The 72,089-nt window shown below is 42.8% G+C and overlaps 1 long non-coding RNA gene, 3 other non-coding genes and 2 pseudogenes across 4 annotated transcripts; all 6 read left to right on the top strand.

The window, feature by feature from the left end:
* Positions 1–337: 337 nt before the first annotated feature.
* LOC121006382 lies at positions 338–526 on the top strand. Its single transcript, XR_005780234.1, has one exon. It is a non-coding gene; the product is annotated as a U2 spliceosomal RNA (small nuclear RNA).
* Positions 527–35,487: 34,961 nt separating this feature from the next.
* LOC121006652 lies at positions 35,488–35,630 on the top strand (annotated as a pseudogene).
* A 1,329-nt stretch (positions 35,631–36,959) lies between these two features.
* On the top strand, positions 36,960–37,149 carry LOC121006496. The gene has a single exon (XR_005780313.1). It is a non-coding gene; the product is annotated as a U2 spliceosomal RNA (small nuclear RNA).
* An 878-nt stretch (positions 37,150–38,027) lies between these two features.
* Positions 38,028–52,232, top strand: LOC121004604. Its single transcript, XR_005779792.1, has 3 exons — positions 38,028–38,068; positions 44,301–44,305; positions 52,144–52,232. It is a non-coding gene; the product is annotated as an uncharacterized LOC121004604 (long non-coding RNA).
* LOC121006659 lies at positions 38,154–38,233 on the top strand (annotated as a pseudogene).
* Positions 52,233–62,047: 9,815 nt separating the features above from the next.
* Positions 62,048–62,236, top strand: LOC121006389. The gene has a single exon (XR_005780241.1). It is a non-coding gene; the product is annotated as a U2 spliceosomal RNA (small nuclear RNA).
* Positions 62,237–72,089: the final 9,853 nt, after the last annotated feature.

Here is a 72,089-nt window from a genome sequence, read left to right as displayed (position 1 = left end):
CATCTTGGACGTCGACGAAGAAGAAGAGGAATAAACCCCTCTCCTTCCCCCTCTCCCCCTGTTTGTATTTGTCTTCTCAATAAAGCTAAGGGCATGTGATCCCCCACCCCTACCCCCTCCTTCCCACCTCCCCTTCCCCTCATCACTGTCTAAATGCTTTGTTGGAAGGTTTTGTGATTGAATAGGTATGCTAGTGTAGCATTCATTGCGATGTATAGTGTAGGTTAGCCTGTGCTTTACATAACAATGCCATGCTCGCAAAGACGATTGTAAGTAATTTATTAAGTGCTAAAGTCATGGCCTGTGCTGCGTCACAGTACTAAAGTATGTATGTATGATGACTGATTGTAATAAAGATGTTTCAATCTAAAAATCTGTTCTTATCAGTTTAATATCTGATACGTCCCCTATCTGGGGACCATATATTAAATGGATTTTTCGAACAGGGAGATGGAAAAAGAGCTTGCTCTGTCCACTCCACGCATTGACCTGGTATTGCAGTACCTCCAGGACCGGTGCACCCCTTCTAATCCAGTATGAAAAACAGAATGAAATTGATTGATTGTGTAACCCTGTGAAGTTACACCGGCTGTGTTATCTGAAATGCCCAGTAGATGGACTCAGTATGCTGTTAATAAGACATTGAGCATTGACCACATGACTGGCTGAAATGAGTCACATGGTTAGTGACATCATCGCAGGTCCTAAAACGACGCTGGCTGCACAGCTCTAAAGAGGAAGGTCCTGGAAAAATTTCTGGAAGCTACGATTTGCTCAGCCAGAGAGAGGACATGGGTCTGGCATTGAGAGACTGCCAGCGGTCCCTCTCTCAGCAGGTGTGATCTTGGGTGAAGTAAGTTCTCTCAGCCAGGTTCTATCTCTGTGCTGAAAAGACAAGCACTGAGTCCAGACGTCTGGTGAATCCAGTGAAAGGAGATTGCTGCGGACTGGCCTGGTAAATAGTGTTGTGAGGGTAAGTCAAACCTCTCCCTGTATCACCACAGGGCACCTGTCTCCTCACTACAATAAAGACTCTGAGGTCCAGTGACGGACATTACACAGCTCAGGCTGCTTCAGTGACCCTGCGGAGCAAGAGCTTATAAGGGCCCCAACTCTCCTATGTGCACCAACGGCCATTAGGGCGAAGATAGGGGGGTGGGACGCAGGTGTGCTAGTGGGTGGGTAAGGAAGAATCCACATTACCCTGTTATTTGTGTTACGCTATTGTATTTTCCTATGTATGTTGGTTCATTTTGTTACGCACTATATAAAGTTAATTCCAGTTAGGCTGTGTCAGTCTCATTTGCACCAAGTATGTTCCCAGTGGAGCCTCACATCCCTACCCCGGATGTTCCACTGGGTGGAGGCACTGCCGCAGACATGTACCCCAACTCCCAGATAGCAGAGGCTCAGGATCCGCCTGTCAGGCATAGTGAGTTAACTAGGTTTAGGGACCCCAAAGACACTAGGGGGTGCCCCCAAAACCCTGTTACAATTGCAAGCATCTTTCCAGCAAGCAAGTGGAAAGTTGTGTGTGTCCTGTCCTGCCTCAGGAGTCTTCACTTCAGCTTCTCCTCTCTCTGCCCAGTCAGTGCAGTGTTGCTTTTTGCATAGAATACCTGCATCTAGTCTGTCAATCTCCTAATTGCATCAGCTGTCGGTTGTTTCCAGCACCAAGCAACCCAGTCAGCCAGTGTCGTCACACCCTGGATCCAATTAAGACTGATGATTGGTTAATTGGCTTATCACCTGAATGAATTGTTTGGACCTCCCCTCCTCCACGTTTGATTTGGGCCTGTTGTGCACACCTGGGATGCTGAGCTGTCCCTGGGAATTTACCGTTTTGTAGCAAGTTGGCTGGATGTAACCATTTTCCTTTACCTTTTCCAGTGCTTTATTAAATGAGTAAAGTTTGCCTGTGTCTCCCTCTTGTGGATCTTTTGAACTGGATTACTTGGAGGCTAAAAAGTAGCCCAGCACTTCCTATGTATCAGCAGCAGCAGGATCGCCTGTGGTTGAAAGAAAAGTATATAGCCAATCTTCATTAAAATAGTTATGGCTTGTAAAATTTTTAACATCTTCATAATGAGTTTGGTGATAGCTACTTTGAATGTAAGAAGTATTGGATCTAGTAACAGAAGAGCTGCAGTTTTGGATTATTTAAAAGATGTTAAAACTGATATTTTGTGTATACAAGAATGTGCAATAAGGTCTGCCCCCCATGAGTCAGAGTGGGAGTGTGGCAAATCCTTTTGGTCGCCTTGCACGGAGAATAAGAATGAAGGTGTTGGGATTTTAGTGAAGAATAATAATATTAATGTTTTGGAGTTTAAAGTTGTGGTACCAGGTAGATGTGTTTTTTTAAGTTTTAACGTTTTTAGTGTGTATGGCCCGGCTTTTAAACGTGAACGTATTTTGTTCTTAGAAACTCTTAAGCTTTTTATGCCTGGTCGAGACCATATTATTCTTTTAGGGGATTTTAATTGTATTCGAAGTGTACAAGACAGATATACACTGCTCAAAAAAATAAAGGGAACACTTAAACAACACAATGTAACTCCAAGTCAATCACACTCCTGTGAAATCAAACTGTCCACTTAGGAAGCAACACTGAGTGACAATCAATTTCACATGCTGTTGTGCAAATGGGATAGACAACAGGTGGAAATTATAGGCAATTAGCAAGACACCCCCAATAAAGGAGTGGTTCTGCAGGTGGTGACCACAGACCACTTCTCAGTTCCTATGCTTCCTGGCTGATGTTTTGGTCACTTTTGAATGCTGGCGGTGCTTTCACTCTAGTGGTAGCATGAGACGGAGTCTACAACCCACACAAGTGGCTCAGGTAGTGCAGCTTATCCAGGATAACATCAGGAGACGTGGAGGAGGCCATAGGAGGGCAACAACCCAGCAGCAGGACCGCTACCTCTGCCTTCGTGCAAGGAGGAACAGGAGGAGCACTGCCAGAGCCCTGCAAAATGACCTCCAGCAGGCCACAAATGTGCATGTGTCTGCTCAAACGGTCAGAAACAGACTCCATGAGGGTGATATGAGTGCCCGACGTCCATAGGTGGGGGTTGTGCTAACAGTCCAACACCGTGCAGGACGTTTGTCATTTGCCAGAGAACACCAAGATTGGCAGATTCGCCACTCGCGCCCTGTGCTCTTCACAGATGAAAGCAGGTTCACACTGAGCACATGTGACAGACGTGACAGAGTCTGGAGACGGCGTGGAGAACGTTCTGCTGCCTGCAACATCCTCCAGCATGACCGGTTTGGCATTGGGTCAGTAATGGTGTGGGGCGGCATTTCTTTGGAGGGCCGCACAGCCCTCCATGTGCTCACCAGAGGTAGCCTGACTGCCATTAGGTACCGAGATGAGATCCTCAGACCCCTTGTGAGATCATATGCTGGTGCGGTTGGCCCTGGGTTCCTCCTAATGCAAGACAATGCTAGACCTCATGTGGCTGGAGTGTGTCAGCAGTTCCTGCAAGACGAAGGCATTGATACTATGGACTGGCCCGCCCGTTCCCCAGACCTGAATCCAATTGAGCACATCTGGGGCATCATGTCTCGCTCTATTCACCAATGTCACGTTGCACCACAGACTGTCCAGGAGTTGGCAGATGCTTTAGTCCAGGTCTGGGAGGAGATCCCTCAGGAGACCGTCTGCCACCTCATCAGGAGCATGCACAGGCGTTGTAGGGAGGTCATGCGTGGAGGCCCCACACACTACTGAGCCTCATTTTGACTTGTTTTAAGGACATTACATCAAAGTTGGATCAGCCTGTAGTGTGTTTTTCCACTTTAATTTTGAGTGTGACTCCAAATACAGACCTCCATGGGTTGAAAAATTTAATTTCCATTTTTTTATTTTTGTGTGATTTTGTTGTCAGCACATTCAACTATGTAAAAAACAAAGTATTTCAGAAAAATATTTAATTAATTCAGATCTAGGATGTGTTATTTTTGTCTTCCCTTTATTTTTTTGAGCAGTGTAGTAATTCAGATGTGAAAATAGATGCAACCTCTACCTTGCTTAATGAGATGATCCAAGATTTGCATTTTAAGGATGCTGGGCTGATGGTCAAGGGGGATGACAAATTTACATATATTGCGGACAGTGGTCGTTCTATGTCCAGAATTGACTATGCATTGGTGTCTGAAGGAACAGAGCTGACCGAGTGTGACCATGTGATGACCAGTTTTTCTGACCATAAGATGGTTCTTGTTGAAATAAGCCTTTCTGAGTCCATTATCTTTGGTAGAGGCTATTGGACGTTAAATGTTGGTTTGCTAGAAGAAGAAGGAATTAAAAACAGTTTTACAGAAGTGTTTTTATTATGTGTCAGCAAATAGAGTGGTGGGACTGGGCGAAAGGAAGGTTTGCTTCCTTTTTTAAAAATATATGTGTGAAAAGAGCACAGGAGAGGAGGGAAAAGGAAAATGCTTTGATTGGTAGAATTAATGCACTCTATAAGCTTAAAAGCTGTGGTTGGAAGGTGGACAATGAAATTAGGGAAATTAAAGAGGCAAGGAAAAAGGAGTTTGTGACAAGAGGAAAGAATATTGTGTACAATTCTAAGGTAAAACATTTGGAGGAGAATGAAAGTGTTCCAGATATTTTTTTAAAAAGAGTTTTAAATCAAATGGTGTTTTTAAGTCGGTTTTAACCCCGGATGGTGAAGTATTTGGTGATAAGATGGTTGAACATATATGTGGTTTTTATGACGCACTTTTTAAAAATGAAAGTAAAGCTTCTGATAGTGAGATAAAAGAATACTGTGAAGTGATTTCAGATAATATACCAAAGGAAGAAAAAGATTTTTTGGTAGGTGATTTAAAGGATGATGAAATTAAAAATACAGTGCAAAGGATGGCGAGTGGGAAAACCCCCGAAAGTGATGGCCTCCCTGTGGAATTTTATTTATTGTATTGGGATATTATTGGAGAAGAAGTTTGTCGTGTAGTGCGTTTTATTTTTGATAACTGGGTTTTATCTGATACTATGAGAGAGGGGATGGTTACTCTAATTTATAAAAAAGGTAATAAAAGAGATTAAAAATTGGAGACCAATTACACTTCTCAACTGCAATTATAAAATTGTGGTAAAGGTAGTAGCAAGTAGGTTGAGTGAAGTGGTAAAATATATGGTGGATGAATATCAAGTGTGTGCTGTCCCAGATAGAAGGATATCAGATAATTTAATTTTATTGAAAGATATGATTTTTTATGCTGATCTTAATAACCTCCCTTTATTTATTGAAACCACGGATTTTGAGAAGGCCTATGATAAAATATCACATAAGTTTTTATTTTGTACGTTGGAGAGGATGGGGGTCCCAGGGAAAAATTTAGATTTGATTAGAGGCATGTATTTTAATGTTTTTAGTCATATCTTAATTAATGGGAGGGTTGAGGTAAGGCTGCCCTCTCTCCCCGATCCTTTTTATTTGCGCCATGGAACCACTTTTAAGATCTATTCAAAAAGATAAATGTATTCAAGGAGTTTTTATACCTGGAAGTTCCGGGAAGAAAGTCAAATCTTTTGGATATATGGACGATGCAGTTTTTTCCTGTGAATTTACACATGAAGATTTTTTGTAGTATGACTGGGATGAGTGTAAACTGGAATAAATGTCAATTAGTGAAGTATGGTAAGCAAGTGGAGGTGAGTGTGGAGGGGATGCCTATTAAAGAGGAGGCGGAGATACTAGGAATTATATTTGAGAAGAAAAGTAAAAATGAGAAGAGTTTTGCAAAGTTGAAAGAAAAGGTGGAGAAAAAACTGAACTTTTGGAGGCTTAGACAGTTATCTCTGAAAGGGAAAGTTTTAATAACAAAAACTGTGATTTTACCTTTGCTTTTATATACTTGTATTATTTTACCACCCGGAAAGTTGTGGATGAAGAGGATGGAAAGAAGTCTTTTGGGGGTCAAAAATGGAGAAAATGCGAAGAGCTGCTGTTATGACCAAAACTGAACTGGGTGGGTACGACTTCCCAAATATAGACTTTTTTTTATCCAAAGGAATTATTTTTTACTTATTTTTTAAATTTTAAAGTGCAATGGTAGGACGGCAGATATGTGTAGATTTTTAGAAGGATGGTTGTTTACTAAATGGGGCTGGTGTGAAAGAGAACTGAGTAAACCCATTGCTTTTGTTAACCCGAAATTTTATGTGGTACTCAGATCTTTTTATGATCAGTACGAATTAGGCTCTATAAGTAAACCTGAAAAAAATGAGATTATAAAAGCTGGAAGGAAGAAGGAAATGTTGCATGATGTAGCGTTCTGTAATTCTGCACAGTCTGCTAAAATATGGAAGCTTTTTAATTTTTTAGGTCTCTCAAACAAACAGAAAGATGTGGTATGGTTTAGTTTTCATGGATGTCTCCCGACCAGAATGTTTATGAATAGGGATGAGCGAACCCGAACATTTACGTAAAAGTCCGGGTTCGGGTTTGGCGCTTTCTTGGTGCTTTTTGAAAGGCTGCAAAGCAGCCAATCAACAAGCGTCATACTACTTGCCCCAACAGACCAACACAGCCATGCCTACTATTGGCATGGCTGTTATTGGTCAGTGCAGCATGTGACCCAGGCTCTATTTAAGCTGGAGTCACGTAGCGCCGCACGTCACTCTGCTCTGATCAGTGTAGGGATAGGATGCAGCTGCTGCTGTTAGGGCCAGATTAGGCAGGGATTTACTCATCAAAAACACTTACTGAAGTGATCGATCTACAGCTGTGTATCATTCAACTTCTGCTAGTTAATTGCTCACTGTTTTTAGGCTGCCCAGAGCGTTTTTCTGTCACTTTTTTCTGGGGTGATCGGCGGCCATTTTGTGTCTTGTGGTGCGCCAGCACAAGCTGCCACCAAGTCCATTTAACCATCAATAGTGTGTTTTTTTTTTTGCTATATCCTACATCAGGGGCTTGGCTGTGCTTTCTATTTTATTGAGGGGTGAAATACAATTGCCAAAATAGCAGTACCCTAAATCTGGTGTTTCAGCTGTGGCTAGCCAATTGTAATACTGTCTGCTGTCTGGCAAAGGATATATTTTTTTCTGGGTTGAAATACAATTCCAAAATTAGCAATTCCCTAAATCAGCGGTTTCTGCTGTAGCAGGCCAAGTTTAAATCTATCCATAAAAGGGTATATTACATTGAAGGTGCTTATAGGGTCATTCTCAATAACTTCACACGCTACAGTGCATCTCCAAGAGTAATTCTGTCCGTAAAGGGATACCTGTCATCCATCCAGGGCCTAAATACTAGGCCTACAATTTATATTCACCTAAATCCGAGGTTACTGCTGTGCCTGTATTAGTGTAATACGGTACCTAAATAGATAGCCAGATAGTGTTAGGGGCCAGAATTTGAATTCAATACATTGGGCCAAATAATTTTTTTCTTATTGTGGTGACCGGTAACAATGAGGAAAACATCTAGTAAGGGACGCGGACATAATCGTGGTGGTGTTGGTGGACCCTCTGGTGCTGGGAGAGGACGTGGCCGTTATGCCACAGGCACACGTCCTAGTGAACCAACTACCTCAGGTCCCAGTAGCTTCCAGAATTTACAGCGATATTTGGGGGGCCCAATGCCGTTCTAAGGATGGTAAGGCCTGAGCAGGTACAGGCATTAGTCAATTGGGTGGCCGACAGTGGATCCAGCACGTTCACATTATCTCCCACCCAGTCTTCTGCAGAAAGCGCACAGATGGCGCCTGAAAACCAAGCCCATCAGTCTGTCACATCACCCCCATGCATATCAGGGAAACTGTCTGAGCCTCAAGTTATGCAGCAGTCTCTTATGCTGTTGGAAGACTCTCCTGGCAGGGTTTCCCAAGGGCATCCACCTAGCCCTTCCCCAGCGGTGGAAGACATAGAATGCACTGACGCACAACCACTTATGTTTCCTGATGATGAGGACATGGGAATACCACCTTAGCACGTCTCTGATGATGATGAAACACAGGTGCCAACTGCTGCGTCTTTCTGCAGTGTGTAGACTGAACAGGAGGTCAGGGAGGAAGACTGGGTGGAAGACGATGAGGTCATAGACCCCACATGGAATGAAGGTCGTGCCACTGACTTTCAGAGTTCAGAGGAAGAGGCAGTGGTGAGACCGAGCCAACAGCGTAGCAAAAGAGGGAGCAGGGGGCAAAAGCAGAACACCCGCCGCCTGGGACCGAGCACCCCAAAGACAGCTTCAAGGAGTTCCTTGGCGTGGCAGTTCTTCAAACAATGTGCTGACGACAAGACCCGAGTGGTTTGCATGCTGTGCCATCAGAGCCTGAAGCGAGGCATTAACGTTCTGAACCTTAGCACAACCTGCATGACCAGGCATCTGCATTCAAAGCATGAACTGCAGTGGAGTAAACACCTTAAAAACAAGGAACTCACTCAGGCTCCCCCTGCTACCTCTTCTGCTGCTGTCGCCTCGGCCTCTTCCTCCGCCTCTGGAGGAACGTTTGCACCTGCCGCCCATCAAACAGAAGATGTACCACCAAAACCACCACCTCCGTCACCAAGCATCTCCACCATGTCACACGGCAGCGTTCAGCTCTCCATCTCACAAACATTTGAGATTAAGCATAAATTCCCACCTAGCCACCTTCGATCCCTGGCCCTGAATGCCAGCATTTCTAAACTACTGGCCTATGAAATGCTGCCATTCAAGATGGTGGACACAGACAGCTTGAAACAGCTCATGTCGCTTGCTGTCCCATAGTATGTTGTTCCCAGCCGCCACTACATCTCCAAGAGAGCCGTGCCTTCCCTGCACAACCAAGTATCCGATAAAATCAAGTGTGCACTGCGCAACGCCATCTGTGGCAAGGTCCACCTAACCACAGATACGTGGACCAGTAAGCACGGCCAGGGATGCTAGATCTCCTTAACTGCACACTGGGTAAATGTAGTGGCGCAGGGCAACATTCTTTGCCTCCTGTAGCCTCCTCCTCCTACTCGACTTTCTCCTCCTCTTCATCCAGTCAGCCACACACCTTCACCACCAACTTCAGCACAGCCCTGGGAAAATGTCAGCAGGCCATTCGGAAACTCATATGTTTGGGGGACAGGCCCCACACCGCCCAGGAGTTGTGGCGGGGTATTGAACAACAGACCGACGAGTGGTTGCTGCCAATGAGCCTCAAGCCCGGCCTGGTGGTGTGCGATAATGGGCGAAATCTCATCGCAGCTCTGGGATTAGCCGGTTTGACGCACATCCCTTGCCTGGCGCATGTGCTGAATTTGGTGGTGCAGAAGTTCCTTCACAACTACCCCGACATGTCAAAGCTGCTGCATAAAGTGCGGGATGTCTGTGCGCGCTTCCGGCGTTCACATTCTGCAGCTGCTCGCCTGTCTGCGGTACAACGTAACTTCGGCCTTCCCGCTCACCGCCTCATATGCGATGTGCCCACTAGGTGGAACTCCACCTTGCACATGCTGGACAGACTGTGCGAGCAGCAGCAGGCCATAGTGGAGTTTCAGCTGCAGAATGCGCGGGTCAGTCGCACTGCGGAACAGCCCCACTGGGCCTCCATGCGAGACCTTTGTGCCCTGTTGCGCTGTTTCGAGTACTCCACCAACATGGCCAGTGGCGATGACGCCGTTATCAGCGTTACAATACCACTTCTATGTCTCCTTGAGAAAACACTTAGGGCGATGATGGAAGAGGAGGAGGAGGAGGAAGAGGGGTCATTTTTAGCACTTTCAGGCCAGTCTCTTCGAAGTGACTCAGAGGGAGGTTTTTTGCAATAGCAGAGACCAGGTACCCAACGCAGCTCGGGCCCATCACTGGTGCGTGGCTGGGGGGAAACGCAGGACGATGACGATACGCCTCCCACAGAGGACAGCTTGTCCTTACCTCTGGCAGCCTGGCACACATGACGACTACATGCTGCAGTGCCTGCGCAACGACAGCAGAGTTGCCCACATTTTAACGTGTGCGGACTACTGGGTTGCCACCCTGCTGGATCCCCGGTACAAAGACAATGTGCCCACCTTACTTCCTACACTGGAGCGTGATAGGAAGATGCGCGAGTACAAGCGCACGTTGGTAGACGCGCTACTGAGAGCATTCCCAAATGTCACAGGGGAACCAGTGGAAGCCCAAGGCGAAGGCAGAGGAGGAGCAAGAGGTCGCCAACGCAGCTGTGTCACGGCCAGCTCCTCTGAGGGCAGGGTTAGCATGGCAGAGATGTGGAAGAGTTTTGTTAACACGCCACAGCTAACTGCACCACCACCTGATACGGAACGTGTTAGCAGGAGGCAACATTTCACTAACATGGTGGAACAGTACGTGTGCACACCCTTCCACGTACTGACTGATGGTTCGGCCCCATTCAACTTCTGGGTCTCCAAATTGTCCATGTGGCCAGAGCTAGCCTTTTATGCCTTGCAGGTGCTGGCCTGCCCGGCGGCCAGCGTTTTGTCTGAACGTGTATTCAGCATGGCAGGGTACGTCATTACAGACAAACGCAGCCGCCTGTCTACAGCCAATGTGGCCAAAAATCCACAAGAATCTAGAAAATCCCCCAGGCAGACCCATTGTCGCATCCACTGATTCCATACTGTCCCCCCTGTCAATATTCTTGGAAAAAATTCTCACACCACTTGTCAGGAATACAAAGTCCTTCCTCTTGGATACACAATCCTTCTTAGATATTGTCCTAAACCTGGAACCGCTACCGGCTGAATCCTTTTTGGCCACCTGGGATGTGACCAGTTTATACACGTCCATCCAACACGACAAAGGCATCCAGGCAGTTGAAAGGTTACTCATCACCTCCAGTATACAGACCACAGCACGTGATTTCTATTTAGATCTGTTGAAACTAGTACTGTCATACAACTATTTTTTGTTCCAGGATACATTTTTCTTACAGAAACGTGGAACCGCGATGGGGTCCAATGTGGCCCCGCCTTATGCTAATTGCTATATGGACCATTTTGAAAATTTATTTGTTTACACCAATCCACTATTCACCAAACATGCAACAGTTTGGAAACGTTATATCAATGACATTTTTTGCATCTGGCGAGGCCCATTGGACTCCCTTCTAGAGTTCCAAGTCTTTCTAAATTCCATTTATCCAGAGCTCCAATTCACTATCCACTATGACCAATGTACCATCAACTTTTTGGATACCACGATTACACGTGACACAGTAGGGAAACTAACAACAGACCTGTTCCGGAAACCAACAGACCGTAACAACTTATTGCATTTTACGAGTTTCCATTCTCCCAATACGAAAAGGGCATTACCAGGATCACAGTACCAGCGAGTTAATAGAATAGTACAAGATACTCCCACAAGAGAGATACGCCTAAAAGAGATGGCAAATAGATTTCGGGATAGAGGCTATCCTAAATCCATTACCCAATACAACGTGACTCCAAAAATCAAAATCCGACCTCAGGCCCCACGGATACCCTTTGTCCACACATATCACCCATGTGCACAAAAGATCCTGATCATCATTCGGGGCCATTGGTCCATTTTGGGCAAAGCGTATCCGGATATTCTTGAATTCGGTCAACCCATTTTACCTTGTAATAAACGGCCAAGAAACCTACGGGACCTATTGGTCCGTGCAGATGAGGGTTCTACAAAAAGTTCGCCCCAACAAACATTTACTGAGAACACGTAAGAAAGGTACGTTTCCGTGTCTGCGGTGTATGCAATGCTCACATGTACAAAAAGGGTCACATATCTCACATCCCCGCACAGGAGAATCTATACCTATACGAGATTTTTTTACTTGTGACTCAGATCATGTGGTTTACATGTTGAAATGCCCATGTGGACTTATATATGTCGGAGAGACTACACAAAAGAAACGGGAGCGTATCTGCCAACACAAATCCAAAATCCGCAACAATAACTTATTACTCCCGGTCCCTGCCCATTTCCATCAAATGCGCCATAATATTGCACAGTTGAAATTCCAGGTGTTAGAACAGGTGCCACTACCACGACGGGGTGGCGATCGAATCCGCTTGTTGAAAATTAGGGAAGCATATTGGATCCATAGATTGGATAGTTTAACACCTAACGGCCTTAATCGTGAATATGAAATTCAGAGCTTTATTTAATATATAATATGCGAATATTATACAACCATGAGGACATATGAATACTGTGTATTTGTGATAATAAAACGGTTCTAATTTTTCTGTTCCTCCTCTTTTTAGGCACATTAGAATACTTCTATGCCGCAGATGGGAATCCTTTGTTACAATTCACCTTATATAGATCGGTGCACCGCCATAATCTGATACTATTCACTGTAGCAACGGTATTCGATATTTAAGATGTCACCCCTCATGGTGTTCCTACCTTATATCTATGTCAGTTCGTTAACTGTACCCTTTAAATGTTTAACAATCCTCCCTCATGTTACCTTTTTGGTTTATTCTATTTACTCTTATTTGTGCATTATTCCTTGGTTCCTATTTTTGATTTCCTTATTGTTTATTCTATTCACTCTCATTTGTGTATCACTTCCCGTTATGGTTCCTATTTTCTGGTTCCCCTTCTCTCCTATTCTTTCATTTTCCTTACTCTCTCATTTTCTATTCTTACTCCCATCTCACTGTTATGTAGCGATAGTATGGCCAACATGTTAAGAGGACTGCCGTCTCTGCATTGCAATGCCTGTTCTGCATTGCCACCAGCTATTCATTGCCTGACGCGGTGCGTTCCACGCTGAAACGCACCGTCTCCCGGGCCTACATTCACTTGCTGTGACTCTAGGACGTCACTTCCTGTGACGCACTTCCGCTGCTACGGCGCATGCGCCCGATGCGTTCCAAGCTGGAACGCATCGGCGTTTTTTCGATTGCGCCGCCCCCACGTGCATTCAGGCGCCTCTTTTAAATGTTTGGCCACCACTCACACCCCCAGACGCCATTGCTAGCCTGAGCATGTTATACACATGCTAATTTCCACAAGCGTCCCTCTACCTGTCTGCTCCCTCACCCTGCGGCATAGGTAAGTGGCTATATAGCCTTTATCATATCTGTACATTTGCTCTGTTTTTGTGATGACCGTATGTTTTTTCCTTAATACTTAAATCACAGAATGTGTTTCAATAGGCTCTATTTATATAGAGACCTCCTCGCCTATCTGGACTCTTTACCTATATACGGCTTTCAGCACCGGATATATGAATTATTTAATCTTCATTGTCTACAGATGTCCCTGCAATGTCTGATGTATTCGCCATAATGTATTTTGGATTTTGACTTTGTACAATCTTTTTTGTATAATCGCTGGTCATGTATTATGTCTTTTATGTTTTCTTTTTGTTTTTCCTTTGATTTAATATGACTTTCAATTCTCTTTCTATAGTATCTGACGAAGGCATTGTTATGCCGAAACGTTATACATATTGTCGCATGTGAAACTTAAACTAACATCAATAAATGTACCTAAGCATCAGTATCTAAGGCTGCTGTTTACTTTTATTGGATCTATTGGGGTGGAACCCTACAGTCAGTCTCCATACAGAGTGCGCTGAATACAGATTCAAGGTTCATAAAAATGAACCAGGCATGGATCCCACAGGACCTGTCCATCCCTTGTGCAGATTAGACATTTATAACTACCTCCCCTTAACCATATATTATTGTACTCCAGGGCACTTCCTCATTCAATCCTATTTTTATTTTCATTTTACCATTATATTGCGGGGCAACCCAAAGTTGAATGAACCTCTCCTCTGTCTGGGTGCTTTTTTGCTCTTTTCATGCCAATTGTCTTCTTGGGGACTCCAGGCGTCTCCATTAAGAAGATTTCTTGTGATCCCGTGGCTGCAGACCGCCATTTCCAGGCGTACAGGTTTTCCTGTTAAGCTGTTAATAGTGTTGTGCCTACATTTGCACAACCACGCAAGGTGAGCCTTGTAATTTACTTTTCGTTACTAAATTGTCCTCACAGAGTTACCCTATGGTGCGCACATCTGTTTTTTACAGTTTTTACCAAGCCTGCTATATCGTATGGAGATCAAGTAAGGTCAGGTCAGTGGATGACATCACAAGGGACCTGATGGAACACTCAACAATGGGGCCCTGACATCACAATGAACAATGCATACCTTTTTTGTTTATTTTTTTTTCACCACTCACTTCTCCATCCATTCACTCTTCTTATCACTTTTTCTGCTTGGCGTGCTTTGGCACCAGGAATTTAGTGCGAAGAAAAGGCATGGCCAAAAGTGGCGGGAGGGTGGAGCTATGCAGATGGCGAACACGAAGAGGAGCATGCTGGTGATTTCTGAGCGTAGGACGCACGCACGTTTTCCCTGGTTTGTGAGAGAAGGAAGCCTCCCGGACTGTGTCTGGGGCTGCGGCCTGTAGTCTATCGCCTTCAGAAGTGTTCTGCATTGGGGACCATCGGCCTGTACTGCGAACCCTATTCAGGTTATCGCTTCTCGTCTTTTTGGCTACGATCAAATATAGTATCGAAAGGTGTGGTCAGAGGGTAGATATTCGGGGTCCTCCTTGCGGGGGGCCCTGAGGTATTGGCGAGTGCGATCTGTAGGTGAACGTCGCTGTGAAACTGCGCTATATCTAAAGATGTCTCGAAGAAACTTGAGGACACGGTACGACTGGAGGTTGAAGATGGATTTTGAATGAATATTGGATTGGACCGGATTGCAGGAGAGTTGCTGAAGAAGCTCTCTTATTTGAAGGTAACAGATGTGCTGGCACTGCAAGATTTCCCTAAGCAGGGAATTTACGATACGACTGTTTGTTCCGAAGGCCTGTGCCAAAGGATTTATATGGATTTTATCAAGATGAAGGAGGAGAAGAAACCAGGTTTCCTGGAACACGTGAGGATTACGCCATCTTTCCTAATGGTAAAACAAGCAATAATAGTTCATATGTATAACCCTAAAGTGGATGACATGACTGTAAGTGCTTTTCTGAGAAGATACTGTGACGAAGTTAATTTTGATAGGAGGCTCACAAATAAGCATGGTTATTTAAATGGAAAAAGAAGATATTTTTCTAAGATTTAAAAAAGATATATCAGTTCCTGCAGTTTTTTCTATTGGTGGAGAGAGGGGTTTCTGTTTCTACCAGGGTCAATTAAAGTATTGTAGGCATTGCTTTACCTATAGGCATTTACAGGAAGAGTGTCCTGTGAAAGGGGAAATTTGTAGGAACTGTGGTAAAACAGATCATAATGTGAAAGATTGTGTGGAGAAAAAGTATTGTGATGTTTGTGGGAGTGGAGACCACTTGGCTAGGAAATGTAATCTGTTTAGTACCAGACAAACGCATGCTTATATTCCAAAGGATAAAAGAGGTGGTGGGGAACAAGTGTGATTGTTCAGAATGTTTCAAATGTGGAAAAGGTGACTGTTGATGAGAATGGTGGAAGTGGCATGGAGGAGAAAATGGAGGATGGTGCTCAGGGAAATTTGGAGGGAAAATATGTTTTGGAGGGAAATTCAAAAAAAGGGGCGGAGTCGAAAGTTGCAAAAAAGAAGAAGACGAGAAGGCCCCAGGAGGAGGTTGATATGCTTGGGGAGATCTCTAGCAGCGAGGAGAGTGAAGAGTGCCCGGATCATGTGATTGGAGAGGGGGAAGATATGGAGTGTCAGGTGGGTGAGTGTGATTCTGATGCTCCTATAACCCCTAGACAGAGAGTTAATAGTGAGGAAGACATAGAAATTGAGGAGGAATTTTCTGCTGAAACAAAAAGATATAAAAGAGGTGAAGATGCAGCTTGGTCTGGGAATCAGGATGACTCAGTTTATCCTGGATTCAGCCAGGGAGACAGGGATCCTGCCCAAGGATCGCCTGATGCTGATTTAATGATGGAAAACAGAATGTTGAGCCAGGCTTTTTCAAAACAGTTAAATGGCTGTAAGTACATACATTTTTTTACTCATGAGTCTGGTAGTTGCGACTCTGAATGTGCGGGGGATGAGATCCAGCACTAGGCGAGCAGCTGTCTTTGATTATTTGGCAAGCGTGAAAGCAGATATAATTTGCCTGCAGGAGTGTGCTATAAAATCTGCACCTCATGAGTCAGAATGGACTTTTGGTAATTCTTACTGGTCACCTTGTACTGTAAATAAAAATGAAGGAGTTGGGATTTTATTGAGAAATAATAGTATTAATGTGTTGGAATATAAAATTGTGGTGCCAGGGCGGTGTATTCTTTTAAGTTTGGAGTTTTTAGGGCAGCGTTTTAGAGTTTTTAGCGTTTATGCACCTGCAGATAAACGTGAACGTTTGTAAAATCTCTGCCAGGCATAAAAAGCTTAAGAGCTTTTAAAAAAGACAATTATTTTAGGTGATTTTAACTGTATGAGAAGTATACAGGATAGATAAAGTGCCTCAGAGGTTACATCTGTTTTAACCTCTAATTTGCTTAATGAGATGGTACAGGATTTGTATTTCAGGGATGCTGGACTGATGGTCAAGGCAGATGAGAGATATACATATGTGTCAGACAGTGGTCGATCCAAGTCAAGGATAGATTATATTTTGACTTCTGAAGGGATGGATGTGACCATATGATGACCAGCCTATCAGATCATAAAGTGGTTTATGCTGAGATATGTGTTAAAGATTCTATAAAGTTTGGTAAAGGATACTGGAAACTGAATATAAGTCTGTTACAAGATGTGGAGGTTAGAGAAATGTTTTTATTTTGTGTCAGGCAACAGAGGGGTTTTACCAGCATTTTAGATTGGTGGGATTGGGCCAAGACTAGGTTTGCTCTCTTTTTTAAACAGGTCTGTATTAAAAGGGCACAGGAAAAGAGAAAGAAGGAAGAAATTTTAATTTCCAGACTGGAAGCGCTCTATAAGTTGAGAAATTGTGGTTGGGGGTGGATAGAAAGATTAAAGAGATAAAAGAGGAGAGAAAGAAGGAGTTGATGGAAAAAGGGAAAAATATAGTGTACAAATCTAAAGTTCAACACCTTGAAGAAGATGAGAAATGTTCCAGATATTTTTAAAGCAAGAGTTTTAAGCCTAAGGCTGGGTTCACACGGGCGTGACGTTTTTGCTCAGGATGCGTTCAGTTAAAAACGTGCGATTTTGGATCAAAAACAAGTCAGTTTTCACAGCGATTGCGTTCAGTGTTTGCGTTTTTTCCCACGCGGATAGCATCCGGATGGCATGCATTTTTAACGCGCGTGAAAAAAAACACAAACATCCTGTTGAGTCACATGTTCACTTGAAACACAATATAAACACGCCCAACATGCTCTTCAGTTTGTGGCAGCTCCATTTTGTGTGGATCTATAATCTAAAGTGTGTTGATTTCTATTTTGAGGTGTTCCTTTTTGAAGCAGCATGTTGTCTTTGCCTGCATCAACTCCTGATCTTGTGCTTTTGCACTGGCTGGTATTTCGTTGTTTTGGAGAGCGGAGAGAAATGCTTGAGGAGGAACCGCGGTTGACGAGGATGTGGGTTCACCCAATAATTGCACAGAGGGCTGTCAAAGGGCAGTTTCAAACTATGTATGCTGACCTGCGTGCGCACCCTGACAAATTTGTCCGTTATTGCCGAATGTCCATCCCTACATTTGATCTGCTTTTGGGGGAGTTGAGGCCTGGCCTAACCTTCATGAATACCAACATGCGGCATTGTGTTTCAGCTGAGGAACGGCTAATTATAACCCTGATGTATGTAAAAAATTTTGCAGTCAGGATAAAAACCATGTGTTTTATGTCCGATATATATATAGCTGATTTAAAGCTGCATGATATCATGAAAAATGTGATGGTGATAGTGTTTAAAACTTTTTTTTTTTGTTTTCACAGATTTTTGGCAACAGGAAACTCATTTGCCTCATTACATTTTGAATTCCGCATGGGGGCCTCCACAATATCAGGAATAGTGCGCGCTACCTGTGCCACCATGTGGTCGCGACTGCGAGCTGCTGTTTTGCCACAACCAACAAGGCAGCAGTGGCTTCAGATTGCACAGGGCTTCCAGGAGAGGGCACAATTCCCCAATTATATTGGTGCCCTTGACGGGAAGCATATACGGGTGAAGAAGCCACCGAACTCAGGGTCCCGATTCTATAATTATAAACAGTTTTTCTCTGTAGTTTTGTTGGCCTTGGCTGACACAAACTACAGGTTTATAATTGTAGATATCGGGGCCTATGGAAGTTCAGGAGATGCTCGCATCTTTCGAGCTTCCAGAATGGGTCGGTGGCTTCAGTCCAACCAACTGGACCTTCCCCAGCCAGCTCCTCTTCCTGGCTCTTCAGGCCCGCCAGCGCCATATGTTATAGTTGGTGATGAGGGTTTTGCTCTATCGCCAAACCTGATGCGTCCTTTCCCTAGGCGAGGATTAAATCAGGAAAGGCGCACATTCAATTTTTGTTTAAGCAGGGCCAGAAGGTATGTTGAGTGTGCCTTTGGAATTTTAGCCAGCAAATGGCGTATTTTTCATTCTGTTATTCACCTTGCCCCTGAGAATGTAAACAATGTTATTAAAGCGTGTGTACTGCTTCATAATTTCACTCGCATGCATTAGTCCAGTCCAGATGACGATGCAGAGGTGTTGACTTCAGCAGCCCATGGAGACCCTTCTCTACTTGGAAGAGCTGGTTCAGCAGGACTGAGAGTGAGAGAAATATTTTAGGACTATTTCATGTCTCCTGCTGGGTCATTTACATTTAATCAACAGTCCTTTTCATCTGGTCAAAGATAATATTGTTTTCATACAGTGAAGATGACTATACATTGTATGTATCCTGGATGGAATTTTTTTTTTAGTTAGTTATTTTTTATTAAGTTAGGGACTCGCAAAAATATGAGGACCCTTGACGTGGGTTGCGAGCTTACATAATTCACGTGCATAACTAATTATTTTAAATGCATGTGAAATATCAACTGATCCCTCATAATGTCATTTTTTCTGTACTGTGTATCGTACTAGTAATAAAAAAAACAAAGTCAAATAGTGTTGAATTTTTTTTACTTTACTGAAAAAATAATATGAACACAAAATATTGTCATATTTGACATAAATAATCACATTTACAACTATATCAAACTTCCATTAGTTTACAAATTGTAGTAACGTGAGGGTGTGTGTGGGGGGGTTAACATCGGATTGCGATGGCTGGTAACTGCCCTGAGAAGAGGGGGCAAAGTGCTGTGGTGGAGCTGGCTGAGCTGTGGAGGGTGCAGGTGGAGGATATGATGCCTCTGCACTGTATAGGGGACCATATTGTTGGGGTGGAGGGCGGTATGGTTGCCGAGGAGTAGGAGGGTAGTGGAGTGGCCTGTTCGGAAACTGTGATGGAGGCCTAGATGGTGGCCCATGGATGTTCCCATATAAGCGCCAATTTTCTAGTGCAACAAATAATTCTGTGGGATCTTTTGGCGAAGTGGCTGCCTGAATGAGGATCCCAATGGCGCCTTGGGTCCGCAGATAAAGATTTTCAGGATTTTTTTTTAACCACTTCCCATCTGGGCCATTTGCCCCCTTCCTGACCAGGCCTAATTTAGCAAAACTGACATATCTCACTTTATGTGGTAATAACTTTGGAACGCCTTTATTTATCCAAGTCATTCAGAGATTGTTTTCTCGTGACACATTCTACTTCATGATAGTCATAAACTTGAGTCAAAATATTTCAACTTTATTTATGAAAAAATCCCAAATTTACCCAAAAATTTGAAAAATTCGCAATTTTCTAAATTTCAATTTCTCTGCTTTTAAAACAGAAAGTGATACCTCATAAAATATTTATTACTTAACATTCCCCATATGTCTACTTTATGTTGGCATCATTTTGGAAATGTAATTTTATTTTTTTAGGACGTTAGAAGGCTTAGAAGTTTAGAAGCAATTCTTCAAATTTTTAAGAAAATTGCCAAAACCCACTTTTTAAGGACCAGTTCAGGTCTGAAGTCACTTTGTGGGGCCTACATAGTGGATACCCCCATAAATGACCCCATTGTAGAAACTACACCCCTCAAGGTATTCAAAACCGATTTTACAAACTTTGTTAACCCTTTATGCGGTCCACAAGAATTAAAGGAAAATGGAGATCAAATTTTTAAATTTCACTTTTTTGGCAGATTTTCCATTTTAATCCATTTTTTTCTTTAACACATCGATGGTTAACAGCCAAACAAAACTCAATATTTATTACCCAGATTCTGCGGTTTACAGAAACACCCCACATGTGGTAATAAACTGCTGTATGGGCACACGGCAGGGTGCAGAAGAAAAGGAACTCCACATGGCTTTTAGATGCCATGTCCCATTTGAAGCCCCCTGATGCACCCTTACAGTAGAAACTCCCAAGAAGTGACCCCATTTTGGAAACTAGGGGATAAGGTGCCAGTTTTATTAGTGCTATTTTTGGGTACATATGACTTTTTGATCATTCATTATAACACTTTATGGGGCAAGGTGACCAAAAAATTGGTTGTTTTAGCACAGTTTCTATTTATTTATTTTTACAGCGTTCACCTGAGGGGTTCAGTCAAGTGACATTTTTATAGAGCAGATTGTTACGGACGTGGCGATACCTAATATGTATACTTTTTCTCATTTATTAAAGTTTTACACAATAATAGCATTTTTGAAACAAAAAAATTGTTTTAATGTGTCCATGTTCTGAGAGCTATAGTTTTTTTTATTTTTTGAGAGATTTTCTTATGTAGGGGCTCATTTTTTGCGGGATGAGGTGACATACGCGTTTTTGATCACTTGGTGTTGCACCTTTTGTGATGCAAGGTAACAAAAATTGCTTGTTTTGACACAGTTTTTTTTTTTTTTTTTTACGGTGTTCATCTGAGGGGTTAGCTCATGTGATATTTTTATAGAGCTGGTTTTTACGGACGCGGCAATACCCAATATGTATACTTTTTTTATTTGTTTCACTTTAACACAAATAATAGCACTTTTTAAACCAAAAAAATGATGTTTTAGTGTCTCCATGTTCTAAGAGCTATAGTTTTTTTTAATTTTTTGAGAGATTTTCTTATGTAGGGGCTCATTTTTTGCGGGATGAGGTGACGGTTTTATTGGTACCATTTTGTGGGACATACGCGTTTTTGGTCACTTGGTGTTGCACCTTTTGTGATGTAAGGTGACAAAAATTGCTTGTTTTGACACAGTTTTTTTTTTTTTTTTTTTTTTACGGTGTTCACCCGAGGGGTTAGGTCATGTGATATTTTTATAGAGCTGGTTTTTACGGACGCGGCAATACCAAATATGTCTATTTTATTTTATTTTTTCTATTTAAAAAAAAAATATTATTTCTTACTTGGGGACTTTTTTTTTTTTTTACATGTGAAACTTTTTTTTATTTTATTTTTTCAACCCTTTATTTTTTTTAATTTTATTTTACACTTTTCATCCCCCATAAGGTCATACAAGACCTCTGGGGGACATTTGCTTCACTTTTTCTTTTTTTTTACACTGTTGATTTCTCCTGTAACTGGGGCTGACATAGTAGCCCCAGTTACAGAAGAAATACACCCCCCAGAGAGGCTGTACAGCATAATTCTGCGCTGTACAGCCTCAGTGCAGGGCTGAACGAGGTCTGTGAAAGACCTCACACAGCTCCTGCACTCTCCGGTCCCGGCGGTCACATGACCGCCGGGCCGGAACAGGAAGCGCATAGCGCTTCCTGCTCTGCATACACAGCGCTCGGGAGCGCTGTGTATGCAGCGATCCAGAAGGCAGGGACACCTGGGAACTGTCCCTGCCTTCTCTGTGGGTTGCCCTGCTGTCACTGACAGCGGGCAACGCGATCAGCAGCTGCACGATTAGCGTGCAGCTGCTGTTTCTGAACAGACGTTTTAAAACGTGCTTTCAGAAATAGACGTCCACCCATAGGACGTTTATATCCTATGGGCGGACGGAAAGTGGTTAATAGGGATCCAATACTGCGCCCATATAACTCATAATGGTCCTCCTGCCGGACTCTGGACAAGTAGTCCAGTACACGAGTATTCACCTCCACTTCAGCTGTGGGCACTGACCATTTCCGGCATGCCCCCAGCTGAAGTGAAGGTGCATACTCTGCAGGAGGGATGTGGGGCGTGGAGCTGGTGGATGTTCCAGCTTCTGACATCTCCTCTGTGTCCAGGGAAGGTGGAATTTCTTCCTCAGGAGCAGAAGAATGCTGTTGGGCAGCCTGCTCCGTCTCTTCCTCCTGGTTGTCTTCCGTCCTTTGATAGAGAAAACATTATTAAATTACATGTTTATATAGGGAACCTGTCATCAACTTTATGCTGGCCATAATCACGCCAGAATAAAGTACAGACTGGTGAGTTGATAACAGCGGTATGTCAGTTAAAATTTTCCAAAGCCATTTTTGGCTGAATAGCCACATCACAATCATTGCAGACTGGGTCTGGAAAATTGCCACGATAATAACATGAGAAGAGTCATGGTTTTTACTCAAAAACTCCGCCTCTACATGACCACCTACTGATTGTCAGTCTGTCCATCATTAGCAGATTGGTGAGAAGAGCAGGAGATTATGAATAACCATGACTCTTTTCAAGGCCTGGATTTGACTCTTTTCAAGGCCTGGCCTGCAATGATTATGATCCTGGTTCTCAGAACCTTCTTCCTTTTAGGTCATATAATATAAGTGACAGGCCACTGAAATGAGCATTTGTGTCACTAATTTATTCTGCCCTCAGGGAGGTTAGCATATACCTGATGACAGGTTACCTTGAAAAATACTCAATTTTTTTTCGAAACATACCATATTTATTATTTAGGATTTATTTAACAGTAAGCATATAGGATTACATATGTACTTACGGGCGCACGTCCATTATGTCTCTGAGGAACATTAGCTGCTCTTTATAAATATAGGGCCTTTTCTTCAGTGGCCCTGAACCACTGCGGCCGTGATGGGCCATTTCCTTGCGAAATTGGTCGCGGCAACTCCACCATCTATTCTTTACTTCATCAACTACAAAAAAAATAAAAAAATTAATAAATGACATACTGTATGACTACCATGTGGATTTGTAGGGATGTCCTCTATAGCAGTGTTGCCCAACCAGTGTGCCTCCAGGTGTTGCAAAACTACAACTCCCAGCATGGCCGGACAGCCTTTGGCTGTGCAGGCATGCTGGGAGTTGTAGTTTTGCAACACCTGGAGGCACACTGGTTGGGCAACACTGCTCTATAGCATAGCAAATGGCAAACTATCTTCTCGGATAAAACATGTGCTATGTAAAATGGAGGACAATGTTACACATGTGCTATGCTACTTTGAACATAAAGGCATTATCACAAATGTGTGTGTGTATATATATATATATATATATATATATATATGGACAGTGCACTTACTTAAAGTATGGCGCTTGACTTCAGGGGTTTTGCCCCAAACATTTGCAAAAACCTCCTTGGCCACTTCCTCCCAGGCAGCATCTTTCTTGTATTAGTCATGGTAGTCACCAGACCGACTGTCCCACAGACAGGGCCTGCCCTGGACCTCCACAATCATCTTCTCCACGTCCATGGGCTTGCTGGGTTTTCTTGGCATTTTTCCAGCTACTCACACCAACAGCAGCCAAACCAGGTTGGGACATGCAGCTCTGAAAAAACTCACTTCCTGTCTAATCACTTTCTTTTTCAAGTGTTGCTAAGAAACCTGCGTGAAAAACGGAACGCAACGCATTGCATCCGGATGCAATGTGTTATTAACGCATCCCCATTCATTTCTTTTTTTTTTTAAATTGTTTATTTTATTGATTTTTTTATCAATGAAAAAATAGTACAGGTACATTGTCTCATTGCACAATCGTAAGAGGCAATACAGGTACAATATTATGTTGCATAACGTCAATATCAACAAATGTACATTAGTATACAAAACATACATTTTGCATCTGAGGCCAATAAACGCACTAAGGGCTGAAACCACAAAAGGACATAAGACAATTACAATGACACGACACATGGGGGAAATTAGAGGAAGGGGGAAAAATACAGGGAGTGCAGAATTATTAGGCAAGTTGTATTTTTGAGGATTAATTTTATTATTGAACAACAACCATGTTCTCAATGAACCCAAAAAACTCATTAATATCAAAGCTGAATATTTTTGGAAGTAGTTTTTAGTTTGTTTTTAGTTTTAGCTATTTTAGGGGGGTATCTGTGTGTGCAGGTGACTATTACTGTGCATAATTATTAGGCAACTTAGCAAAAAACAAATATATACCCATTTCAATTATTTATTTTTACCAGTGAAACCAATATAACATCTCAACATTCACAAATATACATTTCTGACATTCAAAAACAAAACAAAAACAAATCAGTGACCAATATAGCCACCTTTCTTTGCAAGGACACTCAAAAGCCTGCCATCCATTGATTCTGTCAGTGTTTTGATCTGTTCACCATCAACATTGCGTGCAGCAGCAACCACAGCCTCCCAGACACTGTTCAGAGAGGTGTACTGTTTTCCCTCCTTGTAAATCTCACATTTGATGATGGACCACAGGTTCTCAATGGGGTTCAGATCAGGTGAACAAGGAGGCCATGTCATTAGATTTTCTTCTTTTATACCCTTTCTTGCCAGCCACGCTGTGGAGTACTTGGACGCGTGTAATGTAGCATTGTCCTGCATGAAAATCATGTTTTTCTTGAAGGATGCAGACTTCTTCCTGTACCACTGCTTGAAGAAGGTGTCTTCCAGAAACTGGCAGTAGGACTGGGAGTTGAGCTTGACTCCATCCTCAACCCGAAAAGGCCCCACAAGCTCATCTTTGATGATACCAGCCCAAACCAGTACACCTCCACCTTGCTGGCGTCTGAGTCGGACTGGAGCTCTCTGCCCTTTACCAATCCAGCCACGGGCCCATCCATCTGGCCCATCAAGACTCACTCTCATTTCATCAGTCCATAAAACCTTAGAAAAATCAGTCTTGAGATATTTCTTGGCCCAGTCTTGACGTTTCAGCTTGTGTGTCTTGTTCAGTGGCGGTCGTCTTTCAGCCTTTCTTACCTTGGCCATGTCTCTGAGTATTGCACACCTTGTGCTTTTGGGCACTCCAGTGATGTTGCAGCTCTGAAATATGGCCAAACTGGTGGCAAGTGGCATCTTGGCAGCTGCACGCTTGACTTTTCTCAGTTCATGGGCAGTTATTTTGCGCCTTGGTTTTTCCACACGATTCTTGCGACCCTGTTGACTATTTTGAATGAAACGCTTGATTGTTCGATGATCACGCTTCAGAAGCTTTGCAATTTTAAGAGTGCTGCATCCCTCTGCAAGATATCTCACTATTTTTGACTTTTCTGAGCCTGTCAAGTCCTTCTTTTGACCCATTTTGCCAAAGGAAAGGAAGTTGCCTAATAATTATGCACACCTAATATAGGGTGTTGATTTCATTAGACCACACCCCTTCTCATTACAGAGATGCACATCACCTAATATGCTTAATTGGTAGTAGGCTTTCGAGCCTATACAGCTTGGAGTAAGACAACATGCATAAAGAGGATGATGTGGTCAAAATACTCATTTGCCTAATAATTCTGCACGCAGTGTAATAATCTAACTGGTAATCAAAGGTCTTTTATTGTAAGTGATCAAAAGCGTCATCCCATGTTTGCCAGATCTTTGTAAATCTATCGACTGAGTTAGTAATACATGCAGTTAAGTATTCCATTTTCCTAACTTCCCTTACACTATGTATGAGGTCCATTCGGGTAGGCGCGTCTGCCCTCAACCAAAACCTCGCAATTAGGCGTCTGGCCGCCGTTAACACCTGAAGGACTAATAGGAGAAATTGTTTTTTTAATGACATTTTTGGCATATTCAATAAGTAAAAAAAAGGTGTAAAAGGGAAACGAATTGCGAGGAGTTGAAAAAAGACAGACTCCACCATTCTCCAAAAGGGCACAATCACAGGACATTCCCAGAAAATGTGAAGGTGGGTCCCCTCACCTATCATACACCTCCAACATCTATCAGAGATATCTTGGCTAAAGTGTTTTAATAGCTGTGGGGTATGATACCAAAACATAAGCACTTTATATGTGTTTTCCCTGTATGTGATACATGAGGACGACTTCGCTGCTCGTTCCCATATCTGTTTCCATTCTGCATATGTTATAGGATGGCCTAGAATTACTTCCCATTTAGACATGTAGGAGTGAGTGACAGAGGAGGATGATAGGATAAGATAAATGTCTGAAATGAGACCCTTCGTTGTAACAGTCAACTTACAAAGTTTCTCAAACGGCGTGGGGGTTGACACCTTCGTTGAGTGAAAGAGGTCCGAAAAAAAATGGCAAATCTGCACATATTGATACCAATAAGACTCCGGTAATTGATGCAAGGAACGTACCTCGTCAAATGAGAACAAGCCCAGAGTCCTATAGTTTACAACATCCGCAAATCTGAACAACTTCCTGGGAAACCATGTTTTAAGAAAAGCTGTGCTCATTCCCAACTTAAATAGTGGGTTATACAGAAAGGAGACCATAGAAGATTTTTCCGATGCAAATGAAAACAGTCTGTTACATCTCAACCATATGTTACATGTAAAAGACATAGGGCCCAGTAGTTCAGGTCTAAGTGAGGGTTGTAGGGAGTACCAAATGAGTGAGTTCGGATGTACAGGGGCTATCCACAACTTCTCTATTTCCATCCATCTGGAGTACGCGTACATATTGGACCAGGCTGGCAGTCTTCTAAGGTGTGTAGCCCAGTAATATTTTTTAATATTTGGAACTGCTAATCCACCTTGAGTTTTGGGTGACATTAAAATTGAGCAAGCTATGCGATGCCTCTTTCCATTCCAGATGAACCTGAATATGGATGACTGAAAATCACGCAGCTCCTTCTCAGGGACAGGAATTGGGAGAGTTTCAAACAAATACAGTAATTTAGGCAAAATATTCATCTTAACTGATGCTATACGGCCCAAGAGGGAAATGGGAAAAGGCATCCATTTAATCAGTAAGGCCTTGAGTTCTCGGAACATAGATGGAAAATTTTGAGCGTACAATGAGGAATAAGTAGGGGTTAAGTTGACCCCCAAATACCTCAAGGACGTTCCCGTCCAATGAAAATTAAAGCTGGATTTTAAGGTGGTCAAAATATCAGGGGCTAGGTTAAGAGGGAGAGCCTCAGTTTTTGGGGTATTAATTTTATAACCGGACAATCTACCATAAGTCTCTAGTAATTTAAAGAGGTTGGGAAGCGAAATATGCAAGTCAGTTAATGTTAGCAGGATATCATCTGCGAATAGTGAAAGTTTGAATTCTACTGCATTCACTTTAATCCCATGAATATCAGGATGAGACCTAATGGCCGCCGCTAGGGGTTCTATGCATAGAACGAAGAGCAGGGGGGACAGTGGACATCCCTGTCGCGTACCATTTTTTATAGGAAAAGGCAAAGAATGAGCATGCTTCATTTTCACTATCGCTGTAGGTTGGGCATATAAAACATGGAGGGCTGTAAGGAAAGGGCCTTTCAGACCGAAAGCCTCCATGGTAGAGAACATAAAAGGCCACCCTAAGCGATCAAACGCTTTCTCTGCGTCAAGACTTAGCAACAACGCCGAGTCTCTGCGCTTATTTGTGATATCAATTAAATCAATGGTGCGCCTTGTATTATCTCCGCCCTGTCGGTCTCGAACAAAGCCCACTTGATCTTTATGGATCAGTTGGGGTAGCCAGTCTGAAAGTCGGTTAGCCAGAGTTTTCGTGAAAATTTTCAGATCCGAATTAAGAAGTGCAATGGGCCTATAATTTCCACATTCTAGGGGATCTTTACCCGGTTTAGGTATTAAAGTTATATAGGAGTGTGACATTGAAGTGGGTATTGGTGACCCTTGTAGGAAAGAGTTGAACAACAGCGTCATATGTGGCAAAAGAATATCAGAAAATGTTGCGTAATAGATGTATGGTAGACCATCTGGCCCAGGGGCTTTATTATTGGGCAGCTGTTTCAGTACTTCCTGTAGTTCCTCCACAGTAATGGGAGCGTTTAATGAGGCAAGAGCTTCTCCTGACAACTGAGGAAGATCACACTTAGAAAGAAAGGAATCCAGGAGGAGTCTACTGCGCCTTGGGTCAGATGGGAGTTGTTGAGGGATAGAGTAAAGTGCCTTATAATAATCTTGAAATAAGTTGGAAATGACCTCTGGGTCATACACTATTGCCCCATCCCCTCGCCTCATTGCAGTCGGAGTGTTTATAGTGCCAGAGTCCCGAAGCTGTCGAGCCAGGAGGGTATGCGGTTTGTTTCCCCACATATAAAATCTTTGACGCGAATATAGTAATTTTTTCTCAGTTTTATAAAACAATAATTCCTTCAATCTAGCACGCAGGGTTATAATGCGCCTAAGCAGAGGCCGCGAGCAACGGGACTCTAGCATCTTTTCTAAATCCTTCAGCTGTGAGGTGATATTGTGTTGTTGCATAGTACGGTCTTTTTTCAGTCGAGACCCCATAGCTATACATGCGCCTCTAAAGACTGCCTTGTGGGCTTCCCATATCATAGATATAGGGGGTCCTGAGGACTGATTTAAGGTGAAGTATTCTGTGAGGCCCTCACGTAGCTCCTGCCTAAGCGGCAGCTGGTGTAGGAAGGATTCATTAAGGCGCCAATGACATACTCTAGGGTAGTAACCTGATGTTTTAATGTTAATTGACACTGGAGCATGGTCCGACCAGGAAATTGGTCCTATGTCGGCATCTGCAAGCATCCTTAAAATTGGGATATTACCAAAAAAGTAATCTATACGGGAGTGTGTATTATGTGGATGTGAGAAGAAAGAAAACGTTTTTGCAGTGGGGTAGTTAATTCTCCAGAGGTCATATAATTCGAATTTTCTAATAAGACGCCTAAAAAGACGTGAGTTTCGACACTGATCCTTAGTAGGCGGTCTATTCTGAAGGGTTAATCTATCTAGACGCTCGGAGAAGGAGAGATTAAAGTCTCCTCCTACTAGCAATGCAGCTGGGAGCAACTTCGATAATTTCAAGAACACCCTGTTAAGAAAAGGGATTTGAGCAGTATTCGGAGCGTATAAATTGCACAGTACGTGTGGGTTACCATTGAGTGTGGCTTTTAGTATAATATACCTGCCAGCTGGATCAATAATAGCATCTTCCACCTGTAAAGGGCAATCAGCAGACATGAGAATGGCAACACCTCCCAGAGGAAGCAGAATATATACGAGGGAATAAATATTGCGCAAACTTGAAAGAGCCCTGGTGATCAAAGTGGGTCTCCTGAAGAAAAACTATGTCAGCTTTCTGAGACTTGCACTCAGTAAGTGCCAGGCGTCTCTTCACATTAGAGTTAAGACCTTTTACATTAAGCGAGACATATTTAATCATTTTCAAAGCATGGAATATATGTACTTGCTATGTGGCTGCAATGGATCCTTCTCAAGGACACTGTCACAGATGAAAACACCTTAAGGCATTCAGTCGATTGTGATTTGGGTTCTGGAGACCTGAGTATAAAAAACAATAAAAAGAGACACAAAAGGGAAGGGGGGGAGACACAAGACCATACAAACATAGATTGTATACCCAGATACAGATCAGTGAGCAGCAACTAGTGATATTAATATCAGCAAACTGCCTCCCCTCCAGCCCAACCAACAGAAGCTGGGGGGGAGGGCGAAACTACTGGTCTGCTTATTGGAAGCATGACTGGACTGGCACAGGATGGGCCAGGTTTCAAAGCTTATTAGAACATGAAATAACCAGAGAATTGAACAATAAACCAATTCTACTAACATAGGATCTTAAACAGAGAACCATAAGGCCGTCGCCTCCTGGCGAATAAGAACAGTAGGAGATACAATTTAAGCTAATGTAGTCCATGCAGCAATCATGGGGGTTCATCTTGTGGCTCACGTAGAGGGGTCCCTCCAGCGGGGGAAGATCTTCTTCTCTTTTGTCTGGCAGGTTGCCAAATTGGACCCAGGGCAGGCTGTGGATCCGGTAGTTCCCAGTCCGTGATGGATGGAATCTCAATGCCCAAAGCAGCACAAAAATCAGGGAGGTCTGAATGCTGACGCAAGATGGAGGATCTGCCATTTTTTGTGACTATTAATGCAAACGGGAACCCCCATCTATAAGGGATCTTCTTTTCCTTCAGCAGTTGCAATAAAGGCTGTAATACTCTTCTTTTTTGGAGTGTGCACCAAGATAAGTCCTGATATAAATGAACAGAAGCGCCATGGAAATCAATGGAGCGTGCTTCCCTGGCTTTGGACATAATGCTTTCCTTCACCTGAAAATCGTGCACGCAGCAAATGACGTCTCTGGCCTGCGTGGATGAGGACTTAGGCCGCAGCGCTCTGTGAACTCGATCAAGCTTGATAAACTGGGGTGGCTGTGTGCCTAATAAAGCATTAAAAAGTTCAGATAATATTTCCTGCAGATTTTCTTCCGCATTAGCTTCAGGCAAACCCCGTACACGGATGTTATTTCTGCGCCCTCTGTTATCTAGGTCTTCCAGATGACGTGCATTGTCCCTGATAACTTGGGATTGAGAAGCAATAACAGATTGTAAATGTGCCACACTTCTACGGGTGTCATCATGGTCTATTTCAATAGTGTCCATGCGGTCTGCTAAGTGCTTCAGATCCTGCCTTAAAGATGAGATTTCCGATTTACAGGCATTTCTGACTTCTGAGACCAGCATTTTAAAATCATCCTTAGTAGGCAAATGTTGTAATGTCTGCTGAAGTATTGTAGGGCCCTGGGAAGGTTGCAGAAGATCTCCCTCTCCCTCGTCCTCATATTCATTTCCCTGCTCCCAAGTAACAGCTTCTCCTCCCTCTCCCCTTCTATGATGCTGCTGGTTAGGGGGATCTTCAGAGGATTCGGCCCAATCTCGCCGCTTCTGGGACGGAGTGGCCATTTGTTTGGCTTGTTTAGCTGCCGATTTTGGCGGCATAATGGCGGCTGTGCCTCCTGCTGGATGTAGCCCCTCTCCTGCCCCTGTGGGATTTAGCTGTGTCCCCACAGCGCTAGTGGGTAGGAAAGTCCTTGCTAGTGGGGACAGGGAGGAGGTAGGAAGCCGTAAGGCTGGATTACTGCTCGTACCTGTCGGCGGCTGTGCGCTCGTCTCTTCACCTTCACACGCGTCGGAGGCCTGAGATGGGAGCAGGCCGCAACCAGACGGAACCGCGCGGAGTGGACGGCTGAGGTAGGAATCGAGCGTCTTATTCCCCCAGGCGGATGATCGGGACGAGGTGGAGGGGCTTGCCCAGCAGTTTTTTCCCCATGTGCTGCGATGGCGCGGTAGGAGAGTCTCCTTTAGCAGCTAATGGCGGCGGAGCTCTGTCTTCACGCGGCCATTCCTGAAGACGTCCAGGCCACTCCCCCCCCCATTCATTTCTATGGGGCCTGTCCTGCGTGAAAAATGCAGAATATAGAGCATGCTGCGATTTTCACGCAACGCAGAAGTGATGCGTGAAAAACAACGCTAATGTACACAGCCACATTGAAATGAATGGTGCCGGATTCAGTGCGGGTGCAATACGTTCACCTACCGCATTGCACCCGCGTGGAAATCTTGCCCGTGTGAACGCAGCCTAAGGGTGTTTTTAAGTCTGTTTTAACTCCTGAAGGGGAAGTGTCTGGGGAAGAGATGATTCAAAATATCTGTGGTTTTTATGAGACACTTTTTAAGAATGAGAGTCAGGCTTCTGATAAGGAAACGCAAGAGTACTGTAGTGTTTTATCCGACAATATTCCAAAAGAGGAGAAAGAATTTCTGACAGGGGATATAATGAGGAGGAGGTCGGGAATGCAGTGCAGAGGATGGCAAAAGGGAAGACTCCTGGAAGTGATGGCCTCCCTGCTGAGTTTTATTCTATTTATTGGGATATTTTAGGGAAAGAGGTGTGTGAGGTTGTTCAGTATGTTTTTAATAATGGGATCTTTTCTTTCTCTATGAGAAAAGGGATTGTTACATTGATACACAAAAGAGGTAAAATGAGAATGATCTTAAGAATTGGCGTCCAATAACTCTATTAAATTGTGACTACAAAATTCTTGCAAAAAGGCTCAGTGAAGTGATTGGATATATGGTAGGAGAATACCAGGTCTGTGCAGTCCCAATTAGGAGGATCTCCGATAATTTGATTTTACTAAGAGATATCATTTATTATGCAGTCCAACGGTCAGACTGAACGTACCAATCAAAACCTAGAGACATATTTGAGATGCTTTGTTTCCGAAAATCAGGAGGAATGGTCATCTTATTTACCGTTAGCCGAGTTTGCCATTAATAATTGTCGTCAAGAATCCACCGATAAGTCACAATTTTTTTGGTGCGTATGGTTTCCGTCCTCAGTTTTATACGTTTAGTGAGGGGGGGACCGTCTGGGATTCCTGAGGAGGAACGATTTGCGTCTTCACTTTCTTCAGTGTGGCAGAGTGTGCAAGAAAGTTTGAAGAGAATTGGTGGTAGATACAAATGTGTGACTGATAGGAAGCGCTCTGAAGGTCCGGACCTTGGGGTGAATGACTTGGTGTGGTTGTCTACCAGAAACATCAAGTTGAAGGTTCCCTCGTGGAAATTAGGTCCGAGATTTATTGGTCCTTATAGGGTAATTAAGATCATTAACCCGGTGGCTTTTCGTCTGGAGCTACCTCAGACTCTAAGGATCCATTATGTCTTCCACAGATCTCTGCTTAAGAGATACACTGCTCAAAAAAATAAAGGGAACACTTAAACAACACAATGTAACTCCAAGTCAATCACACTTCTGTGAAATCAAACTGTCCACTTAGGAAGCAACACTGAGTGACAATCAATTTCACATGCTGTTGTGCAAATGGGATAGACAACAGGTGGAAATTATAGGCAATTAGCAAGACACCCCCAATAAAGGAGTGGTTCTGCAGGTGGTGACCACAGTCCACTTCTCAGTTCCTATGCTTCCTGGCTGTTTTGGTCACTTTTGAATGCTGGCGGTGCTTTCACTCTAGTGGTAGCATGAGACGGAGTCTACAACCCACACAAGTGGCTCAGGTAGTGCAGCTTATCCAGGATGGCACATCAATGCGAGCTGTGGCAAGAAGGTTTGCTGTGTCTGTCAGCATAGTGTCCAGAGCATGGAGGCGCTACCAGGAGACAGGCCAGTACATCAGGAGACGTGGAGGAGGCCGAAGGAGGGCAACAACCCAGCAGCAGGACCGCTACCTCCGCCTTTGTGCAAGGAGGAACAGAAGGAGCACTGCCAGAGCCCTGCAAAAGGACCTCCAGCAGGCCACAAATGTGCATGTGTCTGCTCAAACGGTCAGAAACAGACTCCATGAGGATGATATGAGGGCCCGACGTCCACAGGTGGGGGTTGTGCTTACAGCCCAACACCATGCAGGACGTTTGGCATTTTCCAGAGAACACCAAGATTGGCAAATTCACCACTGGCGCCCTGTGCTCTTCACAGATGAAGGCAGGTTCACACTGAGCACATGTGACAGACGTGACAGAGTCTGGAGACGCCGTGGAGAACGTTCTGCTGGCTGCAAAATCCTACAGCATGACCGGTTTGGCATTGGGTCAGTAATGGTGTGGTGTGGCATTTCTTTGGAGGGCCGCACAGCCCTCCATGTGCTCGCCAGAGGTAGCCTGACTGCCATTAGGTACCGAGATGAGATCCTCAGACCCCTTGTGAGACCATATGCTGGTGCGGTTGGCCCTGGATTCCTCCTAATGCAAGACAATGCTAGACCTTTATGTGGTTGGAGTGTGTCAGCAGTTCCTGCAAGACAAAGGCATTGATGCTATGGACTGGCCCACCCGTTCCCCAGACCTGAATCCAATTGAGCACATCTGGGACATCATGTCTCGCTCTATCCACCATCGTCACGTTGCACCACAGACTGTCCAGAAGTTGGCAGATGCTTTAGTCCAGGTCTGGGAGGAGATCCCTCAGGAGACCGTCCGCCGCGGTGTAGGGAGGTCATACAGGCACGTGGAGGCCACACACACTACTGAGCCTCATTTTGACTTGTTTTAAGGACATTACATCAAAGTTGGATCAGCCTGTAGTGTGTTTTTCCACTTTAATTTTGAGGGTGACTCCAAATCCAGACCTCCATGGGTTGAAAAATTTGATTTCCATTTTTTTATTGTTGTGTGATTTTGTTGTCAGCACATTCAACTATGTAAAGAACAAAGTATTTCAGAAGAATATTTAATTAACTCAGATCTAGGATGTGTTATTTTTGTGTACCCTTTATTTTTTTGAGCAGTGTATGTAGAACCTCCGGAACCATTGCCACTACCGCCTCCACCGGTGGTTGTTGATGGCAGTCTTGAGTTTCAGGTAGAAAAGATTGTTGATTCACGATATGTTCGCCGCTCTCTTCAGTACCTGGTTCATTGGAGAGGTTATGGTTCCGAAGAGAGAATGTGGGTTCCAGCATCAGAGATAAAAGCGGACAGACTCATTCGGGCTTTTCATAGCTCCCATCTGGAGAGGCCTGGTCTTGAGGGTCCGGGGGCCCCTCGTAGAAAGGGGGGTACTGTCACGACTGTGACTGATCCAGACAGGTCTGGGAGGAGAAGGTCGCAGCGACTTGCTACTCGCGATAGCTTGTGATTTTGCTCCGTGGTTCAGGGTATGTCATCCGGGTTTTGCCTTGTGAACCTTTTTGTTCTGACTGGGAGTTTGTAGGCATCCTTCTCAGGTGAGTCCTGTCTGCCACTATATTAGTTTAAGTTTCACTTGCAGTCATTGCCAGATATAGTCCTTTCTTCCAGTGCTATTCTGACCTTTGAAGGAGATCGTTTGACGGTATTGCTGTGGAGCTCTTGTCCGGCGTGGACTGTCGTGTTTGGGATCGCCTTCTCTGCTCGTGACTAGATAAGTCTATCTCTATTGTAGATTGTTTGTTTGTTGCTGTCTTCCCCTGTTGTTCTCCTAGACGTGAGTGATGGTGACTAGTGCTCCTATCGGCCTTTCCTCAGTCTAGTCTTGTTAGGGTGACTGAGGGTTTAGGCATCCTGCTCGCCGCACGGGTTCACACCCCGTCTAGGGTATCAGGGCAGACAGGTGCCAGCTTAGGGTTAGTCAGGGGTGGCCATTCTATTTCCCATCTGTAGATAAGGGTCCCCCTTCCCCTCCGTCTGGTGCGACACGACTGCTGCTGGGATAGCGGTCGTGACACCCTGACATCACAATCAACAATGCATACCTTTTTTTTTTTTTCACTACTTCTCCATTTACTCTTCTTATCAGTTTTTCTGCTTGGCGTGCTTTGGCATCAGGAATTTCGTGTGAAGAAAAGGCGTGGCCAAAAGTGGCGGGTGGGTGGAGCTATGCAGATTTGAACACGAAGAGGAGCATGCTGGTGATTTCTGTGCGTAGGACGCACGCACGTATTCCCTGGTTTGTGAGAGAAAGAAGCCTCCCAAACTGTGTCTGAGGCTGCTGCCTGTAGTCTATTGCCTTCAGAAGCGCTCTGCATTGGGGTCCATAGGCCTGTACTGCGAACCCTTTTCAGGTTATCGCTTCTCGGCCTTTTGGCTAAGATCAAATGTAGTATCGAGAGGTGCTGCCTTGGTCTTGGCCTAAGGTGCCCCGGGTACCCTGACCATCGGCCTTGGGGGAAGGCAGTAGTTCATAGCTGCTGCTGGACCCGTTGCTGCTATTGGAGGGAAGGCTTAGTCCCGGGGCACCTGGAAGCGATCACCCGCCTGCTACCAGGTGGTAGGGCGTTTTTCTAAGCCCTGGAATTTTGCTTCGTTGATGCAATGGCGGAAGCTGCACCTCAGAATCCATTGATGCTGGAAGTTCCAGCTTTTGAAAGAATCAAGAATGGCATACGTTTCTTACTACTGTACCCGCTGAAGAAGGAGAAAGGACTTACCTTTAAGGTGGAGAAAATCTTGTTTGGTCTCCTGGAGGTATGAAAAGAGCTTGTATTTTCCATGTTGGAATTTCCAAAACTATTTGATATAGTGTTTTTTACGGAAGATATATGTTTTGTTCTGAAGAAATTGGAACTGCTTAGATTAAGTCCGGTTTTAGAAGGAGTTAAAACAATACCGCATTTTCCAAGAAAGGAAAGAGTGGTTACAGTACGAATGTACAGCCCGTATGTTCCAGAGGAGGAAATTTGTGCTTTTTTACTAAGATTTTGCGAGGATATTATTCCTGGTGGGAAAATTTATAATAGGTATGGCATAAGGACTACAAAGTGGAAGTTCACAGTTAAGTTTAAAGAGTCTTCTGGGGGGGAAATTATTTTCCCCCCAAGCCGTTTCAAATTGGGCACAGTAAATGGCAATCTGTTGTTTAATGGCATGCCTAGTTTCTGCAGGAATTGTAAGAGTTATGGACACGAGAAAGAGTCTTGTTCTCATCAATGGTGTTCAAGATGCGAAGAAGAGGGGCACTTAGCAATGACCTGTAAAAAATTTAACTTGTGTGGTGACGAAAATCATGTTTATTCATCATGTAAAGAAAAGAGCAAAGATGGTCAGGAAAGAAATGAAAAGCAAAAGAAAGAGGTCCCCAAGCATGTTTTGGTAAAAGAAATGGGATTAGAAGTATCTGCCTCAGAAATGTCTGAAGATGAAAGAAAAGAAACAGAAAAACTAGAACTGCCTGCAGAATTGCAGAAATGGATAAAAGAAATAGTGAAGGAACACCAAAAGAACTTACAAAAAGTTCGGAATTATGTTTTGGAAACCTATGAGAAAAATCCAGTTCTCTTTAGGGTAAAGCATAATTTGGGGGAGTGGTTGGAAAAAGCACTTGATAATAGAATTGATATTTCAATGGAAGAACTTTATGTTTTACAAGACGCTTTAGTAGCAACAGTTTGTAGAGATGGAGTAAGTTAAATTTATGTTTTGTTTGTCTTTATGTTTTGGGGTGTTAATTTTTAAAGAAAAAATTGAAAATGATAATAAAAAAAATAAAAAAACACGTTGGTACGCATGATGAAGCGCATTACTAATTTGTTTTAATACAAACAAGTGGCGTCTTCTGACGCTATCAACTAAAAAAAAAATCTGTTCTTAGTTTAATATCTGATACGTCCCCTATCTGGGGACCATATATTAAATGGATTTTTCGAACAGGGAGATGGAAAAAGAGCTTGCTCTGTCCACTCCACGCATTGACCTGGTATTGCAGTACCTCCAGGACCGGTGCACCCCTTCTAATCCAGTATAAAAAAACTGAATTAAATAAATTGATTGCAAGCATCCTTCCAGCAAGCAAGTGGAAAGTTGTGTGTGTGTGTGTCCTGCCTCCGGAGTCTGCACTTAAGCTTCTCCTCTGTCTGCCCAGTCAGTGCTGTGCTGCGTTCTGCATATACCTGCATCTAGTCTGTCAATCTCCTAATTGCATCAGCTGTGCTGTTGGTTTGTTCCAGCACCAAGCAACCTAACCAGCCATTCTCCTCACACCCCAAATCCAATTAAGACTGATGGCTTAGTTAATTAACTTAACTTATCACCTGAATGAAGTGTTTGGACCTCCAAGCACGTTACCTTTGGTTTGATTTGGGCCTGTTGTGCACACCTGGGAGGGCTGCTGAGTTGTCCCTGGGAAATGACCCTTTTGTAGCAAGTTGGCTGGATGTAACCATTTTCCTTGCTTTATTAAATGAGTCAAGTTTGCCTGTGTCTCCCTCTTGTAGATCTATCTTTTGAACTGGATTACTTGGAGGCTAAAAAGTAGTCCAGCACTTCCTATGTATCTGCAGCAGCAGCTGGACCTACCTTGTCTGGACAATGGACGGAACACTGCACGTGTCACAGGAGGCTTGTCAGGTCAGAGGTCAAGTAAGGTCAGGTCACTGGATGACATCACAAGGGCCCTGACGGAATACTCAACAATGGGGCCCTGACATCACAATCAACAATGCATACTTTTTTTTTTTTTTTCACTACTTCTCCATTCACTCTTCTTATCAGTTTTTCTGCTTGGCGTGCTTTGGCATCAGGAATTTCGTGTGAATAAAAGGCGTGGCTAAAAGTGGCAGGTGGGTGGAGCTATGCAGATGACGAACACGAAGAGGAGCATGCTGGTGATTTCTGAGCGTAGGAGGCACGCACGTTTTCCCTGGTTTGTGAGTGAAATAAGCCTCCCGGACTGTGTCTGGGGCTGGGGCCTGTAGTCTATTGCCTTCAGAAGTGCTCTGCGAACCCTTTTCAGGTTATCGCTTCTCGGCCTTTTGGCTAAGATCAAGTGTAGTATCCTTGTGGTCTGCGTCAGAAGGTAGCTCTTGGGTACCCTCTCTCTCGGCCTGGGGGGATCGTCCTAGGTTTATCGCCTGGACTTCACACCCTTGCTGCTATTGGGAGAGAGGCTTAGTCCCGGGGGCGTCAGGTTGCGATACCAGTTACCCCTAGGAGTCTTTTGACATCTAGGGGAGCACACGTTTCCTTGCTTACAGAGAGAAACAAAAAACGCCAAATAAAATCATGGCAGAGGACCCCGGAGGAGGAGGAGAAGACCCCGAACCCATGGAAGGAGAAGGCTTTATCCTTGTGGGAGGAAAAGGAAAAAAGAAGGAGGAATTCCAAAGAAGAAATTCTGAAGATGAAAGAGCCGGAGAAGATACCAGTGGAGGAGCTAAAAGAGAATGCACCCCGACAAGAGGAAGAGAACCAAATCCCGGAATACGCCGAATAAAAGATACAGTCCGCCTGTTTGTAACAGAGAGCAAAAAAGAGAAGTACAACCTAGAATATTTGATAAAAGAAGTGTTATATGGAGTACTTGGGGTACAAAAACATGATATTTTAGCTACACAGGATTACCCAAGACGTAGAATTTATGATGTAACTTTTATGCAAAATGGTATTTTTAAAGATTTTATGGCAAAAGTACCGTCAACACCTAGCGATAAAAGAATAGAAGGTTTAAAAGTATATGACCATGAAGTTGATGAGACAAAAAATGTGGTTATAAAAATGTACTGCCCATTTGCCGATGTAAATATTGTTAGTGCGTTTTTAGCTACTTTTTAAAAATAAATTATTTCTTTAACTAAAATTTTAAATAGTGTCGGGATTTGGACATCTAAATGGTTGTACAAGGTAAGCTGTTGCCGTGACCCAAAATTCCCAGGAGGATACATTTTACCGCCAGCTCGTTTTAAACTGGGAAACATGGTAGGTGACATGTTTTTTTCTGGTATGCCATCATACTGCAGAAGGTGCAAACAATACGCACACATTATGGAAAATTGCCAAAGTACTTGTAGAAATTGTGGTAGTACCCAACATGATATAAGTGAATGTACAGCTGGAAAAAAATGTTATTCGTGTCAAAAATTTGGTCACCTTTCTTTTAATTGTCCCTATTCTAGACCCAAGGCACAGCCAGGGCGGCAGAAGCAACCAGAGGAACAAGCGGAACCCCAACCCCAAGGAGAGGAGCCAAAGGCGGATACGGAAGAACAGATGGATACTACCAGCGGACCCCCCCAACCAGGTGACCAGAAAGAACAAAGCCGGAACAAACAGAAGCGGAAGTCCAGTGATCAGCCGACGGAAAAACCCCCTCCAGGTACGGAGAGGGGCCAGCTGAATGAAGCTGATCCGCTTGGCCCGCACTCGGTCCCTGGTCAGCCGGTAAGCGCCGCAGAGGATCCAGGTGGAGCCGTGGTATCTAAAAAAAGGAGGGATTACGTAGATGTGGTGAAGGGGAGCCAGAAGGGGAAGCCTACTGGGGGACCAGGGGATGATCCTGAAGGCTCCCAACAGAGTATCCCTCCCCACCCAAGTGGTGAAAGAAAGTCACAAAAGATCGATACAGGTTTTACAGTACCAGAAACGGTATTAAGTGAAGCCTCTGCCCCGGAAAGGGGGAGGAGTGTGCGGCAATGAACACGATCTGGAACGCAGAAGAGGCGCTGGCTGCAGGGGGGGTCTACTGAGCGATGGCAGCTCCTCTCCAGTCGGTTCGTTGGATGCAGTGACATCCGGGGCTTTTGGTGGTGATATCGACGAGAGCGGAAGCGAAACCTCTGGTCCTGCTGATGCCGTCTGAAGCTGTGCCTGGGTATTTTAAAAGGTAATAACTCCCCTTTTATTCTTTTACCATGGCTTTTTTAACAGGTATTTCCCTTAACACCAGGAGTGTTCACTCAAAAACTAGGAGAGTAGCCCTTTTTAATTATTTATCTGTTTTTACTGCTACGGTCTTCTTTTTACAAGAGTGTTGTGTACCCCATAAGCAAAATTACTAAAAATATCAAGAAGATTGGAAGTTTGGACCCTCAGTGTGGTCGGGGTCGAATGGAAGCAAGTCCGGAGGTGTCGCGATTTTATTTAAGGAAAATATTTTAATAGACCATGTGAGTGAGATTTTACCGGGGAGAATTTTATTAGTAAAAGCTTTTATTGATGGTATTAAATGGCAGTTTTTAAATTTTTATGGTTCTGCAGACATTTCCACAGATATTTGCACAATTGGTAAAGTCTGAAGGCACTATCAACAAGGGGACCTCTGCTCCAGGAGAGTGCAGACAGCGGGACTACCACGTTGAAAGCATCAAAGTAACGTATACCCCTCTGCTGCCTCACAGTGTGTGTGTTTATATGCCAACATGTTTTCATGGTTCAGGGTCAGGGGGGAGCTTATAGTGGCCTAGATGATTTCCACGGTGCGTTTTTCCACTACCTCTTTTGTACCTCTGCCATGTGATGGATAGCCTTCTCTTGATAAATGGCCCTTGTTAACATAATACTGTAGGGTCCATGTTATCCACAGTTGAACAATGGGCTGGTATGAATGGGCTGACCTCAACAGAGACGTTACACTGGTATTAAAAGGGGTGAATTTGGGAACGGATGACCCCCTAGTCCTATTGAGTAAATCAATAGACTGTGTTGTGGGTGGTGGCGACTCTTCCACATTAATGGGGGATGCACCCCCGGCCCCACTGAACATCGAGGGCCCTGAGAGGTTGGAGACCTCCCCCGCATGGTATCTGGGGGAGCGTACCCCGCTCAGAGACCTTGAGCGCAAATGTTTTTTTGGGACGACCCCAACTCTTCTTTCTTAACCACCTCCGGACCGCCTAACGCAGATTCGCGTTCCGGAGGTGGCAGCGCTGCGCACAATCACGCATATACGCGTCATCTCGCGAGACGCGAGATTTCGCTCCAAGCCGGCCCGCGCATGCGCATCGCGGGCCGGCAAAAGTTAAAGAACAATTTCGTCACCAGCCTGCCAGCAACGATCATTGGCTGGCAGGCTGGCGATTTTCAAAAAATCCAATCACAAGTCATATAACAGATCATATTAGTAAATATGATCTGTTATATGGCTTCTCTGCTTCTCTGCTGGTCCTTTTCGTCGGTTGGATCCAGCAGAGAAGCAGACTGAACTATAAGTACACCAAACACTACACCTTAGCCCCAGATCACCCACCTGCACCCCAATTAACCCTTTGATCACCCCTTTGATCGCCCCTGTCAATCACCAGTGAAAGGAAAAAAAGTGATCAGTGTAAACTGTCACTTTTTTTTTTTCACTAGTATTGGCTGTTAGGTTTTAGGGATAGTTTAAGCCCCTTGGTTAGGTAGTTTAGCGTGAGTTAGCGCCCAGCCCATCGCACCGCAGTCACTTATTCGCTGTTTAGCGTATCGCTAATCAGCATTTGTACTTTTATAGTATCTGTAAGTGATCAAAACTGATCACGGTCAGATCTATAATTGTATTAGTGTCACCTTAGCTTGCCCTCCACCCAAAACGTAGTGTTTGCCCGATCAGGCCTGATCGGTCGCCCACACGTGCGTTCACCCACGCCCGCCCCACCGCAGTGACAAAAAATATATATTTTTTTGATCACTGCACATTCATTTTACACGCACTGCGGCGATAAAAAAAAATCAGTTTTGATATTTTTTATCAACCGCAGCGGCCTCCGGTACTTCGCTAGCCTCCCCTTTGTAAGACAGGCTTGCTTTTTTTCTTGGGTAGTCTCAGGGAATACCCCTAAATTTAGTAGTCCAAAATGTCAAACAGGGGGTATTCTTCTGAAGAGGCCTACAGGATTCTGACCCAGTCGGATGAGGAGTGGGAACCCTCATCTGACGAATCTAGCGGGTCAGAATATGAACCTGTGGAAAGCAGTGGCTCTCTGACCCAAAGTTCGGAGGAGGAGCGTGCCCGGTATGGGGTCAAATTGTATAAGATCTGTGAAAGGGCCACAGGCTATACCCACAAATTTCGGATCTATGAGGGAAAAGATCAGACCCTGGAGCCGGTCGGTTGCCCTGACTACCTGGGGAGCAGTGGGAAGACAGTCTGGGACTTGGTGTCACCCTTATTCGGCAAGGGGTACCATCTTTATGTGGACAATTTTTACACAAGTGTGGCCCTCTTTAGGCATTTGTTTCTAGAACGGATTTGCGCCTGTGGCACCGCGCGAACTAGTCGCGTGGGCTTCCCCCAACGGCTTGTAACCACCCGTCTTGCAAGGGGGGAGAGGGCTGCCTTGTGTAACGAAGAACTGCTCGTGGTGAAATGGAGAGACAAGCGTGACGTTTACATGCTCTCCTCCGTTCACGCAGACACGACAATCCAAATTGAGCGAGCAACCCGTGTCATTGAAAAGCCCCTCTGTGTCCACGACTATAATGCGCTCATGGGAGGGGTGGACTTCAATGACCAGATGTTGTCTCCGTATTTAGTTTCCCGCAGAACCAGACGCTGGTATAAGAAGGTGTCTGTATATTTAATTCAATTGGCGCTCTACAATAGTTTTGTTCTCTACAGTAAGGCTGGGAGAACAGGATCCTTCCTCAAATTCCAGGAAGAGATCATCGAGAACCTCCTATATCCAGGAGGTTCCGTGGCCCCATCCACCAGTGTAGTTAGCCGTCTACACGAGCGACATTTCCCCAGTGTCGTTCCAGGTACCTCAACCCAACCGTCACCCCGAAAAAGATGTCGTGTCTGTAGCAGGAGTGGAATAAGGCGTGACACCCGCTATTTCTGTCCTGACTGTCCTGACCACCCTGCCCTTATGCTTTGGTGAGTGTTTCCGGAAGTACCACACACAGGTACACCTAGCATAGGGATTGCATCTCACAGGACAGGCACACAGGGCTATTAGGGCCCTTTTACTCTCAGCTGCTGCAAACCTCTCCTTTCACCTGGGATAAAGTGCATAACGTACTTCGCCACATCTTTGGGCGATTTGCGCTTTGCACATTGTCCCATGGGGATAGAGAGGTTTGTTCTATAAAGGTAAAAAAAACTAAACAAAAAAAAAATTACCGGTAAGTAAAAAAGTTAATATGTTCTGTTCTAAAGTTAATAAAGTTATTGCTTTGCGGCCTGGTTTTTTCTTTTTTGTTTTGTTTTTTTTTACCTTCCAGGTGGACCAACCGATCAACTAGCTGCAGCACTGATGTGCATTCGGACAGAAGCATTGCGCTGCTGTCAGATTACACGCAAGTCGGTGTATGCGGCGCTGCAAGACGAGATTTCTCCTCTGCAGTAAAAGATGTTTGCCGAGGCATATGAGCTGAGGAGGTGGCGGTGTTCATATACTTTGGCAAACACTTTGTATATATAAAAAAAAATATCCCGGCAATGATTTATTCATCCACATCGATTGATGTGAATGGAGAAATCTGGTTTGCCAGGGCATACGAGCTGAAGTGGGTATGGATGTTGGGCGGAGCTCCTATGTCCTGGCAGACGCCTTTCCCCTCCTTTTTCTTTTTTTGGCAGAGATTTTTTCATCCACATTGATCGATGCGAATGAAGAAATCTGTGCCGTTCATTTTTTTCTTTCAGCCCAGAGGCTGAACGGAAAAAAAAAATCTCATTACCCGTATGCTCAATATAAGGAGAATAGCAGAAACTCCTAATGCTGGGCATACATGTAATGATTGCGGAGACCCTCAAATGCCAGGGCAGTACAAACACCCCACAAATAACACCATTTTGGAAAGAAGACACCCCAAGGCATTCTGTGAGGGGCATATTGAGTCCATGAAAGATTGAAATTTTTGTCCCAAGTTAGCGGAAAGGGAGACTTTGTGAGAAAAAAATCAAAAAAATCAATTTCCGCTAACTTGTGCCAAAATTTTTTTTTTTCAATGAACTCGCCATGCCCCTAATTGAATACCTTGGGGTGTCTTCTTTCCAAAATGGGGTCACATGTGGGGTAGTTATACTGCCCTGGCATTCTAGGGGCCCAAATGTGTGGTAAGGAGTTTGAAATCAAATTCTGTAAAAACTGACCAGTGAAATCCGAAAGGTGCTCTTTGGAATATGGGCCCCTTTGCCCACCTAGGCTGCAAAAAAGTGTCACACATCTGGTATCTCTGTATTCAGGAGAAGTTGAGGAATGTGTTTTGGGGTGTCTTTTTACATATACCCATGCTGGGTGAGATAAATATCTTGGTCAAATGCCAACTTTGTATAAAAAAAATGGGAAAAGTTGTCTTTTGCCAAGATATTTCTCTCACCCAGCATGGGTATATGTAAAATGACACCCCAAAACACATTCCCCAACTTCTCCTGAGTACGGAGATACCAGATGTGTGACACTTTTTTGCAGCCTAGGTGGGCAAAGGGGCCCATATTACAAAGAGCACCTTTCGGATTTCACTGGTCAGTTTTTACAGAATTAGATTTCAAACTCCTTACCACACATTTGGGCCCCTAGAATGCCAGGGCAGTATAACTACCCCACAAGTGACCCCATTTTGGAAAGAAGAGACCCCAAGGTATTTCGTGATGGGCATAGTGAGTTCATAGAACTTTTTATTTTTTGTCACAAGTTAGTGGAATAGGAGACTTTGTAAGAAAAAAAAAAAAAAAAAAAATCATAATTTTCCGCTAACTTGTGACAAAAAATAAAAAGTTCTATGAACTCACTATGCCCATCAGCGAATACCTTAGGGTGTGTACTTTCCGAAATGGGGTCATTTGTGGGGTGTTTGTACTGTCTAGGCATTGTAGAACCTCAGGAAACATGACAGGTGCTCAGAAAGTCAGAGCTGCGGAAATTCACATTTTTGTACCATAGTTTGTAAACGCTATAACTTTTACCCAAACCATTTTTTTTTTACCTAAACATTTTTTTTTTATCAGACATGTAGAACAATAAATTTAGAGCAAAATTTATATATGGATGTCGTTTTTTTTGCAAAATTTTACAACTGAAAATGAAAAATGTAATTTTTTTGCAAAAAAATCGTTAAATTTCGATTAATAACAAAAAAAGTAAAAATGTCAGCAGCAAAGAAATACCACCAAATGAAAGCTCTATTAGTGAGAAGAAAAGGAGGTAAAATTCATTTGGGTGGTAAGTTGCATGACCGAGCAATAAACGGTGAAAGTAGTGTAGGTCAGAAGTGTAAAAAGTGGCCTGGTCTTTCAGGGTGTTTAAGCACTGGGGGCTGAGGTGGTTAAAAAAGATTGGGGGTATGGGGACTCCCAAATGGCTGACTGAGCCCTCAAAAGAGGCATTATGACTGGACCTATATTCCTGCCGTTGAATGAGAGACTGTTGCGTAACCCTGGCAATATGGATACAGAAATAGCGGTGAAATACATGCTGCTGAACTCTGTCATCATTTTTACCACTGTGGAGCCCCCTTTTGTCAATAAACCACAATCAGAGTGATTTTGCATATTTGCAGTAGAATGGCATTTTTGGAGCCTACTGACTTGGCCATATAAATGGACACTCTCTGTGGTAGTAATTGAGGCTAAGGATAGCCGAATACAAAATAGACAATCAGTAGGGGTTTAAAGCTCTAATATGTAGACCTGACAGGGTTAATATTGAATACTGAAGCACTGTTTACATGGCAGAGACAATCGTTACACATTGACAGCACTGCATACACTTAAAAGCGGTAGAAGTGGTAGTAATTGAGGCCAAGGATTGCCCAGTACAAAATAGACAATCAGTAGGGGTTAAAACTCTAGTAGGTAGACCTGACAGGGTTAATTCTGAAGACTAAAGCACTGTGTACATAGCAGAGACAATCGCTACACATGGACAGCACTGAATCGCAGCCCCAGAGTCTCGCTGTGGCACGCCTGCCTGATTTGAATACAGGCGTCACCATAGCAGTAGGAGGAACACAACAGCATACAGGGAGTGCAGAATTATTAGGCAAATAAGTATTTTGACCACATCATCCTCTTTATGCATGTTGTCTTACTCCAAGCTGTATAGGCTCGAAAGCCTACTACCAATTAAGCATATTAGGTGATGTGCATCTCTGTAATGAGAAGGGGTGTGGTCTAATGACATCAACACCCTATATCAGGTGTGCATAATTATTAGGCAACTTCCTTTCCTTTGGCAAAATGGGTCAAAAGAAGGACTTGACAGGCTCAGAAAAGTCAAAAATAGTGAGATATCTTGCAGAGGGATGCAGCACTCTTAAAATTGCAAAGCTTCTGAAGCGTGATCATCGAACAATCAAGCGTTTCATTCAAAATAGTCAACAGGGTCGCAAGAAGCGTGTGGAAAAACCAAGGCGCAAAATAACTGCCCATGAACTGAGAAAAGTCAAGCGTGCAGCTGCCAAGATGCCACTTGCCACCAGTTTGGCCATATTTCAGAGCTGCAACATCACTGGAGTGCCCAAAAGCACAAGGTGTGCAATACTCAGAGACATGGCCAAGGTAAGAAAGGCTGAAAGACGACCATCACTGAACAAGACACACAAGCTGAAACGTCAAGACTGGGCCAAGAAATATCTCAAGACTGATTTTTCTAAGGTTTTATGGACTGATGAAATGAGAGTGAGTCTTGATGGGCCAGATGGATGGGCCCGTGGCTGGATTGGTAAAGGGCAGAGAGCTCCAGTCCGACTCAGACGCCAGCAAGGTGGAGGTGGAGTACTGGTTTGGGCTGGTATCATCAAAGATGAGCTTGTGGGGCCTTTTCGGGTTGAGGATGGAGTCAAGCTCAACTCCCAGTCCTACTGCCAGTTTCTGGAAGACACCTTCTTCAAGCAGTGGTACAGGAAGAAGTCTGCATCCTTCAAGAAAAACATGATTTTCATGCAGGACAATGCTCCATCACACGCGTCCAAGTACTCCACAGCGTGGCTGGCAAGAAAGGGTATAAAAGAAGAAAATCTAATGACATGGCCTCCTTGTTCACCTGATCTGAACCCCATTGAGAACCTGTGGTCCATCATCAAATGTGAGATTTACAAGGAGGGAAAACAGTACACCTCTCTGAACAGTGTCTGGGAGGCTGTGGTTGCTGCTGCACAGATCAAAACACTGACAGAATCCATGGATGGCAGGCTTTTGAGTGTCCTTGCAAAGAAAGGTGGCTATATTGGTCACTGATTTGTTTTTGTTTTGTTTGTGAATGTTGAGATGTTATATTGGTTTCACTGGTAAAAATAAATAATTGAAATGGGTATATTTGTTTTTTGTTAAGTTGCCTAATAATTATGCACAGTAATAGTCACCTGCACACACAGATATCCCCCTAAAATAGCTAAAACTAAAAACAAACTAAAAACTACTTCCAAAAATATTCAGCTTTGATATTAATGAGTTTTTTGGGTTCATTGAGAACATGGTTGTTGTTCAATAATAAAATTAATCCTCAAAAATACAACTTGTCTAATAATTCTGCACTCCCTGTAGAGAGCCTGGCTCTGTACTGGATGCGCAGGCGCACTGATCCTGCAGGAGTGCTAGACAGCTCACGTCTTCCATGAATCTGCACGTGTTCATGACGCATGCGCAGCTCTGACATGGAGACGCTGGGAAGCGCGCTATTTCACACTACACAGGAAGAAGAGGCAAGTCCCCTCCATGATGTGCCAGCCAGACTTTGCAATGATCTTTGTGAGTAAACACCATGTTAATGGTATATGATTTTGTCACTGTGTGGATAGAGAGGAGGAATATATTATTGGTTTTAATCACAGGTGGGTGGATGAAAAGAGGATCCACTATATTGGTGTAATTTTCACTTCATTTACATGTTTAATTGGGACATGTGACTTACTGGGAGGGATTGAATGGGTATATATGTCTGTTACTATTCACTCTGTATGCTGCTTGAGAAAGACCTTTACGGTCGAAACGTCGCATTTTTTTGGTGGTGAAATAAATTCCACTGAATTGAAGACAGGAGAGTGCTGCGGTTTCTTCTATATGACACATCCAAGGGGGAACTTCTGACTGGCTCCCAACACGGCTGGCACCACCACAAGATAAGACTTAAATTTTTCGTTGTGCTGCTATACGCATTTTTTCCTATGATCTGCAGACAAAAAAGAGAGAATAGAAATGTTAGAAATTTTACCATTATTTATTAATGATTCTGAACCTTTGATTTTAGCAGGAGATTTTAATTGTATTTTAAGAGGGGAACTCCGGTTCTCTAACGCAGTGAGTCGGAATTATGACAAATCCTCCTCTCTGCTAAAAGATATAATTTTAGACTTCCAACTCACTGACGTTTTTAAAAAATGTAATAATAGTTTACCTGAAGCAATATTAACTGTAAGTCCAGAATTGATTTTATCTTCTGCTCTTATCAAATACTGCCTTTTAGTTGTGAGCTTTTATCTAATTTATTTTCAGATCATAAATTGTTATCTTTTAAGATACAGTATGATGGCAAGTATAAAAAGAAAAAAACATGGAAACTGAATGTCTCTCTTTTAAAGGATCCGAAGATTTAATCAGATTTTATCACCTTTTATAAGCGCTGCAGATGGGTAAGAAATCCCCAAATGCCCATTTCAGAATGGTGGGAAAAAATGAAAAAGAAAATTACGACTTTTTTTTATAAATAAGGGAAGAGATAAAGCCCAAGAAAAAAAAGATTTCTTTGAAAAATTAAATACCCGTCTGCAGACTCAGTATAAGCTCCGAGATCTGGGTATAGATATGGTTAAAGGGATCACAGACCGCAAAAAAGAAATATCTCAGTGCCTGGAGCAGAGAGGTAAAGAAATCATATTCCGCTCAAGGGTTAAACACCTAGAAGAAAACGAAACCTGCTCCAGGTACTTTTTTAAGACAAACGTACCCAGATTGAGGAGCTTGATGGAGAAAGAAATATAAAAGGTATTTTAAAGAAAGCACATAAATTTTATTCTGAGCTTTGTAATGAGAAAAAGACAGATAAATATTTTATTAAATACTCACTGAGGGTGATTGAAAGTGTTTTAGATCATGACTCTCAAGGATTTTTATTACAGGATATAACAGAACAAGAGGTTTTAGATACTATTAAAAGTTTTAAGAAGGAGAAAGTTCCTGGTCTGGATGGTATACCCACAGGGGTGTCCCTTGTCCCCACTACTTTTTATTTGCGCCCTAGAGCCTCTTTTAATTAAGATAAGACAAGACAAGCAGATACGTGGTGTCCCCCTGCCAGGCGGAAGGGGACTAGAGGCCAAAGTAGTGGGGTACATGGATGATGTGGCGGTAATCTGTAGGGACACCCTGTCAATCCAAAAAGCCTCCAAACAAGTTGAATACTTCTGCGGCTCCTCCGGTTTTAAAGTCAATTTTAATAAAAGTTGTATTTTAAATATTGGAGATATGATTTTAAGGGATATTGACATTCCTGAGTCTGAGACAGTTAAAATTTTAGGCATCACCTTCAGTGAGTCAAATGATGGCCTCAGGAGTTGGGACACGGCAACAGAAAAGATAAATAAAAAGATATGTATGTGGAACCTGAGAAAATTAACAATGGAAGGGAAGGTTTTAAAGATTTTAATTTATTTAAGTATGGTTTTTCCTCCGTCTAACAGTCTTTTAAAATAAATTAATCAAGCTTGTTTTAATTTTTTTTGGGGCTCTAGAATGGACAAACTACGGAGAGACCTGGTAGTACTTCCTAAACATAAAGGCGGTAAAGACCTTCCTGACATAAAATCCTTCCTTTTAATTAAATATTTCTGTTTGTGTTTTAATACTCTTTTTAAAGTAAATTATTGGTCTTATTTTTTATGGTACTGGTTAAATTAAAAGAAATTCAAGCTGGAAAACTAATGGTTCCTATTAAAAATTTTAAGGAAAATAAATGTAAGCAAATATAAAAGATAGTTAATATTAATTAGAAACATAGAAACATAGAATGTGTCGGCAGATAAGAACCATTTGGCCCATCCAGTCTGCCCAATATACTAAATACTATGGATAGCCCCTGGCCCTATCTTATATGAAGGATGGCCTTATGCCTATCCCATGCATGCTTAAACTCCTCCACTGTATTTGCAGCTACCACTTCTGCAGGAAGGCTATTCCATGCATCCACTACTCTCTCAGTAAAGTAATACTTCCTGATATTACTTTTAAACCTTTGCCCCTCTAATTTAAAACTATGTCCTCTTGTAGCAGTTTTTCTTCTTTTAAATATTCTCTCCTCTTTTACTTTGTTGATTCCCTTTATGTATTTAAAAGTTTCTATCATATCCCCTCTGTCTCGTCTTTCTTCCAAGCTGGTCAATTATCTTTTTAATTCACAGAAAGACCTGGCCTGGAGCTGCGTACACGAGTATCTTCCATGCCGGGCATTCTAGCACCGAAGAGGATTGACCAGCACCGCAGAATTTCCTAGGGGAGCATGCAGAGAGGAGGAGGACGTTTTTCACCTATTTTGGTATTATTTTGCACAGAAGATATGGACCAAAATGCTCCCCTTAATGAAGAAGATTTCCGGATTAAAGGTTTTAACAATGAACGGTGTATTTTATGGAGGTCTGGAATGCCCATCAAGGACTAAAAAGGCAATGGTATGGAAGATCGCCAACTGTGTTAAAGCAGCTCTGTGGATGGCGAGGAATATTTTATGTTTCAAAGAGGACCTTTCACTTGTAAAAACAATGTGAACTAAGTATGCTGACATATAGAGCGGCGCCCGGGGATCTCACTGCACTTACTATTATCCCCGGGCGCCGCTCCGTTCTCCGTTATGCCCTCCGGTACCTTTGCTCTGTAAGTTATAGTAGGCGGTGTCTTCCCTTGTCCTGTGGGCGTCTCCTTCTCCTAGGCTGCAGCGCTGGCCAATCGCAGCGCACAGCTCACAGCCTGGGAGTTTTTTTTCTCCCAGGCTGTGAGCTGTGCGCTGCGATTGGCCAGCGCTACAGCCTATGAGAAGTAGACGCCCACAGGACAAGGGAAGACACCGCCTACTATAACTTACAGAGCAAAGGTACCGGAGGGCATAACGGGAGAACGGAGCGGCGCCCGGGGATAATAATAAGTGCAGTGAGATCCCCGGGTGCCGCTCTATATGTCAGCATACTTAGTTCACATTGTTTTTACAAGTGAAAGGTCCTCTTTAGGATCTTATTTCTGAAGAAAATGTTTTAAAAATGGTTTTAGAAGAATTTTTCTAATCCAGTATGAAAAACAGAATGAAATTGAAATGGATTGCAAGCATCATCCTTCCAGCAAGCAAGTGGAAAGTTGTGTGTGTCCTGCCTCCTTCAGCTTCTCCTCAGTCTGCCCAGTCAGTCAGTGCAGTGTTGCTTTTTGCATATAATACCTGCATCTAGTCTGTCAATCTCCTAATTGCATCAGCTGTGCTGTTGGTTTGTTCCAGCACCAAGCAACCTAGCCAGCCATTCTCCTCACACCCCAAATCCAATTAAGACTGATGGCTTAGTTAATTGGCTTATCACCTGAATGAAGTGTTTGGACCTCCACGCACCTTACCTTTGGTTTGATTTGGGCCTCTTGTCCCTGGGAATTGACCCTTTTGTAGCAAGTTGGCTGGATGTAACCATTTTCCTTGCTTTATTAAATGAGTCAAGTTTGCCTGTGTCTCCCTCTGTGGATTTATCTTTTGAACTGGATTACTTGGAGGCTAAAAAGTAGTATAATCCAGCACTTCCTATGTATCAGCAGCTGGACCTACCTTGTCTTGACAATGGACGGAACACTGCACGTGTCACAGGAGGCTTGTCAGGTCAGAGGTCAAGTAAGGTCAGGTCACTGGATGACATCCCCCTTTTTTTATTTTATTTTTTTCTCACTACTTCTCCATTCACTCCTCTTATCAGTTTTTCTTTTTGGCGTGCTTTGGCACCAGGAATTGTATGAAGAAAAGGCGTGACCAAAAGTGGCGGGTGGGCGGAGCTATGCAGATGGCGAACACGAAGAGGAGCATGCTGGTGATTTCTGAGCGTAGGACGCACTCACGTTTTCCATGGTTTGTGAGAGAAAGAAGCCTCCTGGACTTTGTCTGGGGCTGCGGCCTGTAGTCTATCGCCTTCAGAAGTGTTCTGCATTGGGGACCATCGGCCTGTACTGCAAACTGTTTTCTGGTTATCGCTTCTCGGCCTTTTGGCAAGATCCTTCTTGCCAGAGGTAAAGCCCCGTCATGCCCTTTGCCTTACAGCATCGCCTCCTGGAGGCTTAAGCTGTATGCTGCTTTTGGGGGTAGGCATTTGGCTTCTTGCTGGAGTTGCGATCATGAGGATCGAGCAGCCGGAGACCGGGACGCCCCGGGTCAAACATGGATTTTCCATTTTTGTGGAGGAGGACAGGAGGGACCATTTTACGAACCCGTTTTTGGTACACGATGTGCTGTTCAAGATACTGAAGGTACGCCGAGACGACATCTACTGCTTGCAAGACCCCAGGGGGGGTAAGTACACTCTGGTCTTAAACTCTTCTGGGGCTTGTCAGAACTTGTATTTGGCCTTAAAACAGAATGAGACTAATTCTGCTTTGGATGGCTTAACTTTTACACTGCTCTATAGCAATGATGTCCATTTGGTGGTGCTAATGTATAACCCCTATGTATCAAGACATCTCATAGAATTACCGTAAGTACGGCAGTGAACCCTGAACCACAGGTTGGGGGTGATGGGGAACAGGATGCTGAACACGAGGTGGAGGAGATGGTACGAGAAGCAGAAGAAATGCAAGGAGAGGAGTCTGATGTCATGGACATCTCTGCCGGGGATGCCTTGCTTCAACTCCTCGAGCCTCCTGCTGAATTGAGAGATGAGGGTGGAGGAGGAGAGGGCTCTCTCTCTGCATCCCCCGTTATTCATTTTTTTGAAACAGAAGTAACTCCAGAGGAAGCAGGTGGAAAAGGTGATTTTATGTCCACACCAACAAGGTCTGCAGAGGAAGATGGTGGAGCGGCCCCCAAAAGGCAGAAAGTTCTCTTGTCATCAGGAGACGAGATTGAAGCTAGCCCTATAAGAGTGGGTATGTATCCTGAACCCAAAATTCCGGATCATGTGTCTTTTTTAGGGGACGGGGGCTACGGCGCAGGCTTCCCAGATCCAGGAGGGATAGGTTGAGAAAACCATGGGGGATCGGAAACTATGTCCGTGATAAAATCCTTACATGGCAGCCTGTCTTACATTTGATACACTATCCTTGAATGTGAGATCTTTAAAATCCAGAGCCAAAAGAATTGCCTTATTTGACTTTTTAAAAACTCAGAAGGCTGACATTATTGCTTTACAGGAATGCGGAATAACAGATTCTGCTGCTGAAAAAGATTGGACTGATGGGGCTTCTATTTGGTCTGGATCTGCATCAAATAGAAATGATGGGGTGGGGATTTTACTAAAAAATAAGGAGCTTAATTTTGATAGTTATACGGTGGTGGAGGTAGGTAGGTGTGTGGTAGCAATAGTTAAATATAGGAGGTGGAAGATGCGTGTTGTGAATGTGTATGGATCTGTTAAGAAAGAAGAGAGATTGGATTTGTTGGAAAAATTATGCGTATTTTTGTCTGGGAAGTTACCCACAATTCTTTTGGGTGATTTCAATTGTGTGATTGAGGGTGGAAAAAAGGATGTGACCGGGGGTAAGTTAAGTAAGATTATTGTAGACTTTTCCTTTGTAGATGCAGCGGGGAGTATGGGTAAGTCAAATTTAGACACTTATAAATCAGATAGAGGGAATACTTCTTCAAGAATACATTTTGTATTTTTGAACAATGGTTTGAAGTGTTCTGATTGGATACAAAAAGATGTCTTTTCAGACCATATGATGTTGTTGTGTAGGGTGGAAAGTGATATTGAGAAAGAGTACGGGTGTGGGGTATGGAAACTGAATGTAAGTTTGTTGGAAGATAAAGTTATTCTAAATGCTTTTAAGAAAGAGTATAAGAAATGGAGAGAAATGCGTGTATAGTGATGTGTTAAGTTGGTGGGAATGGGTGAAGTTTAAAATTAAAATTTTCTTTAGAAGATGGGGATATAAAAAGGCGAGGATGTTGAGGAATGAATATAATGAATTAAATTTAAGGTATGAATGGTTATTAAAACTAAGGGGATTAGGGGTGGAGGTTAATGATTTATTGGAAGAGGTAAGAATGCAGAGAAAGAAAATTATTGAGGAAAAAGGAAAACAAATAATTTATAGGTCTAAAGTAGAGTGTTTGGAAAAGAATGAGAAATGCACCTGATTCTTTTTTAAGAAAATATGTGTGGGGAAAAAACAAGTATGGATGTTATTTTAAATGAGAAAGGGGAATGTGTTACTGGTACAAATGTAATAGATTAGGTGGTGGATTATTATAAAAAAAAAAATCTGAGAAATGGATTGATAGAAGTTTAATGAATGATGTGTTAAGACATTTGGATGGTAGACTTAATGAGGAGGAATGTGAAATTATGAGCAATGATATTATGATTGAAGAAATAAAAGCCGCTGTTATGGGAAGCAAGAAAAATAAGACGCCTGGAATGGATGGGATTCCGGTAGATGTATATGCGAAGGCTTGGGATTGGATGGGGGAAGATCAAGCGGAGGTTTGTAAATTTATGTGGGAGAATGGGGTATTGGGTCAGAGTATGAAAGAAGGTGTGGTTGTTCTGATATGATAAAAAGAAACTTGAGAATTGGAGACCTATCTCCTTGTTGAATGCGGACTATAAAATATTTACTAAATTGTTGGCAGGTAGAATGAGAAGAGTGATAGGAAGTATAGTGGGAGAAAATCAAGTATGTGCGGTGCCGGGGAGAAGTATGTTTGATAATTTAGTTTTGTTACGTGACTTAATTGGAGATAGTTTGAGTAGTAGAATGAAATGTATGTTTTTTTTGGTAGATTTCGAGAAAGCATTTGATAGAGTTGCACACAAATTTATGTTTGTAGTTTTGCAGAGGATGGTTTTTCCGAATGTGTTTTTGGAATGTGTGAAATGTTTATATAAAGATGCTAGGAGTAGATTTTTGGTGAATGGAAGACTGAGTGAAGAAATTTTAATCAAATCGGGAGTGAGAGAGGAATGCCCGATGTCGCCTATGCTTTTTATTTGTGTGATTGAGGTTTTGTTATGTTTTATGAGGAAAGATAAGGTTATGAGTGGTTTATTGATTCCGGGGAGTATGGGTAAAACTGTGAATGTATTAAGTTATATGGATGATATAGTTATTTTAAATGATAATATGGCTGCAATAAGAAGGGGAAGATTGTGTCTAGATTTATTTTGTGGTGTGTCTGGATTTAGAGTGAATTGGGATAAGTGTATATTCAAATGTTTTGGGGACAAGGATGTTAGACTTGAAGATGTGAGAAATGAAGTAGGAGCTGTGAAAGTGTTGGGGGTATGGTTTAATGAGGATTTGAAAGGAAATGAAAGTTGGGATGAATGTGGCAAGAAAATTGAGAGAAAGCTAAATTTTTGGAGGATAAGAGATCTTACCTTTACTGGTAAAATATTGATAATTAAGACTGTTGTCTTGCCGATCATTTTGTTTATATTCTGTGTATATCCTACAAATAGGGGAAAGTTGATGCGTGTTGAGAAAATGATTTTTACATTTTTTTGGAATAGCCGCATGGAAAGACTGAAGAGAGAATATGTATATAAGTTGATTGAGAATGGTGGGTTAGGTATTGTGAAAATTCTATGGTTTTTAGGTATTAATTATATCAAAATGATTGTTTGTTTATTAGCTAAAAATAGTAAGAGTGCATGTATGATAAGGTATGCTGCTGGATGGATGTTGTATGGCTTAAAGTGGTTTGCAAGAGATGCGAGAGTGCCTGTTGCTTTCAAATGTCCTGTATGGTATATGATGATTGAAAGTTTTATTAAGGAAAATGATTTGTGGGCTTGCGATATGAATGTCTTTAAAGATAAGAAGCTTGTTTGAGTAAGATGCGGCAGAGTGAAATTCTGTGTGATATTCTAAATTTAAGAGTGGATGTTGCAATTAAGGTATGGAAGAATTTTTCGATAACTGGTGTGACAAATAGACAAAAAGGGATTGCTTGGATGACCTATCATAATATTTTACCCGTGCGGGAAGTGCAAAAGAGAAGAGAGTTGATAAGATCTGAACTATGTTCAAGAAGAAGTTGTGGAGAAAGTGAGTCTGTTACGCATTTAATGTGGGATTGTAAATATGCTAAAGAAGTGTGGAGGAAACTTGGTGGATTGATTAAAGAATTAACAGGTGTTGTTTATGTTAATGAAAGATGTGCGATGTTTGGATTAGGGGCTTCTGGGAAATCAAATTTGAGGATGATGTGATTTATAGTAATGTGTGTTATGGAAACCTTATGGGATGTACAAAGTTTATTTGTTTTCAAGAGGAAAGAAATACCTGAGGTTGATTGTGTTAATTTAATTTTAGCGAGATTGTATGTTATTTATGTTTGGGACATCAAGAAGAATGGGACGGATGCAGAGGGTGTGTGGAAACACAAAAAGTGGAGGTTTCTGGTATAGGATGGTGCTCTAATTAAATAAAGAAAACAAAAAAGAAATAAAAAGAAACCTATGATTATTTGATTGAGGCAACTTGAAAGTAAATATGATTTTGTTTATTACGTTGCTAAAATTGAACCTGAGGTTAAAAAAAAAAAAAAAAAAATCCTTGTGGTCTGCACTTGTTTCTGCGTCAGAAGGTAGCACTCGGGTACCCTCTCTCTCGGCCTGGGGGGATCGTCCTAGGTTTATCGCCTGGACTTCACCCCCCTGCTGCTATTGGGAGAGAGGCTTAGTCCCAGGTGCGTCGGGTTGCAATCCCCCGTTACCCCTAGAAGTCTCCGGTTGGCTAGGGGAACATTTATATCTATTGTCCACATAGACAAAGCGCCAAAGGTCCATCTATGGCAGACGACCGAGGAGGAGGAGTCGGAGAAGAAGGAGGAGGAGGAGGAGGAGGAAAATTTACCATAGTGGAGAGGAAGAAGAAAGGCGAAAAGAAGGGAGAACCCCAGAGGAAGAATTCGAAAGATGACGGAGCTAGAGAAAGAGAAGGAGCAAGAAGAGAAAAATCCAGAGGAGGAACCAAAAAATTTTGAGAAAATATAACCAGACAAGAGGAAGAAGAAGAGCACCAGATCCCGGAGTATGCTAAGGTTAAAGATACTATACGCCTATATATATATTGGAGTATTTGGTAAAGGAAGTCTTGTATGGTGTTTTTGGTATACAGAAACATGAGATCTTGGCCATACAAGACTATACTAGGCGTCGGGTGTATGACGTAACATTCACCCAAAATGGTATTTTTAAAAGTGTTTTAGCTAAAATTCCAGCAAAGATAAATGAATGTGATGAATCATTAACCGTTATTATAAAAATGTATTTACCTTTTGCTGATGTTAATATTATTTCTGCCTTTTTAGCTACATATTTTAAAAAGATTATTGCTTTTAGAAAAATTCTGAATACTGTCGGGATCTGGACGTCAAAATGGCTGTTTAAAGTCATCGGTTGCCGTGATTCCAAACATCCTGGAGGTTTCATCTTACCCCCAGCCCGTTTTAAACTGGGAGACATGGTAGGAGACATGTTTTTTTCTAATATGCCACCATTCTGTAGGAATTGCAAGCAATACGGTCACTATGCTGAAACGTGTGAGAGTACATGCAAAAACTGTGGCAGCACCCAACATGAGACGAGAGAGTGTGCCACAGGTAAAAGATGTTATGCATGTACAAGACTAGGCCATCTCTCCCGTGACTGTCCTTTTAAATCTGATTTTAGGGCACAGCCAGGACAGCAGAGGCGGCCAGGGGAAACGACGGATCCACAACCGGAAGAAAAAGAGAAAGCCGAACCACAACCCCAAGGAGAGGAGCCAGAGAAAATGGATACCTCGAGCAGGCCCCCCAACCAGGTGAACCGAAGGAGAAGCGAAATAAGCGAAAGTCCAGTGATCAGCGGACAGACAAAACCCTTCCACCAGGAAGGGAGAATAAGAGCGGACTGGATGATGCTGATCCGCCTGGCTCACACTTGGTCCCTGGGCCCAGCACTACGGAGGATCCAGGTGGAGCCGCGGCGTCTAAAAAAAGGAGGGATTAAGCGAGTGTGGTTAAGGGTGACCTAAGGGGGACATCAACTGGGGGACCAGTGGCAGATCCCGAGGGCACCCTACAAAGCCTCTCTCCTCACCCAAGCGGTGGGGTAGAGGTCACTAATACCATCCCCGAAACCGAAATGAACGAAACCTCTGCCCCGGAAAGAGAGAGGGGCGACGTCGCGGCTCCGACACCCGATATTGCTCCCATGGGCTCGATCTGGGAGCACCCTCCGGGGAACGTGCTGGGAGATGAGGGGGGCCAGCTGAGCGACGGTAGCTCCTCTCCGACCGGCTCGATGGACACCGTGACATCTGGGGTGTTAGGTGGGGAGGAGAGCGGTAACGAGTACCCTGGCATTGCTGATGCTGTCTGAAACTGTGCCTAGGTAAGATGATAAAAACTCCCCTTTTAATCTTTTATTATGGCTATTTTAGAAGGTATTTCCCTAAACACCAGGAGCATGCACTCAAAATCTAGAAGAGTTGCTCTTTTTAATTATTTATCTATTTTATCGGCTACAGTGTTGTTTTTTTTTACAAGAATGCTGCATCCCCCACAGACAAAATTACAATAAATATAAGGCGGACTGGAAGGATGGACCTTCAGTGTGGTCCGGGTCCAACGGAAATAAGTCGGGGGTGTGGCTATTTTATTCAAGGGATATTTTAATAGACCATATTAATGAGACTTTACCGGGGAGTTTTATTAGTTAAAGCTTTTATCGATGGTATTAGATGGCAGTTTTTAAATTTTTATGGTTTTACAGATAAGAAGGAAAGAATTGAAATGCTAGAGATTTTACCCCTTTTTATAAATGATTCTGAGCCATTGATTTTAGCAGGAGATTTTAATTGTATTTTAAGAGGTGAACGCCGGTTCTCTAATGCAGTGAGCAGAAACTATGACGGATCCTCCTCTCTGCTAAAAAATATTGTCATAGATTTCAAGCTCACTGACGTTTTTAAAAAGTGTAATAGTCATTTATCTGAAGAGGCCGGCGTCACCTGGAGTAACGCAAATTGTAAATCTAGAATTGATTTTATCTTCTGCTCTTATCAAGTACTGCCTTTTAATTGTGAGCTTTTAACTAATATTTTTTCCGATCACAAATTTTTATCTTTTAAGGTACAGTTTGGTGGCAAGTATAAAACGAAAAAAACATGGAAACTAAATGTCTCTCTTTTAAAAGATTCAAAGGTTTTATCTGATTTTATTACATTTTATAAGCGCTGCAGACGGGTAAAGAACCCCAGAATGCCAATCACCGAATGGTAGGAGGTAATGAAGGGGAAAATAAGAACTTTTTTTATTAATATAGGGAAAATCAAAGCCCGGGAAAAAAGGGATTTTTATGACCACCTAAATACCCGTCTGCAGACGCAATACAAGCTCCGAGATCTGGGTATTGATATGAAAAAAGAAATTTTAGAAAGTAAAAAAGAAATATCACGGTGCCTGGAGAAGAAAGGTAAAGAATTCATGTTCCACTCCAAAGTGAAACACCTCGAAGAAAATGAAACCTGCTCCAGGTACTTTTTAAAAAAAATCCAAGATAGACGTACCCAGAGCTTGGGGGAGAAAAAAATGCACAAGGTATTTTAAAAATGGCGCATGAGTTTTATTCAGATTCATTTAATGAAAAGAAAATAGACAAATCTTTTATGAAAGACTCACTGAAGGGGATTGAGAATATTTTAGACTCTGACTCTCAAAGATTTTTATTACAGGATATTACAGAGCAAGAAGTTTTAGAAACAATCAAAAGTTTTAAGAAGGAGAAAGTGCCTGGCCCCGATGGAATACCCAATGAGTTTTATATTACTTTTTATGGCATTTTAAAAGAGGACTTGTTTTATCTTTTTAAAGAGGTTTTTAGGTCCAAGGTTCTCCTGGGCTCCTGGAAGAAAGGTGAAGTATCGTTATTATATAAAAAAGGGGATAAGAGCGACATCAGAAACTGGAGACCCATCGCCTTACTGTGTTGCGACTACAAAATAATGGCAAAGCTATGCACAAACAGGTAAAAAAAAAAAATCCAAAAATTATTTACCAGAACCAGGTCTGCGGGGTGCCCGGGAGAAGTATCTGAGAAGTATAATTTAAACCTTTTAAAAGATGTTATTAATGATATTAACGAAAGAAGAGGAAAAGTTGCCATTTTATCTTTAGATTTAGAAAAAGCTTTTGACCGTGTGTCACATTTTTATCTGTTTCAGGTTTTAAAGAAAATGGGTATACCAGAGGGGTTTGTACAATCTTTGAGAGCCTTTTATGACCATTGTACCAGCAAGATTTTAATTAATGGTTTTAAGACTCAGGATGTCTTTTTATGGTCGGGAGTGAAACAGGGGTGTCCGTTGTCCCCACTACTTTTTATTTGCACCTTGGAGCCTCTTTTAATCCACTTAAGGAATAATAAGCAGATACGCGGAGTCCCCCTGCCGGGTGGGGGTGGACTAGAGGCAAAAGTAGTGGGGTCCATTGACGATGTTGCGGTGATTTGTAGGGACACCCCTACAATCCAGAAAGCTTCCAAATAGTAGAACATTTTTGTTGTGGCTCCGGTTTTAAAATTAATTTTAACAAAAGCAATATTTTAAATGATATAGACATTCCTGAGTCTGAGTCGAACGATGGCCTCAGGAATTGGGATGCGGCAACCGAAAAAATAAATAAAAAATTGTGTATGTGGAATTTGAGGAAGCTGACGATGGAGGGAAAAGTTTTAATTATAAAAATTATAATTTTACCTATTTTATTGTATTTAAGTATGGTGTTCCATCCATCTGACCGTGTTTTTAAGAAAATTAATAAAGTATGTTTTAATTTTTTCTGGGGTTGTAAGATGGACAAGCTACGAAGAATCACGGTAATGCTTCCCAAATGCAATGGGGGAAAGGATTTCCCCGATATTAAAACTATTCTTTTAATTAAATATTTTAGCTTCTGTTTTAATGCCCTTTTTAAAGATAACTATTGGTCTTATTTTATGCGTTACAACACTGGATATTTTATGAGGAGGAATGGGTGGTTTGAGACGGTTTTAAATTCCCCATAATCTTTTAATTTATCCAGTTCTTATAAGATTTTAGAAAAAGTAACGAATTCTTTTAATTTAAGCCAAAAAAGGGTAGATATTTTAAAAAACAGTAAAGAAATTTTAAAAGAAATCGAGAATGAAAAGTTGACATCCCCTATCAAGAATTTTAGCGAAATTAGATGTAAACAAATATGGAAAGACACAAGTATTAACTATTTTTTTAATTCGCAGAAAGACCTGGCCTGGAGCTGCGTACACGAGTGTCTTCCATGCCGGGCATTCCAGCACCGAAGAGGATTGACGAGCACCGCGGAGTGTCCCAGTGGAGCATGCAGAGAGGAGGAGGATGTTTTTAATTTATTTTACTATTGTTATTTCGCAAAAAAAAAAAAAACTAAAATGCTCCCCTTGATGAAGAAGATAACTGGACTAAAAGCTCTAACAATGGACGGTGTTTTTTATGGGAGTCTGGAATGCCCATCAAGAATTAAAAGGACTATGGCATGGTAGATCACTAACTGTGTCAAAGCAGCTCTGTGGTCTGCTAGGAATATTTTATGTTTTAAAAACGAGGTTATAACAGAGGGAAATTATTTAAAGATGGTTTTAGATGAAATGCATAATTATTTTTTAATTGACAAGAAGAATGCTCCTTTTATGTGTCATAAATGTTTTTTTAAAGGAATGGGGATCAGTTATTTTATATATTTAAAAACTCTTTTATATGTTGTAAATTAATATTTATAATGAGGAGTTTTTATTTATTTAAAAATTGATCTTAAATAAAATATACCCCTTTGGGGTAGTCAACTTAAAAAAAAAAAATCTGTTCTTATCAGTTTAATATCTGATACGTCCCCTATCTGGGGACCATATATTAAATGGATTATTCGAACAGGGAGATGGAAAAAGAGCTTGCTCTGTCCACTCCACGCATTGACCTGGTATTGCAGTACCTCCAGGACCGATGCACCCCTTCTAATCCAGTATGAAAAAACAGAATGAAATCAATTGATTGCAAGCATCCTTCCACCAAGCAACCCAGCCAGCTAGTCTCCTTACATAGAGTTCAGCGAACACCTGGATGTTCGGGTTCGAGAAGTTCGGCCGAACGTCCCGGAAACGTTCGGGTTCGGGATCCGAACCCGACCCGAACTTTGTCCCGAACCCCATTGAAGTCAATGGGGACCCGAACTTTTCGGCACTAAAAAGGCTGTAAAACAGCCCAGGAAAGGGCTAGAGTGCTGCAAAAGTCAGCAAAATGTAGTTAAATCCCCTGCAAAAAAATGTGGATAGGGAAATGAATAAAAATAAAAATAAAATAAATACAAATTAACCAATATCAATTGGAGAGAGGTCCCATAGCAGAGAATCAGGCTTCATGTCACCCACCACTGGAACAGGCCACTGTCAGATATTTAGACCCCGGCACCCAGACAGAGGAGAGAGGTCCCATTGCAGAGAATCATGCTTCATGTCACCCATCACTGGAACAGGCCGTTGTCAGATATTTTTAGGCCCCAGCACCCAGACAGAGGAGAGAGGTCCCATAGCAGAGAATCAGGGTTCATGTCATAGCAGAGAATCATGCTTCATGTCACCCACCACTGGAACAGGCCATAAATTGACCAGCCTCAGCAATAAACACAGATTGAGCTGAATATAAATTTTAGGCCTATTATTTAGGCGCTGGGTGACAGGTATACGTTCATGGACAGAATTATTTAAACTTGGAAATGAACGGTAGCGTGTGAAGTTATTGAGGATGACACTATCCGCACCTTCAATCTAATATACCCGTTTATGGATCAATTTAAACTTGGCCTGATACAGCAGAAAAAAAATATTTAGGGGATTGCTAAGTTGGGAATTGTATTCAACCCAGAACAAAAACTGTGCTTCGGCAGACAGCAGACAGTATTACAATTGGCTAGCCACAGGTGAAACACCAGATTTAGGGTACTGCTATTTTGGCCAATTGTATTTTACCCCTCAATAAAATAGCAAGCACAGCCAAGCCCCTGATGTAGGATATAGCAAAAAAAATAACCACATAATTAATGGCTAAATGGACTTGGTGGCAGCTTGTGCTGGCGCACCACAAGACACAAAATGGCCGCCGATCAGCCAAGAAAAAAGTGACATAAAAACGCTCTGGGCAGCCTAAAAACAGTGAGCAATTAAATAGCAGCAGTTCAATGATCCACAGCTGTAGATCCTTTGCTGAGTAAATCCCTGCCTAATCTCTCCCTAACAGCAGCAGCTGCATCCTCTCCCTGAACTGATCATAGCAGAGTGACGTGCTGCACTGGCCAATCACAGCCATGCCAATAGTAGGCATGGCTGTGATGGCCTCTTGGGGCAAGTAGTATGACGCTTGTTGATTGGCTGCTTTGCAGCCTTTCAAAAAGCGCCAAGAAAGCACCGAACCCCGAACCCGAACCCGGACTTTTACGAAAATGTATACAGTTCGGGTTCGCTCATCCCTATCCTCACACCCCAAATCCAATTAAGACTGATAAGTTAGTTAATTGGCTTATCACCTGAATGAAGTGTTTGGACCTCCACGCACCCTACCTTGGGTTTGATTTGGGCCTGTTGTGCACACCTGGGAGGGCTCCTGAGTTGTTCCTGGCAATTGACCCTTTTGTAGCAAGTTGGCTGGATGTAACCATTTTCCTTTTTCAGTGCTTTATTAAATGAGTAAAGTTTGCCTGTGTCTCCCTCTTGTGGATCTTTTGAACTGGATTACTTGGAGGCTAAAAGGTAGTCCAGCACTTCCTATGTATCAGCAGCAGCTGTACCTACCTTGTCTGGACAATGGACGGAACACTGCACGTGTCACAGGAGGCTTGTCAGGTCAGAGGTCAAGTAAGGTCAGGTCACTGGATGACATCACAAGGGCCCTGACGGAACACTCAACAATGCATCCCCCCTTTTATTTTTATTTTTTTTCTCACTACTTCTCCATTCACTCCTCTTATCAGTTTTTCTTCTTGGCGTGCTTTGGCACCAGGAATTTTGTGCGAATAAAAGGCGTGACCAAAAGTGGCGGGTGGGCGGAGCTATGCAGATGGCGAACACGAAGAGGAGCATGCTGGTGATTTCTGAGCGTAGGACGCACGCACGTTTTCCCTGGTTTGTGAGAGAAAGAAGGGGCTCGGGCCTGTAGGCTGTTACCTTGAGAAGTGCTCTGCATTGTGGATAAGCAGCCCAGTTGTTGAGGCCAAGCGGGTTATCTCTTCTCGGTCTTTTGGCTAAGATCCAGTATCTTGTCAGAGGAGGGGGTGGTGAGGGTACCTGACTCCTCGGCCTGGGAGGGGGGCACTGGTTTATAGCCGTTGTCTTACCTCCCTGTTGCTATAGCGGAGCGGCTTAGTCCAGAATTACCTGGGAAGGCGATCATCAAGCAAAGATGGGCGTGAGGATAGACTTCGCCGGGGACGATGAATATGCATGTCAACAAATCCGACATTTTGTGTCTCCAAGACCGTATTGGAGGAAGACTGACTTTGGTTTTGCAATCCATTGCTGCATGTCACAACCTTTATCTTTTTTTGGAGGCAAGTAAGAACAATCCTGAATTGGACGGTTTGATATTTACTGTGCTGTATAACAGAGATGTCCATTTGATAGTTTTTATGTTTAATCCTTATGTGGATACAGATGATATTTTCCTTTTTTTGTCCAAGTTCTGCGAGAAAGTTGTCTACTCCCACAAGGTGATGGGTACTCATGGACTGTGAACGGGGAAACATAAATACTTTGTGCGGTTCCGTCCTGACCCCTCGGGGCCAGGTGGTATGTGTCATCCACCTCAAAGTTTTACTCTGAGTAAGGACAGAGGACGCACCAAGTTATTGTCGCAAGTGCCAAATATATGGACATGTTCAGGAAAATTGTGACCAAAATAAGATTGTATGTCAAAAGTGCCAGAAAGATGGACATTTTGCCAAGAACTGTCCTAATGCTATGGTATGCAATTTGTGTGGGGAGGAGGGGCATGCTTTCAAAAATTGTCCCTCCCGTGGTTTCAAAGCAACAAAGACAAAGTCGTATGCTGATGCTGCCAGGGCTAGTGCTGCAGGACCATCTCGGACTTTGTTTCAGCAAGTACCCTATACTGTAGTTCAGCCATCACAAACTCCTGTTCAGTTGCTGCAGACCGCAGTTCAATCTCTTCCACCGCCTGTACAATCACAGACTGTTTTACAGCAAGCAGATACCGTCCAGCAAAGTGAAGGACCCCCCCATTTCCCCTGGGGGAGTTGTAGGAAATCTTGAGATGGAAGTATCTCAGGTGGAGGAGGTTTTTCCTCAGCTTTTTGAGCCCCTCACAGTTCTTCAGGGAGAGGGGGAAGTGGACTTGTCCTCAGCCAGAACCCCTGAGGTCCTCAGGTGGGATGAAATGGAGGAGCCACAGAGTGAAAGTGGAGGAGGACAAGGTGATTTTGCCTCCACTAGTGATATTATGCCGGCGTCTACAAGGTCAGCAAAAGAAGTTGTGGTCTCAGCGGTAAAGAAACCCCGCCTGACCCCACCACAATTTATGGCGGATGTGCAAAGTCCGGTAAGGCAAGAGGTATACCCAGAGTCCTGTATCCCGGACAACTAGTCATTTTTAAACGAGGCAGGTTCGAGGAACTTTTGCTCCGGAGGAAGCCAGCCTCCAGGCGGGATAGGATAAAGAGACAATGGGGTATTGGTAATTATACCAGGGACAAAATTTTGCAATGGGGAGACAAATTGCGGTTCATGTCATATCCCTAAATGTAAGATTGTTGAAGGCAAGATCAAGACGAACTGCAATTTTTGACTATATCAGAAATCACAGCCCTGATGTAGCATGTCTCCAGGAGTGTGGTATTAATGAATCTATATGTGCAAATGAATGGCCATATGGAGAATCAATATGGTCGGGTTCTTGTACTAACAGGAATGATGGTGTGGGGATTATGTTGGCGCACAAAGACTTCTCTATTGAAAGTTACACTGTGGTGGAGGTGGGGAGATGTATCAGCAATAATTAATTATAAAGGGTGGCGGTTTAGAGTAATAAATGTTTATTGTCCAACAGGGAAAAAAGAGAGATTAGAATTGTTGGACAAATTGTATTTCTTTTTAGTAGGTAGGTTTTCGACTTTTCTTCTAGGTGATTTTAATTGTTGTATAGAAGGAGAGAAGATGGATGTAACGGGAAGTAAGTTACAGAAAATAATCTTAGATTTTTCTTTCTTTGATTCTGTTTTAGTTCTAGGAAAGCCACCACCTGCTACCTTTATATCGGATAAAGGAGCTATTACCTCTAGGATTGATTATGTTTTTCTTTCAAAAAATTTAAAGTGTCCAAAAATGGTACAGTATAATGCTATTTTTACTGATCGTATGTGTTTGTCTGTTTGCGTGGAAAGTGAGGAAGAGTGTTTGTATGGTAGAGGGGTATGGAAACTAAATATGATGTTGTTGGAGGATGAGAGAATAATGAAAGCCTTTAGGTATCAGTATTAAAGATGGAAGTTGAGGAAGAATTAGTTTGTGATTGTGTTACTGTGGTGGGAATGGGTGAAGTCTAGAATATTTTTTTTTTTTTAGGGGACAGGGATATAAGAGAGCAAGAAGACTGAAGAATGAATATACTGAATTAAATAAGAGGATTAAATGGTTGTGGAAACTGAGTGGAATGGGTGTGGATGTTAAAGATTTGTTGGAGGAAGCAAAAAGGGAAAAGAAATTGATCATAGAGAGAAAAGGGAAAGAGATAATCTTTTGGTCCAAGGTTGATAATATTGAAAAGAATAAAAAATGTTCAAGATTTTTCTTTAAAAAGGTATGCGGAAAGAAGGAAGATATGCAGGAAATAATCAATAATAAGGGAGAGTGTGTGAAGGGTAGAAGTGTGATTGGGGTTGTTGAAGATTTCTATGGAAATCTGTATAGTGAGAAATGGATTGATAGGGGCTTAATGGTGGAGGTGATGAAAGTCTTGGATGAAAAACTAAGTGTGAAAGATCAAGAGTTCTTGTGCGAAGATATTTCTATAGAAGAAATAAAGAAGGTGGTGTGAAGTTGTAAAAAAAAATAAAACACCTGGAAAGGACGGACTTCCAATTGAACTATATGTGAAAGTGTGGGATTCGATTGGGAGTGATTTTGTAGAGGTATGTAGGTACATGTGGGAGAAGGGGGTAATAAATGCCTCAATGAAAGAAGGAGTTGTGGTGTTGATCTTTAAGAAGAAAGGTGAAAAAAATAGATTAGAAAACTGGAGGCCTATTACCCTCCTGAACGTGGATTATAAGGTGTTTAGTAAGTTTTTAGCAAATCGGATGCGTGAAGTGATTGGTAGTGTTGTGAATGAGGATCAGGTATGTGCAGTGCCAGGAAGAAGGATGTGTAAAAATTTAATTTTGTTGAGAGATGTGATTGGTGACTGCTTGACCAGGAAACAGAAGTGTATGTTGTTGGCAATAGACTTTGAAAAGGCCTATGACAGAGTGGCACATCATTTCATGTTTGCGGTTCTGGAGAAAATGGGGTTTCCTAAGGAATTTGCGGATAGTGTTAAAAGTTTGTATGATGATGTGTCAAGTGAAATCTTGGTAAATGGATGGCTGAGTAAAAAGGTGGAAGTACGTAGTGGAGTGAGACAAGGGTGCCCGATGTCTCCTGTACTCTTCATTAGTGTGATTGAAGTATTATTATGCCTTATAAGAAAGGACAAAGTGATGAAAGGTTTGTTGATACCAGGGAGCATGGGTAAATGTGTGAAAGTGTTATGATATATGGATGACGTTGTGATTGTGAGCGAGAACTTAGCGACTATGAGGAGAGGAAGGTTATGGTTGGATATGTTTTGTAGTGCGTCTGTGTTCAAGGTTAATTGGAGTTAGGCTCCATTCACACGTCCGCAATGTGTTTTGCGGATACACGGAGCCACGGATCCGCAAAACGGCAATGTGCGTTCCGCATTTTGCGGACCGCACATTGCTGACATAATAGAATATGCCTGTTCTTGTCCGCAATTGCGGACAAGAATAGGACATGTTCTATTTTTTTGCGGAAACTGAAGCACGGATGCGGATCCGCAAATGTGGATGCGGACAGCACATTCCGTCCCCAAAGAGAATGAATGGGAAGGAAAGGATGCGGACCCATTTTGCGGACGTGTGAATGGAGCCTTAGTCTGTGTTTAAATGTTTTGGCGATAAGAGTGTGTGTCTGGAAGATGTGAAGGTGTTAGGTATTTGGCTGAATGATGATTTGAGAGTTGGGATGAATGTGGTAGGAAGATAGAGAAAAAGCTTAATTTCTGGAGGATGAGGGAGCTGTCGCTAACTGGGAAAATACTAATTATTAAAGCAGTAAATTTGCCCATTATTCTTTTTGTGGCAGGGGTATATCCAGGGTGTTCAAGGAAAGTAATGAAAGCTGAAAAATTAGTTTTCACTTTTCTTTGGGGGAGCCGCATGGAGAAGCTCAGGAGAGATATATATGTGCAAGAAAGGAATGAATGGAGGTTTGGATTTTCCTAATTTTGAAATCTTTCTGGGTTTAAATTATATAAAAATGTTTGTGACGTTAGTGGAAAAACAGAGTAAGAGTGCTTGTATGGTGAGGGTATATGGCTGGGTGGATGATGTATGGTTTGAAGTTGTGTGAAAGGGATGTGAAAGTGCCTGTGTCCTTTAAGTGTCCTGTGTGGTATGAAATGATTGAGAGGTTTATAAGAAAGCATGATTTATGGTCAATTGGAATGAATGAATTTAACCACTTCAGCCCCCCTAGCTTAAACACCCTTAATGACCAGGCCACTTTTTACACTTCTGCACTACTCTACTTTCACCGTTTATTGCTCGGTCATACAACTTACCACCCAAATGAATTTTAACTCCTTTTCTTCTCACTAATAGAGCTTACATTTGGTGGTATTTCATTGCTGCTGACATTTTTACTTTTTTTGTTATTAATCAAAATTTAACAATTTTTTTGCAAAAAAATTAAATTTTTCACTTTCAGTTGTAAAATTTTGCAAAAAAAACGACATCCATATATACATTTTTCTCTAAATTTATTGTTCTACATGTCTTGGGTAAAAAAAAAAATGGTTTGGGTAAAAGTTATAGCGTTTACAAACTATGCTACAAAAATGTGAATTTCCGCTTTTTGAAGCAGCTCTGACTTTCTGAGCACCTGTCATGTTTCCTGAGGTTCTACAATGACAGTAGAAAAACCCCACAAATGACCCCATTTCGGAAAGTAGACACCCTAAGGTATTCGCTGATGGGCATAGTGAGTTCAAAGAACTTTTTATTTTTTGTCACAAGTTAGCGGAAAATTATGATTTTTTTTTTTTCTTACAAAGTCTCATATTCCACTAACTTGTGACAAAAAATAAAAACTTCCATGAACTCACTATGCCCAATACGAAATACCTTGGGGTGTCTTCTTTCCAAAATCGGGTCACTTGTGGGGTAGTTATACTGCCCTGGCATTTTAGGGGCCCAAATGCGTGCAAAGTAGTTTGAAATCAAAATCTGTAAAAAATGGCCGGTGAAATCCGAAAGGTGCTCTTTGGAATGTGGGCCCCTTTGCCCACCTAGGCTGCAAAAAAGTGTCACACATGTGGTATTGCCGTACTCAGGAGAAGTTGGGCAATGTTTTTTGGGGTGTCTTTTACATATACCCATGCTGGGTGAGAGAAATATCTTGGCAAAAGACAACTTTTCCCATTTTTTTATACAAAGTTGGCATTTGACCAAGATATTTATCTCACCCAGCATGGGTATATGTAAAATGACACCCCAAAACACATTGCCCAACTTCTCCTGAGTACGGCAATACCACATGTGTGACACTTTTTTGCAGCCTAGGTGGGCAAAGGGGCCCACATTCCAAAGAGCACCTTTAGGATTTCACAGGTCATTTTTTACACATTTTGATTTCAAACTACTTACCACACATTAGGGCCCCTAGAATGCCAGGGCAGTATAACTACCCCACAAGTGACCCCATTTTGGAAAGAAGACACCCCAAGGTATTCAATGAGGGGCATAGCGAGTTGATAGAATTTTTTTATTTTTGGCACAAGTTAGCGGAAATTGATTATTATTTTTTTCCTCACAAAGTCTCCCTTTCCGCTAACTTGGGACACAAATTTCAATCTTTCATGGACTCAATATGCCCCTCACGGAATACCTTGGGGTGTCTTCTTTCTGAAATGGGGTCACATGTGGGGTATTTATACTGCCCTGGCATTCTAGGGGCCCTAAAGCGTGAGAAGAAGTCTAGAATATAAATGTCAAAAAAAATTACGCATTTGGATTCCGTGAGGAGTATGGTGAGTTCATGTGAGATTTTATTTTTTGACACAAGTTAGTGGAATATGAGACTTTGTAAGAAAATTTTTTTTATTTCCGCTAACTTGGGCCAAAAAAATGTCTGAATGGAGCCTTACAGGGGGGTGATCACCCCCCTGTCATTGATCACCCCCCTATAAGGCTCCATTCAGATGTCCGTATGTGTTTTGCGGATCCGAAAAAAACATACGGACATCTAAATGCAGCCTTACAGGGGGGTGATCAATAACAGGGGGGTGATCAATGACAGGGGGGTGATCAGGGAGTCTATATGGGGTGATCACCCCCCCTATAAGGCTCCATTCAGACGTCCGTATGTGTTTTGCGGATCCGATCCATGTATCAGTGTATCCGTAAAAATGATACGGACGTCTGAATGGAGCCTTACAGGGGGGTGATCAATGACAGGGGGGTGACCAGGGAGTCTATATGGGGTGATCAGGGGTTAATAAGTGACAGGGGGGGGTGTAGGTAGTGGTGTTTGGTGCTACATATTACTGAGCTGCCTGTGTCCTCTGGTGGTCGATCCAAACAAAAGGGACCACCAGAGGACCAGGTAGCAGGTATATTAGACGCTGTTATCAAAACAGCGTCTAATATACCTGTTAGGGGTTAAAAAAAATCGCATCTCCAGCCTGCCAGCGAACGATCGCCGCTGGCAGGCTGGAGATCCACTCGCTTACCTTCCGATCCTGTAAACGCGCGCCTGTGTGCGTGCGTTCACAGGAAATCTCGCGTCTCGCGAGATGACGCATATATGCGTGACTCTGAGCAGGGCTGCCGCCTGCGGAACGCGATCCTGCGTTAGGCGGTCCGGAGGCGGTTAAAGATAAGAGGAAAGTGTTGGCGAAAGTTAGAGAAAAGGAAACTGCATGTGATATAGTGGGTTTAAGATCGAGTGAGGCGTTAATTGTGTGGAAGAAGTTGTCAATAACGGGTGTAACAAACAGACAAAAAGACGTATGGATGGGATTACAGAATATTTTGCCGATGCGCGAGGTTTAGAAGAAAAGAGATCTGATCAGGGTAGAAGTTTGCCCAAGAGAAGGTTGTGGAGGGATTGAATCAGTAAGAAACTTATTCTGGGATTGTGCGTATGCGAATGGAGTATGGAAAAGAGTGGGTGGGCTAGTTAAAGCTTTGACGGGTGTTGAGTATATGAATTGGAAGGTGGCTATGTGTGGTATTGGTGCGTGTGGAAGGATGAATAATAGAATGTTATTGTTCATTATCGTATGTGTTATGGAAAGCCTGTGGGATGTGAGGAATTTGTTAGTGTTTAAAAAGGAAATGGTGTCTGAGAAAGAATGTGTTAAAATTTTCCTATCTAGGCTTTATGTGATTTATTTGTGGGACAGGAAGAAGGGAGGAGGGATGGACTCAGAGGGAATTTGGAAATTCGCAAAATGGAGATCCTTGATTAAATATTTAAGATCCTTGGTTAAAGATGTAATGTTAATGCGATATGCATATTC

Source organism: Bufo bufo, chromosome 6 (genome assembly GCF_905171765.1).
Source record: "Bufo bufo chromosome 6, aBufBuf1.1, whole genome shotgun sequence".
NCBI classification, from domain to species: Eukaryota; Metazoa; Chordata; class Amphibia; order Anura; family Bufonidae; genus Bufo; species Bufo bufo.
This window is presented reverse-complemented; position numbering and strand designations above follow the sequence as displayed.